At 52.5% G+C, this 70,489-nt stretch overlaps 1 protein-coding gene across 3 annotated transcripts; it reads left to right on the forward strand.

Moving 5' to 3' along the window:
- Nucleotides 1-2,164: 2,164 nt before the first annotated feature.
- KY (kyphoscoliosis peptidase) lies at nt 2,165-58,739 on the forward strand. Of its 3 annotated transcripts, XM_075548850.1 has the most exons (11): nt 2,165-2,303; nt 6,986-7,048; nt 10,123-10,185; nt 37,249-37,323; nt 38,662-38,724; nt 42,266-42,348; nt 45,072-45,180; nt 46,530-46,647; nt 52,941-53,129; nt 54,196-54,386; nt 57,844-58,739. In XM_075548850.1, the coding sequence occupies exons 1-11, from the start codon at nt 2,165-2,167 to the stop codon at nt 58,737-58,739; spliced, it is 1,989 nt and encodes a 662-aa protein (XP_075404965.1). The 3 variants fall into 3 exon arrangements, with proteins under 3 accessions (XP_075404965.1, XP_075404966.1, XP_075404967.1); XM_075548851.1 differs by lacking the exon at nt 10,123-10,185 and having other exon boundaries at nt 37,249-37,329; nt 38,653-38,724; XM_075548852.1 differs by lacking the exon at nt 10,123-10,185.
- Nucleotides 58,740-70,489: the final 11,750 nt, after the last annotated feature.

A 70,489-nucleotide genomic window follows, 5' to 3' on the forward strand; every position in this document is an offset into this window, starting at 1 on the left:
GCAGGTGGCTGCTCTTCGCCTTATGGATTGAATAGAAAGCAGGCTTTCAGGGTTCAGCTGTTAGACTTCTTAGCGAGGCAGGAGGCCCTGGCAGGCACACTCTTTTCCCTTCCCATTCCTCTCCATCTACTAGCTACTGCTAACACAACCAGTGATCAGGCCCCTGGCTCTCTCCCCTAGCTGCTCACCCCACACCACCCTCTCTCTCCCAATAGGCAGCTCTGGGAGGGTAGACTGGGTGCCTAAGAGTAACACTTGCCAGCAAGGGCATGTGGGGAGGGGACAGGCCACTGAGGAGACAAATGTCAGATGATGGGGCTTTCAGCTTCCCTGCATCCCCCACTCAGCCCACCCAGAAAGGAGCTTGTCAGGTGTTTGTGCCTCCAACCTGGGAGTAGGCATCTGCCCTGTCAAATGGGAGATGGGCTAGTCCCTAAACGCAGGGGGCTAACAAGAAATCTCTGAGACCTCAAGACCTGCAAAAAATCCATTGTTCTCAATTCCCCAAGCCTCTAGAAAGTAGAGATGTGACCCTGGCATACAAGTGACCTGTCCTTTCTTCAGATGCCCAGTGGGCAAGGGGGTGATGCAATGAGAGGACAGCCTGTTCATGCAGATCAAACCGAAGTCCCCAGAAGAAGAGAGAGACTCTCAGAGTCTCAGGGCATCACTGTAATCCCTATTCCATCGGCGACTCACTTGTCACACCACTCGTCCATTTCCACACTCTCCAGATGGGATAAGAATGACAGTTACCATTTGTAGATTACTCACTATGCACCTGGTCCCTTGCTGGTTGCAATTCTCACAAATTCCTACAGGAATTTTTATTATTGCCCTGTATTGGCTAGAGAAAAAAAAAGGACCCCCTAGTGCCACAGTGGTTCTGTGTCGGGCTGCTATCCAGTCAGCAGTTTGAAACCACCAGCCACTCCGAAGGAGAAAGATGAGGCTTTCTATTCCTGTAAAGAGTTATTACAGTCTCTGAAACCCAGGGGGGCAGTCCGACCCTGCCCTGCAGGATCACTCAAGGGCACTGTTTGCTTTGGTGTAGAAACAGGAGAAATGCCTTATCTGAATTCCTACAGCCAACAAATGGAAGAACTCAGGCCTATGTGATACCAAGTCGCACCCAAAGGGAAAGTGGTAGCTCTCGGGGGTCCATGCTGGAAGTTGGGGGTCAGTAGACTCCAAAGATGGCGGGGTCCTGAAAGCCAAGGCCTCCGTGTGGACATCATTCATCAATGGTGGAAACTTCACTTAGGTGACTTCCCCCCAGTCGGTGGGCTCAAGGTGCCAAGGGCCACCAGGCAGATGACAGTGTAAACACTCCTGAGACCTGCAGCCAAACATGCTGCTGCGGCCAGCCCTGGGTAAAAATAGAAGAATCTTTCAGGTCCAGCTCCCGGGCAGGCCTGTTCCCAGTGCCCCAGCCTCCACCTCTTCCCCCGCCCCCGGCAGGAACCAGGTTCTAGAAGAAATAGGGGCTTTTAAGGTTTTCACTGCAGGTCTGAGAGGATCTGTTCAATTCATGCCCAGTGGCCTTGTTTCAGAATGTGATGGGGACCTAACTGAGGTGATCCCAGTACCTGCTCCCCAGCTCCCTCCAGTAACGGAGGAGCAGTCACCCGCCACAACCCACCCCGGGTAGTGCGCCCGGCCAAGGCCGACTGCTTGGCCAACTTCTTCACACCTTACAGCCCCCTGCGATGCTTCATCGCCCTGGCAGGCCGCACTGACGACAGCACGGTGGCATTTTTAAATGTGCCGGCTTCTCTGAGGTCGGCCTGGTCCGCTCCGGAAGCGACGGGCGACAGGGCGGCAGGGCGCTCCGTGGGAGCCTCTGGACCCCGTCGTCCCGGTCGCCTGCGGCCTGGGCCCTGGCCGCAGGTCAGGGCTGGCTCTGCGCGGGTATTTCCTTTCAAAGGTGACTTAGAGCCCTTCCGCGAGGGTAGCGCCCTCCCGCGAGGGCCCTAATGGTGTGTTTGGCAGAGTCAGCGAAACGCGGCGCCCAGCGGCCGGGCGGCGGGGGAGCGCCCTCGCCCGCGCCCGCGCCCGTGCCCGCGCTCTCGCCGGCGCCGGCCCGCGGCGCGCCCGGGGCCATTTGCAGCGCAGGCAGCCTCGCGAGCGGCCGCGGCGCGCCAGCGCGGAGAGAGGCGGCCCCATGGAGCTGAAGAAGGACAGCCCCGCCGTGACTATCGACATGCTGCTCATCGTGCACTCGGAGAAGCGGCGCGCGGCGCAGGGCGCGCACCCCGAGCGCCAGGCGGCGGACCCGGGCGCGCCGCGGCAGCGCCCCGGAGGTAACGCGCGCCGGCCGCCTGCCCCGGGCCCCGGGTCCCTTGGCCTCCTGGTCCCGGGGACCCGCCCGCCGGAGGGCGCCTCCCCTGCGAGAGAGGGTGCGAGCCTGACGGGTGGCAGCCGCCGCAGGGTGATCGCCCTGGATGGCCCGCGCAGGCTCAAGGGTGGCACTCCGTTCCACTCCCTGCCCTCAGCCAGTTTCCTCGCCCCCACACCTGAAAGGGTGCACAGCTGGGTCCGAGGATGCCCGGGAGAAGCGCGCAGGGCTCGCCCGCGGGGCACTGGGCAGCCGGGAGGAAACAAGGGTCTGGTGCTAATGGAGAAGCTGGACTCTAAGCCCTGTGGTGACCTCGCAATTCATGGCCTCAGTTTCTCCGTTCCTGAGTTTCTTTGCCAGGCTTGAACAGATTGGGGGCGGGGGGGTGGAGGGAGGAAGCCCTGCCGATGAGTCCGTTGAGATGCGTAGTGGCTCTAGAGACTGTCTTGGAGGACCACGTCGCCTCATGGTTCTGCTGTGGAGCAGCTGGTCCATGTGAATCGCCCAGCTTTCCTCTAGCAGCTCAACACGCTTAACCTCTGTGCCACCAGGCCACCTCCTTAGATCCGCTGCCATCGGATTTATGCCACCGCAGCAACCTAGAGGGTTTGAGGCTTTAAGTCTTCGTGGGAGCAGATAGGCCCATCTTCCTCCCCCAGAGAGAAGGCATCAGGAACTGTGTACAGGAAACACCAGCCTGGCTTGCATGAGGGCTGACATGGTTCTTCCCACGTCTGCATCTGAATGAGCTATACTTGTCCTGGGAAAGGGCATGCAGATAAAAAGTGACTGTGGGCCAGTTTGAAGGCGTGCTGGTGACATCTGGGCAAAGTGCGTGGTCACTCACCTTAGCTAACAGGGTCAGCAGTTGGGTCCCACCAATGGCTCTGTCAGGGGGAAACACTGGAGATTTCTCCGGGAAGGGTTACTGCCTTGGAACACCTGTGGAGCAGTTTGCCTCTGTCCCATAGGGTCGCGCTCAGTTGGAATCCACTTGGCAGCAAGGGGCTTGCTTTTGGAGGAACTCATGACCATCGAGTGGATGCCGACTCAGAGGGACCCTGCTGGACAGGATAGAACTGCCTGTGGTGGGTTTCCAGACTAATTCTTTAAGGGAGCAGGAAGCCCCAGGTTTCTGCAGAGGAGCCGCTGGTGGTTTCAAAATGCTGACCTTGCTCTTGGCAGCCCAATCCATAACCCGCAACACCACCTTCGTGCAGTGTTGGAGGAATCTAGTGGAAAGGCGGCCATTGGCAAGTTGGTGGTTCACATGCCCTCATGGGCGCCTCAGAAGGGAAGGCTTCGTAGCACACCGTGACATTTGCCCACAATCAAAAGTGAGAAGGCTGGGAGGGACAGGGACCCCATACAGATGGAAACGGGACCCCAGGAAGGAAGTGGGGAGGAAGGGTGCCGACACATTTCAGAGCGATTGGTGAGCGATCTATTGATTGGGAAAACGACTTTACCACGTAGACTTTCCCCTAAAGCACAATCAACTGTTTAAGAGCACAAAGCTTTGGTAATCTGATTCCGTAAAGACTCCTGCCAGGAGGAGCCTATGCTTGTACTGATAGCACATAGGGTCTACAGGCACCGAAGCCAACAGCACCAAACAGCACCAGACGGATGGCCGAAAGCAGGACCCAGGGCTCTACATTTTGGGGAGGACCCCACACAAGACGAATGGATGATTCAACTGCCTTTGAGTCCATCCCCACTCACCCGACCCTACACACCGTTTCTGAGACTACATATTTATGAGAGCAGAGAGCCTCCTTGTTCCCCCCCCCCTCATCAGCTGGTGGGTTTGAACCACCGACCTTGCACTTAGCAGCGCAGTGCCTAGCCCACCAGTCCTCCTTGATGAGTTGGTAGGTGGGTAAGAATGGGGGTTTCAATAATCCCTTCAGAAGGTGCAGGGTTTGGGGTCTATGGTGAAGCCCTTGTTGATGCTGGTGTGAGTGTATCTATGCCAATAACCCATTTGAGAAAAAAAAATTCCTGCCTCCCGCCTCCCCTCCAACATTGGGGTTCCCTGGAGAGCCTGCTACTACACTGCCCCAAGAACGCCTAATGGTCACCTTGTACTTGCCCTGCTGTAGCAATGGGACCACAGAGGGCCTTGCCCAGGGGCACCTCTTAGAGAGGGAGGCAGCAACGGAAACAGATTCTGGAGGGCTGAGAAGGTTGCCAGGTGCTCTGGTCTTGGGAGGGACCGGGGGACCAGGAGTCGGTTTTGTTCCTTAGTTCTCAGAGCGGGGAGGGGAAGTGGTCATCGCAGGGTAGTGGTAATTAAACCCTTAACAGACACGAGGCTGCTGCTGCTGCTCCACATTTAGCAGTCCAGAGGGGCTCCTCAGTGTGCGGCGAGGGCAGAACATCCCCCCTCCCCACACTTGGGAGGCCCACTGCCCAGTCAGCCTGGAAACCACCCTTTGCCACTTGCCCCCTGAACACACCTCTCCTGAGGGCTCTGACACAGCGGGTGACGATCACAGAGAAGTCCAGGTAGAGCCAGGTGTTAGTGCTGCCTGCTGCCCAGCAGGTAACCCCCGTGATGTCCTTCACACTCGTGACTCAGGGGAAGAGGTTGCTGGTCCTTTCTGCTGGGAGTTTTCTCCCTGAGATTCATCTGTTCACAGATAGTTCTGCACAGGAGCAGAGAGGGGGCAGCGTGCATGCTGGGCTCGCCAAGACCTGCTAGACAGTGGTGACATCCGTCCGGGAGACCCCCAGGGAGGCCCACTTGCAGGACGCAGCCTGAGTGGGAGGAAACACCGACCAAGCCAAACAAGTTGCAGGGCCTCCTGTGATGCACCGGCTCCATAGCCGGTCCACACCCGTGTCCAGGCAGCTCCTGCCCCTCCGCTGCCAGGTTCTCCGCGGGGAAGCACTGCAAAGGAGAGGGCCTGCGCTCGTGCCAGAAAAGAATGAAGTGACCGCATTGCCACATGGCAGAGTGGGGAAGTAACCAGGTGGCTTTTTTGCTGCGGCCATCTACCCTGTCCTAGAGGCTTGCTATGAGTCAGCATCAACTCGATGGCAGTGACTTTGGTTGGTTTGGGTTCTGTAACTAGAAGAGTCAGAAGGTCAAAGCCAGCTTGGGCACACGGGCTCCTCAGGGACTTGGACTACAAAGCCAGGAGGCAACCTCTTTCCTCTCCTCTGAGGGCCCAGCTTTTCCCACCTCATTTCATGAGAGCCAGCCACTTGTTAGATCAGCCTGTTCTGTGGCAGCCCCGAGCATGCATCTCAGAGTCTAACTGTGAGCCACATGGTTCCCAATGGCTGACTCAGGAAGCAGGTCTCCAGGCCTGTCTTCTGACTGGCCTCCGGGGACTCAACCCGCCAGCCTCCCTCACTTTAGCCAAGTTTGGTAGCTGTTAGCAAGACCCAGAGACTCTTTCCTTAGAATAAGCTTTCTCCAAAAAAAAAAAGTGTGAGCGCCCTCATTCCCGCATCCCCTACCACAGAATCGTGGCCGTGTTCCACAGGAAGAGGAAGGCTGCCGACACAGGGATGAATGAGCTTTGAAGTCTTAGATTGTGTGTCTCTCCAGACAAAACAAACTCACTGCCATCGGGTCGATTCTAGCTTAAGACGACCCTTTGGGGCAGGGTAGAACCCACTCTCATGCATTTCCCAGACCATGACTCTTCATGCGATTGGAAAGGCTCGTCTTTCTCCCGGGGAGCAGCTGGTGGTTTTGAACTACAAACCATAAGGTTAGCAGCCTAATGTGTAACCATTAGGCCACCAGGGCACCTGTCTGGAGGATCACTGTGTGCCAGAGCTGACTCGATGGCAGCGAGTTTTGAATGTTTCTACAACCCACCCACCCAAAAAACTGTGCACTCCTCCCCAAAGCTCCTTCAGTGAGATTCTGACTGACCACTCGAGGAACTCTAGCCTACAGGGCACTGAAGGAGAGAAGGGATCCGGGTCTCTGGGTCGTGGAAAGGACTGCAGGACCAGGCTGCAGGCTGAAGTTCCACCAACAGGTTCTTAAACTGCCGCAGAGCTGGGCCGGTGAGGAAACCTCCGTTGCCACCAAGAAGCACCTTTCGCGCCAGGAACTTGCTTTTATTGCAGCTGGTCCCGCTGCCAGAATGTATGCCAACTTCATGCCAGGAACTCGACTTTGCAGCCGTCCCCTGCACCCGCCGCCAGCAAGAGAGCTTCCGTTACTTTCCATGTTGCATCACCGGGTCCAGGCCGTGCAGGCGCGCACCGCAGGGTGCAGGCAAGCCCACCTGTCTCCGTTCCCGTCAGGTTAGGCTGTGTTCGTACCTCCAACCAAACTCTGAAAAGTGGGTGAGTCAACCCATCCAAAAGTAGCTAGGCAACATGAAGGACAAATGTCTTCTGGGATCATGGAGATGTGGGCGTTAAAAACTGCTTAGCTGCATGGAGACAATTCGCCCCCAGATATTCCTGATAACTAACTATTATCCTTGGAGACAATGGACACGAGAGAAACGTTTTTAAACTTGAGAGTTGCATTCATTCCTCCAGTGCAGCTTGTGCATCGGGCAACCTCGCTTGGATCCTGAGAGCGCCAAGTTCCGCCAGCCCCATTCGAACTTGGTAAGTGTGTGCCGGGCGCACCGCGAGCATCTCATGCCGGCCTTTCTTATTTCGCAGGATTCCAAGGCGTCGCTAACGGAATCCGGAAGTGGCAGAAAAGAGAAGCAGACGACCACCATGGTAAATTACTTCTATTTTCAACATCTGTATTCACGATGTTGAAGGAATACCTGGAAGAAGTGGGTTTCAGTAGTCTGCCTTTTAACGACAGACAGCTCAGGACTGAGCCAGACCTCCAGGGCCACTGCCCCTGGGGATGTCTCCTGTCCTCGGGGGTCCCCACACTCCGAGGAGCTGTGGGTGGGGAGTGGTGCCAGCAGCTTGAGCACCCACCCTGTGCTGAGCCTTGGGAGGGGCTGGCAGCATCTGGAATGGTAGGTTGAAGTGTGCTCCCATAGGAGATAGGGAAGGTCAAGCCCTAATACCATCTTCTGGAGTTTTCTTGCTGAACAGAAAGGACCGTGGTCCCAGGAGATGCCAATTTGTAGCTCCCTGCTGGTCTGGGTCCCTGAATACAGTAAGGTCTGAGTGAAGTCAGCTTCCAAAGTCACCTCATTCTGGTGCCAGGCATCTGTCACTCTGCAGGCCTAGGACCTCTTGGGGATGCTGTTTGGGACCCACATCCCGGCCATCTCTGTGCCGGTCAAGGCTCCGTCAGCGCAGCCTGCATGGACAAGCAGTGGGACTGCACTGCGGGCCCATGAGAACGTTAATAAGGTCTCTCCCTCAGAGCCCAGCGGGAAGCACTCTCAGATCCGGGATGTGTGTGCCCCAAGCAGACTGGCTCATCAGATGCCAGGCTGCAGGAACTACCCCGTGGCCCTCTGAAAAGGAGGAAGCTGGGGCATTCGGTTCAGCGATTCAACAAGACCAAGCAGTCTTCTTCTGGCAGTAATGAAAGGGAAGAATGGAATTTTCCAAGGAAATTCCTTCATCAGCCCTTCCCTCCACACACACCTCTTGCTCTGGGCATCGCTGAGGATGAGACAGAGCACAAGACAATCAGGAAGCCCTGCCTTTGGGCAGCCATGTGAAAATGCTGGTAAGCTCATTGAAGGGAGGAGGGTCCAGGAGGGGAACGGCTTACCTGTGCCCCCCAGCTGCTCCCTGCACATGGGTAGGAGTCATCCTTAAGACACGCCCTGCTGGGGAACCATCCTCTGTGCCAGGGCTGATGGCCTGTGTGGGTGTAATGCCTCCTTAGCCTTTCTACCAGGGCACATTGAATAGGAGACTTGCCAGCTTTGACTGGAGCACACCCCGAAGTCAGAGAGAGAGTGTTGTGGTGATCTGAGACTTCCACGGGAGAAGCAGACCTTCCGAGACCATGCAGGGCATGTGCGCCAGGCCACTGTGTGCGTGGGTGAGCGGGTAATCCAGCCCACTCACCCATGCACCCGCCTCATCACAGCCCCCCTCACCTTGCCAGGGTGGTTGGAGAATTACCTTAGGGCTCCTTGGCCTTCAGGACAGGTTGAAGGATACTGAACGCATCCTGTTTTTGCCATCTCCAGAGGCCCTGGGTTTGTGGGAAGGAAATATATGTATGAAATACATGATGTATAAATGTATCCATACATGTGTGTGAATATATACATATATGAATATCTATGAACACACAAAGGGGCACGGTAAAGATGACAAGACTCTTCTGAAGGACATGAAGTGAGACTTCGTATAGTATGCGTCCACTGTACAGAGGATGATTAAGTAGCTCTGAGAGCCGAGAGTTTGGGGCTGAAGAGAGCTCTCCTGAGACCCTTAGCCAGCAAAGATGGTGGGTGTTCACCAATGTGACAGAAAGGTGCACTATTTTCACATGGTGCACTTCCCCGTGTGCAGAAATTTACTTGACTCCTTCCAGTACTTGCTCATGGCAAGACTCCGGGTGCAAGTATTAAAGCCAGCCTTGCCTCCTACCCAGGGCACCCAGCCCTGGTCACCCATGGCTTCGTCTGAGGATACAGCTGACGACGTGTGTGTATGGTGCAGTGTGCACAAATGTGGCCGAGCCTGGGTTTGATGCCAAAGGGCACATTTTCCCCTGTTGCTGCCCTGGGCACTCCTTGGGAAGGGTGTTAGCAGGGGTGGTATGGACAGGGTCCAAATTTTTCTCAACAGCAGGTGTTTGGGCCCCTCCAGCTCCAAGAGCTCTGCCCAGCAACGGGTTTCCCCAGTTGTGATTGGCTGCTTTCCTTGGTCCTGACCAAACTCTGCCTAGCAGCAAGCGACTGCTACCCCACTGCTCCAGAGAAACCAAGGGTGCAGCCCGGACTATAAATATCCCGCGTGCACTGTGCCAGCCAATCGCCTTCTTCGAGGATTCCCTTCCCAGATCCTGTTTCCCAGGGTAGCTGGAGCCAGATGTACCCACAGGAGGTGGCCTCCCTCTCCTTACCCAAGTCTGGCCTGGGGCTCCTGCCCGGCATTCCAAAGCACCCTGCGTTGGCTCTCACGACAGGCCTGGCCCTTGGCCCACTGACCACAACCCCGGGGGCTCCAAGACCTGGCTGGGCCCAGGCACTGGGGAAAGTTGAAGCAGGCAGGCTCCTCCAGGGTGCAAGACCCTGCCAGAGGAACCCCAAGTCCAGCCCAGCTCAGTGCCCAACCCCCACCTGAATAGCTATGCCCAGGCCCAGGGCAGCCTCATTTAGACCCACCTTGGCAGCAGCTCTCAGAGAAGGACAGAGGAAAGGCTTGTTTCTCTTCTCTTAGGAGGGGCAGGTGAGTCTGTGGGCGCCCCCTCGTGGCCCAGGGCAGCACAGGCATCTCTCTGCAGCAGCCTGACTCCACAGCCTCTTCCGACAGCTCGGTCTGGGACATGAAAGCCGGGTGGGGGGAGAGCTTGTGTAGAATGGGCCTCTGTTATGAAACAGAACCAAACTACAAGTGTCCTTAGACAGGAATGGAGGTGGACTACCCCCATCAGGTGACTCACGGCAAGTCTGAGCTGGACGCCAGGCCCAGGCTACGGTGCATGTGGGCTCCCCAGGAATCTTCATGTACACATACCATGCTGTGTGCCCAGTTCCATGGTGTGCACACAGGATACGTGTGCCAAGACCAGGCCTATGGATGTGCTAGGCCTGCCCCTCACAGATGCATATTGTTCTTCTGTTCTGCAATGGAGAAGGGGGGGAGGATTCACGGAGTGCCCAAGGTTCACTGCGGGTCTCTCTGACTTTCCTAATTAGGACACCGGGCAGAGAAGCAGCAACTTCAGCAGACCCAGGTCATCGCTTCCTATGACAGTCAAGGTAAGGGATGAACTGCTTCCCTCGGCATCTCCACCAGCAGCTGCATGCTGGGAGCTGCCACCCCCGTAAGAGGCCTGGGGGAGAGGTCAGACTGCGGGGAGCAGGGGCCTGTGTGTCTTTAAATGCAGGAGCACAGGTCCCTTCCCCCTCAAGGGAAATGCAGGAAGAGGCCGCATGGTCTCAAAGCCTGCCCCTTCCCACAGGACCCATAAATTTAGTTCCTGATCCACAGAGCCCACTACTGTCACCATCAACACCATCCTGTCATCACTATAATTGGCATGACTGAGCACCAGCCATGTGCCAGATGTGGTGCCAAGCCATCCCAATGCGTTAGTCTCATGAAAATGAAGCTTCCAACAATCCCATCTGTGTTGGGCTGCTGACCTTAGGGTCAGTAGTTTGACACCACCAGCTGCTCTGGGGGAGAAAGATGAGGCTGTCCACTCCCATGATGAGTTACAGTCTCAGAAACCCACAGGGGCAGTTCACCCTGTCCTGTGAGATGGAATTGACTTGAGGGCAGGGAGTGAGTTTCATACTTGTTTAAGAGGGGAAGCTGAGGCTCTCAGTCACTTGCCCAGCAGCACACTCAGTAAGAATCAGAGCCAGGGCCATCCGACGCCCCCATGGCACCAGCAGATCCCTTCCCTGCTGGGCCCCTGTACTTGTGCCTTCCCCTACCCCGTCCCCTCCGCTGCCCCCCGGGGCTTCTCCACGGCCTCTCCTCTGAGGCCCAGCTTTCCTCGGGATCCACCACTGCCACGTTTGCTGCCTCTGCAGGGAGAGGGGACAGTTCTGTGGTCCCCTCGCTTTGCCAGCTTGGCTCTGGGAAGGCAGGCATGGATGCCGCCACGCTGACACACTCCGCTTGCAGTCAGTTTCCCAGATCTGAGAACCTGGCCAGGTTGAGACTGGGGAGAACCCCCACCCACAGTGTCGCCTTGGTTTCTTGCTCTGCCTTAAACACCCAGAGCTACTCTTTGAGAGTTCTCACAGGCTCAGCACTGATGCTCTAACCTGTAAGAAAATGGTCTTTTCTGATCCGGCCTTGGGGCAGGGGTTGCTCCTCAAAGCAGGTGTCTTAGAGGACTAAGCTTCTCTGTGAAGGGGGTCCCTGCGCTAGTCCTGCGCCTGCAGAGAGGCACTGGCAGGTGCTGCGGGACAGAGGCAAGAAGGAGCCATGCTTTCTGTGGACTGGCCAGTGCCTCCTGGGGTAAAGCTCCTGGGAATGGCAGGGAGAGCCAGCCCCAGGTCCTTTTGTTCCTCTCAAGTGGGCATCCCATGAACATAGCAACAGAGAGAGAGAGAGAGAGAGAGAGAGAGAGAGAGAGAATGAATTATTGCTCTGTGCCAGATTCCATGTGGCTCGGGGACCCTCTAGGTGAGGGTGGGCTTGCCAGGCCTCTCCTCCGTGGAATTGGTGGATGGATCCCAGCTGCTGCCTCTTCAGTGATCAGACATTCGCTTAACCAACCAGTGAGTCACCTGGTCTCCTGTGGAGTGCATTAGCCACTGCTTAGTTTCGCCTCCCACACAGGAGGCCTCTTGGTCTCCCTGCTGTGTACCCAAGACCTCTGAGATCATAGGCTGCAGCCACAGCTGGCACTCCTGTGGGTACTGCCCCCCTCCGGTCCCACGTCCGGAGTGGGCACTTGTGGCACCAGAGCCTTGACTCTGCCACCCTCCTCCTGCCACACCAGGGGCTCCCACCTGTGCAGGGCTCACGAGGAACACTCACACACCCACGGTTGGCAGCTAGGGCTTGCAACTGTCAGGAAGGGCAGCCTGTGCCTTTGAAGAGCAGGCTGGAGTTCTTTGTCAGGCTAGTGTCCTCGCTCACTGCCATCTTGTTGATTCTGACGCATAGGGACCCAATAGGACAGCCCTTGTGGGTTTCTGAGACTGTCACTCTTTACAGGAGCAGAGAGACTCATCTTCCTCCCTTGCAGCGGCTGGTGGTTTCAAACTGCTGACCTTGCTGTTAGCAGTCCCACATGTAACCACTATGCCACCAGGGCTACATGAGTGTGTAGTGCTGCTGTAACAGGAAGCCCACTCGTGGACAGTTTGGGTGGTGTTGTTTATTGGAACATGCACTGATTGATTGACCAAGAAATCAAAGTTATAATATCGATGAACTTGTCAAACTAGTTCTTTTGAAAAACTACTTGGAAAAAGAAAATTCTTCTCCAAGATGAGAGTAATAAATATGTGTACATTAAAGCAAACTTTGTTTTAAAAAGCTCCTTATATCGATGAGTTAAAGATTTAAACACATAACTTAAGCAGAAAATCGGGGTACTTACCCAAGCACTCTAATCAGGAAGATAGCTTCGTAGCATCTGTCTGTAGCACTGGGTACAAGAGGGTGGGTTTGAAGAACAGGAAGTTTGGCGGCTGAATCAGGCTGTTGGGAGAGGGCTCGGTCTTCTTCAGCATCTGGTAGCGGGCCACGCTTGGAGTCACTGGGATGCCGATTCATCTGTGTTCTTCACGATCAGATAGAATCTGGTTTTGGCGTCTGAGCCCGGATCCTGTCTGAGTCCGTGCCTGTGGCTGTGTCTGTCTATATGGCCAGGCAGAAGTCTTTAGAGTTAGCACACAGGCTACACTGACGTGGCCTCCTTAACATAACGAAGACCGCCCACTGCCATCGATTCCCTTCCAACCCACAACTCAGAAACCACACTCTGTGCCAAGGGGTTGATTCTGACTCTCACGGACCCTATCTCAGACAGGGTAGAACTGCTGCCCCTTTGGGTTTCCAACGCTGGGACTCTTTTCCAGAGTAGAAAGCCTCATCTTTTTCCCGCAAAGCAGCTGTTGCTTTCAAACTGCTCACCTTGCAGTTAGCTACCCAACGAGGAGCCCACTGTGCCGCCGCGGCACCTCTGCTTCTCCCGTGAATTTTGCTCAGTCAGAGGTAGACTGCAGTGACTGGGACACAGGGATCACTGGGATGAACAGGACAGGGGACCGAAGATGACCATGGAGGGCTCAGGGTCCACGGCCCATCTGGGTCCTTGGGCATCCTGCACATGGCAAGGGATGCCCTTTGGCTAGTCCTCAGAACATGGGAAGTTGGCCAAGTCTGCGCAAGGGGTAGCCTTCAACCTCCAGGTTATATCCCAGGCTCTCCGCCATGGGGCATCGCCCTAAGCAGACCACAGAAGATGCTGTTTGGCGTTGTGAAGGATAAATCCTCCAGACTTGTCAGCATGTCTAGACGTTGGAGCCCCTGCTTCTTTATGCCTCTGAGCCTGAGTATTTCGGAAATTTCTTTGAAAGCACTTTATTTCTCTTCTTCGCATCTAGATGTGTTCTGTGTTCAACCCCCCCCCCCCACCATGGTAGGAAATTCCAGGTTTTCTGGTCCTTCCAAGGCTCGGTGGAGTGCTCTGAGCCCTTCTCTTGTTCCCACGGTCCTTTTTCTCCTGACTTCGCCCCGTGGTGTCACTTCCCTGATGTCTTTCGCATGTTTGTGATCCAGGTGCATAATTGTCCACATAATCGTCAGGAATGGGATGGGTCACAGCTGACCACATCTGATGGGATACAGGGCCTCAGGGACAAGCACGGAACCCAGGCAGGGGGATGACCATGGACAACCCAGAATCCAGGGCTCCCATCTGGGCACCTGAAGCTCTTTCAGATAGACACTTGCTGGCTGTTACAGGCGCCTACTCCTCAGGGGGAACGTGGATGAGCAGGGCATGGAGCGTGTTCTCGGGAGGAGGGAGGCTGGTCGACCCTGCACTCAGTGGGCCCGAGTGGACAGCATCCTCCAGTTCGTGCCAGTTGATCCCAGGATCCTGTGTGGGGCACCTCTGTGAGGAGAGCACAGAGGCTGCTGGGTGGCCTCATGAAGAAGAGTCCGGTACAAACCTACAGACCTGTCAGCAGGTCTCGGCATCGTTACCACATTTAGAGTCCGCCCGCAAGACCCTCGCCTTGCTGGCTTCTACAAAGTCTCTCCTGGGAGGAGGGCCGTGACCCAGCCTGCCACAAGGGCAGTCTAAAAGGGCAGCTGAGAAAGGCGTTGCTGAGACGTGGTGCTTCAGTGAGGGAGCAGCCCCATGGGTGTGTCGGGAAGAGCATTGGCAGACAGAGCCGCAGGTATGAAGGCCCCCAGGCAAAAGCGTGCTCAGGGGACCAGGGAGCAGCTGACAGCTGTGAGAACAGGTGCTGCTGGTAGTGAGGCCTGAGTCTGAGCTCACAGAGTGCGCTCTGTGAACAGGTGAGGCCTGAGTCTGTGAGCTCACAGAGTGCGCCCTGTGAACAGGTGAGGCCTGAGTCTGTGAGCTCACAGAGTGCGCCCTGTGAACAGGTGAGGCCTGAGTCTGTGAGCTCACAGAGTGCGCCCTGCAAGCCTGGCCGCTCCCTTCACCGCTCCAGCCTTTCACCTGGGTGCGATGGACGGCCACTCCAGCCAGCATGGCAGCTTCCAGTGGGTGGAGAATAAGCAGGAGGTGGCAAAGGGTAGGAATGGGAGATCCCTGAGGGACATTGGGATTGTGCAGATAAGAAGGAGGTTTGCTGGTGGTGCAGGCTTGGGATGTAAGAGAAAGAGAGGCATCCAAGTCTGGGGGGTGGGGTGGGGGCTGGGAATGGGGGGCGTATAGGAGGAAAAGGTTGGAGACAGAACTTGAAAAATTCCGCTTTGGCCATGAGATTGATGCCAGTATCGGGAGACCATGTGCCTATTATTTAGAATAAGCATGACCAGGAGCACCTATTCCATGCGCCACCTTTTTACATTATTATTAAAAGATCATTTTATTGGGGACTCTTACAGCTCTTATAACAATCCATACATCAATTGTATCGGGCATATTTGTACATAAGCTGCCATCATTGCTATCTAGACATTTGCTTTGTATTGAGTCCTTGGTATTGGCCCCTCTTTTTACCCTCACCACCCCTCTCATGGCCCCTTGATAAAATATGAATTATTACTCTTTTCCTATCTTACACCGACCGCTGTCTCCGTTCCCCCATGGTTTCTGTTGTTTGTCCCCCTGGTAGTGGTGGTGGGGGCGGTATGTGTCAATCATTGTGATTGGTTCCCCCTTCCTCCCCTCCTCTCCCGACCTTTCCCCTACCCTTTGGGTATTGCTACTCCCGTTCCTGTTCCTGGATTCTGTGTGTCATGGGCTCTTATCTCTTAGCTGTACCTGTGCACAGGTGCTCTGGTCTAGCCCAAAGTGGAGGACAGGACTGGAGTCATGATAGTGGGGGCTGAGGAAGCCTCAAGGAACCAGAAGAGTATTGTGTGTTACATCGATGCTATACTGGGCCCTCGGTGACTCATCCCTTCCTTGTGACATTTCTTTGAGGGGATGTCCTATTGTCTACAGATGGGGTTTGGGTCTCTTCTCTGACCCCCCTCATTCTCAACAATATGGTTTTTGTTTGTTTGTTTCTTTGGGGTCTTCTGGTGACTGTTACCCGGTACCCATAATACCTCATGATCACACTGGCTGGTGTGCGTTTCCATGTGGGCTTGTTGCTTCTCTGCTAGATAGCTGCTTGTTTAACTTCAAGCCTTTAAGACCCCAGATGCTATGTTTTTTTTATAGCTAGGTACCAACCACTTTCTTCACCACATTTGCTTATGCACCTACTTTGTCTTCAGCTATTGTACCGGAAGGCTAAACCTCACAGAATGCCAGGTTGTTAGAACAAAGTGTTCTTGCATTGAGGGGAGGGTATGAGCAGTGGCCTGAAGTCTGTCCACTACCTCAGTATATTGCCATATAAATATATGTACCCAGGCCAATACGTCTATTTTTATGAATTAATGTATTTACATGTGTGCACACCTATGCTTATCCCTTTGTCCATTCCTAGATCTTTCCTCTGTTTACTTTGACCTTCCTCCTGCCGCACCATCACGCTCGCCCTACTTCTGCCTCTCAGTCCTGGTACTTCCTCTCAGCTGGATTACTGCTGCTTCAGCACCGCCAGGATCTCTGCATCCTCCGTGTTGCTGAGTTTAATTCCCTACTTGTTCCCTTTCTGTGGCATGCTTGCTCATTGCTCCCTTCCCCTGCCTCCTTCTTTCCCAAGTCTTTTCTCCCAAGTTGCTTTCTCCTGGAGCTTGCTTCCCCTGTGTATCTTATATAAGTAGGCAAACCAATAATAACAGAGACCAACAGCCTCCCCCAATCAAAAATAAAAAAACCCAGGAGATTGATTAAAAAAAACAGAAAGAAAGAAAAAATATACATAATTTCTGGTCTGTCTGCTGACCTTTATGACTACCGGGAGCTGCCCCTCCTAGCCTGAACTGGCACCCCTCACCCAGAGAACGACATCCCTGCACAGAGCATACTGTAGGGCTGACGACAGCTCAAGACATGTTGACCCCTCACTGGAGCCTGCCGCCACACGGATGGGAGTTAGTCTGGTCTGAACCCCCCAAAGCGGGGCGAACCAAGAATTCCCTTCTTGGTTCATAAGAGATCAGCAATGGGAGCAAAGCCAGGCCACAAAGCCCCTAAAGAGCCACCTTCTTATTTCCTCAGAGAAACAAGGGCTCTGAGGCTCTGTGTGTCATGGTCATACCGGTGACCACAGCTGGAACACTGGCTGTGTGACTAGAGCCACCTCTGCTGTGACTCAATTCATCCCACCACTACCCTTGGCTGCAGGTTATCATCCCATTTAACAGATGGGGAAACTAAGGCTCTAAGAGGTTTAGATAACACACCTGAAGTAACACAGCATGTATGTACCAGGTCTCCGTTCTCCCGATGCTTTCAGTTCAACTACTCTGCCAGATCTTTTCTTCCACTTTTGATTGACACCAGTCTGATGGAAGCGAGCTTGGGTAGTGTGGTGAGTTCATTGTTGGGCTACTACCTGCAGGGTCAGCAGTTCAAAACCACTCTGCAGGAGAAAGATGAGGCTTTCTACTCCCGTAAAGAGTCACAGTCTTAGAAACCCACAAGGGCGGTTCTCCCCTGCCCTGCAGGGTCACTATGGGTTAGCATGGACTCCATGGCCATGATCTGACTTTTGTGTTTGGTGTGGGCTGCTTTAAGCACCTGCCGCACACTCAGGCCCAGAGGAGGTGGCCACTGGGGGTCCCTGAGGAGTCCACTGCCTCAGTCAGACCTTGTCTCTTAGAAGGGTTTGACTTTCCCCCGCTCACATGTCCTCAGTTTATCATGAGGCTTCATGAAGGGGGGCGGGGGGAGGCAAAAAGATGGTGGCACTCGTAGATCTCTGTGGGGAAGAGGTCTTTGGGAATGTGGATCTAGGATAGATGGGGTTGAATGTGGGGAGACAGATCTGGGGACCTCTGCGCCTCCAGTCCCCAAGGATTCTCTTTAAGGAATGAACTTCAGCTTGGGCTTTGGTCCTTGCGGTCATCTGTCCCCATACTCTGTGGAGTCACCTTCATCGATCTGCACACATGAAGGCCAAGCCATCACATTCCTACACCTGGTCCAGCCCTGTGGACAGCGACGGAGTACCCAGTAAGCAAGGTACACACTGGCCTCATTGTGAATGCTTACTCATCTGTAGTCCACAACTCCAGAGGTCTCATGTGACACTGCTCACTCCAGATTAGGAAGAAAGCACGAGCAATCCTGTGCGTACCTTGTTCACTAGATACTTCGTCCGTGTCAGGGTTTGTACATTTGAAAAGAAAGTTTGATGCTGTAAGAAGGGGCTATTGGTTTGGCAGAGAGACAAATGCCAGCCAGACCTAGAAACAATCTGCTGTGGGGAAGCTGTGCATTACAGATGAGTGAGTGAGCATAGGTAAGCCTGTGCTTGCCTCACCTGTCAGGTGATCTTGCAGTGCCTGTAAAACTCCATCCCACAGACAGAGCCTAAAGAGCTATGAATCCGCTGTGTTTTCAGGACCCGATGGAAGTCAGAGGTGGTCAGAGTTTCACCACACACACCGGCAGGTGCCCAACGGTCTCCACCCTGGGCTCCCACCCCCTGGGCTGCCGTCTCAAAGTGAGGGCTGCTGAGGGGGGCTTTCATGCCATGTCCAGCAGGCCCAGGGACAGGGTGCCTGTCAGTGCTCTGTAGATCCGCACTCTCCCTCTCACCACCCAGCATGCCTCTCCCTGGATGCCCAGGCCAGCACTGCTGCCCTCCCACCACCTGCTGCATCCTGGATAGAAACGACAGCATGGCTCTGCCATGCCTAGTCAAGGTCTGCTTAAGGGAGCTTTCAAAACACTGCACAGGCTATCGCTGAGATTTTCCTCACACACACACACACACAGTAAAGAATCAGTCATAAATGCACAAGGATAATGGCTGCCTGTTACAGCAAGAGTTATGAACACTTAATGTCATTGATGACAAATATCTGGCATGGATCCTACAGCCACTCACACACACACACACACACACACACACACACACACCTGACAGCCTTTGGTAATTGATCGATGGTTCAGAAAGCCACTTCCAATCAGTCAGAGTTAATGAACAGCATGCAGCCTGTTTGTCATGCCGGCATTAGGCATTCGGAGCAAATTAGGACTTTAGATAAATCTTACTTCGGACCTGAAGGGACCTAGAAAGTGGCTGTCAGGCAGGAGAAATGTCCTGAGTGCTGGGCGGCGGGCCCAAAGCAGTAGGCACAGGAGATGTGCATGCGCACCTGCACACCTTTCTCAGTCTGAGGGCAGAGGGGAAGGGGCCAGGGCCACTGGGAACTAGGAAAAGAGCCTTGGGTCAACTTCTTGGGCAGAAAGCAACCACTGGTGAGCTGGTACTGAAACAGCCAGGCCATGACGTTTTTAATCACCTAATATGCATGCAATGAATAAGGACAATGACTATTCAGGCAATGAAGGAAGACAAGAAAGTGCATGCCTGTGGATTATATAGAGCATTGATGAAAATATTTATTAGACCATGAGCTGCAAGGAGAATGAACACATTTTTGGAAGAAGTGTAGCCAGAGGGCTCCTTAGAAGCGAGGGTGGTGAGACTTGGTCGCACATACTTTGGACACGTTGTCAGGAGGTCAGTCCCTAGAAAGGGATATCACGCTTGGTAAAGTAGAGGGGCTGTGTTAGGCAGGGTTCTCTCACGAAACAAAACCAAGACACTAATAATATAGATAGCTGGATAGACAGATAACATAATAAATAAACAGTTAATTAATCTGTAAAGCCATACAAATGGCTCAGTGCAACTCACTCCACGAGACAGCTAGTTGACTGGCAGCCCTTCAAGTCTTGAGAGCCACCGGGTAGTCCTCCATTGAGCAATTCAAGCTTCACAGCCACAGGCAGCAAACAGCAAGGCAGGTCCCCAACAGTCAGCCAGATGACAAGGTCCAACAGTCCCCAGCTCAAGAGATATACATTCCAGTAGCACTGAGAAGCAGGTCCTGAAGGAACCTTAAGTTACAGCAACATAGTCCACAGGTTAGGTGTCCCAGAGGTAGTGTAGCTTGCAAATGGAGGCACAGAATAAGCAAGGCAGCCGCACACCCGTCCGATGATCCAAGAGCAAGAGAGGGTGAGGCGAGGTTCGCCGAGCCATTTAGCTCCCCACCCTTCGATTGATCTCACATGTGTTCACTGGCTATGTTGGCCCAACACACCTACCTATCACAAGGGCCGTGACAAAAAGAAAGACCCCAATGAGATGACTTGTCACAGCGGCTGTGACGATGGACTCAAAGAGGAGGACAAGCGTGAAGACGATGCAGGACCAGGCGGTGTTTCCTTCTGCTGTGCACAGGGTCCCGGTGGATCAGGACCACCTGGACAGTGCTTAACGACAGCAGCAGTACTGGAAATGGGTCCAATTTGTATTTTTCTTAAATTACTTGAGTCTTATAGGATAACTCAGCCCTCCCAAAAACTGTCAAAAATAAACACGCCATTGAGTCAACTCTGACTTATGACCGTACATAGTGTTTCTGAGGCTCTGCAGGAGAGAGAGTCACACTTTCTCATGCAGAGCGGAGGGGGGGAGTCTTTGAACAACCAACCTTAAGGTTGGCAGCCCGGTGCTTACCCAACAGTGCCACGAGGGCTCCTTAGATAGAGAAGTGTTATAGTCCTCATACTCTCTTGATGTCACACCTTAGGATGCATGAGGCTATTGTATAAATTCTACTCCCATTAAGACAACGTTCCTAGGCTCAGGCCCAAGCTCCAAATAAGTGACTTACAGGTGCTCTTGCACCTTGTTCCTGCTGGTGAAACAAGAATCCCACTTCCATCCAGGCCAAGGAGGCCAAGGACATGGGGCCATGCCTGTTTCCCTTGGGAGAGTGGAATTAGCGGAGCAGCTCTGGGAACGAAGCAGGAAGTGGGAACCAGGAAGAATGATGGATGCCAGAGGAGAAAAGGAAGAGGAATTGCAGGAAGGAGAGCAAAGATTAGACATGATCATGAGTGGACTTCCAGGCCACTGTCACGTTGTGTGGAGTGGGAGACAACCTCAACACCCACCTTTGGAGGGCTGGAATAGCATGCTTCTTTTCAACTGGCTCGTCCTGACATTAAGACATAGTATAGTTGGACTGGGTGAGGTTGGAAGTATCTGGATGCACAGAGAGGTTGGGGACGCTGTGTTGTTGAGACCCAAGCCAACAACTCCTTCAGTTTTGCAGCCTCTCTGGAGATGGTGCTAGTCCACCCTTTTCCCAATGTGTTCACCAAAGAGGTGGACATGGTGAAAACGTCCAAGTCCTGCGTCAGGGAGGGGTACTCACTGCAGGACTTCTCAGAGCACTGGGAGGTCGGACCTGGACAAAGAGGAAAGATGGATGGATGCGCTCTCCAAATCCCCTTTGCACAAGGCAGCAGGAAGCCAAGTGCACTTGACACTTATGTGAGAAACACTGGGCGTGGTCCAGGTGGAGAAAGTGAAGAAGGGAAACCCCTGTTGCTGGTGGTGGTGGCCTCCAATTATATGACTGAGACAGAATTATGCCTTGAACTCTGGAATGCATAACGCCTTAACATAAAGTCCCTAGACTGGGAGTCTTTGGCAGTGAACATAATGGGACCTACACGACCAAATGAATAGCAGCCCCTTCAAAGGATTGCCCGCAGAAGACATGCGGCATCATTTGAAACTTTGAGACTTACACGCTCTGCATGCAGAGCCAGTTTGTGAGCCACGCAAGAGAGCCAGCACTGCCACTCTGTCATTAGCGACAGCAGCACCGCCAGCAGACACAGGGTTGATCAAAGGGGCGCTTACAACATCAAGAAGGAAAAAAAATAACACACCAATAGGAAAACCAGCAATTCACAAATCTCTGATTTTAACAGTAAGCAAATGTATGGGGGGGGGGGGAATACTCCACTAATAGTTGTGGAAATACACAAAACTACAATGAGGTATCACCAATTTCATTGATAATTTAAAGGATTGATACAATAAAAATGTCAATAACTATATCAATTACCTGCCTTGCATTATAAAAAATAACCAACCCACAAAAAAGCAGCTGACCATTCATGTCAGGGTATAACTGAACTCCATGGAGTTTTCAACATGTGAACTTTGGAAGATCACCAGGCCTTTCTTCTGAGGTGCTTCAGAATAGACTGGAACTTTCAACCTGTCATTATCAACTGAGAACACCAACCATTTGCATTTCCCATGGTTCTCCTTGGCAATACAACAGCCACCTATTGAAAAGACACTCCTTGGCCGAGTCAATTTTGACTCCTGCACATCTGATAGGGCAGAAGAGAGCTGCCCCATAGAAGTGCTTCCAAAGCTGTCAGTCTTTACAGAAGCAGACTGCCACATCCTTCTCGCCCAGAGTAGCTGATGGACTGAAATCACCAACATGGTTAGCTGCTGCTGTGCCAAAAGGACTTGTTGGGCATTACAAACCACTCTAAGATGCAGTGTCTTAGAACAGTCAACATTCACTAGCTTTTACGTCTGTAGGTTGGCAGGGTAGTCTTGTCTCAGCAATATCCAGCTGATTTCAGAGGTTGGCTGGACTTGCTCCTGAGTTTATAGTCATCAGTGAAGTTGACTGGAGACCAACTGGTCAAGGATGGCCTCTCTTGAAACAACTCTGTTCCACTCCATGAGGTCTCCCATCTACCAGCAGAGTTCGTGTTCATGGAAAATTACAGAACACGATTACAAGAAACCAAGAGTGGCCTCAACAAATGGAAGAATATCCCATGCTCATGAATTGTTGGGCTGTGATCGCATGGTCATCAGTTTGAAACCATCAGCAGCTCTGCGGAAGAAAGACCAGGCTTTCTACTCCCATAAACAGTACAGTCTCAGAAGTTTACAGGGGCAGTTCTACTTTGCCCTACAGGCAAACACTATGAGTGGTTTTCCACTGGATGGCAATGGGTTTGGTTTCCATTTTGTTTTTGTGTTTGTTGTGTTTTGTTTTTTTAGTGACATGCTCCCACGATCCCTAGCAAGCACTGATGAGTCCCTTGTTGCCATGGCTTTGCCTCTTTAAAAACTGTTTTAAGATGTCTTAGGAATGGAATTACAACAATATGTAAGTTTGGGGGACTGGCTTCTTTCATAGCCTCATGTCCCTCACGTCCATCCATGTGCTTGCATGAGGGCGCCTTTGTATGGCTCAGAAATGTTCTTGTAAACCCAGGTTGCTTAGCCACTCAATCACCAGAGAACATGCAGGTTGTTTCCAGCTTGGGTAATTATGAACAGAGATGCCATAAACATTTGTGTGTGTGTTTTGGGGTAAACATAAAATTTTATTTCTATGGAATAAATTCCCAAGAGTACAATTGTTGAGTCACACAGTAAGTACATGTTTTGTTTTCTAAGAAACTCTTTAATTCTTTTATAGAGTAGCTGTATCGGTTTCCATCCCACAAGCAATGTATGAGAGAGCCCATTTCTCTTCATCCTTGTCAACATATTGTATTATCAAAAAATTGTTTAAATAATTTTACTGGGGACTCATACAGCTCTTATCACAATACATACATACATCCCTTGCGTCAAGCACATTTGTACATTTGTTGCCATCATTATTTTCAAAACACTTTCTTTCTACTTGAGCCCTTGATATCAGTTCCTTTTCCCCCTCCCTCCCTCAGGAACCTTTGATAATTTATAAATTTTTTTCATGTCTTACACTTGATCATGGTTCTTCTAATAGATGTTTAATGATATCTCACTGTAGTTTTCATTTGAATTTCCTTAGTGGTTAGGATGAGCAACATCTTTTCATGTACTGTTTATGATTTTTTTCTTTGGTAAAATATCTGTCCGTGTCTTTATCCATTTTCTAACTGGATTGTTTTTGCATCTTTAGAAAACATACATTTTCTACATTTGTATGAGTCAATTTCTTGACTATTCTGTTCCATTGATCTGTGTCTATATTTTAATCAATCTCATCCTAATATGATTTCTTATAGTAGATCTTAAAGTCAGATATACTATTGTAACTATTTTAACTAAAAGTAGTCTTTTAACTATTTTTTCATCCCAAATTGGTTTGGCTATTCTAATTTCTGTGACTTGCCATACATACATTAGAATCATCTTACCTAAATGTACAAACTTCCTCCAGAGATTTTTATTAAACTTTTCTTTTAATCTATAGATCAATTTGAAGGGAAATGTCTACTTCATAACACTGGGTCTTCTAAATCATGAACAAGACATGTCTTACTATGTACTTGATTTGTTTAATCATATTTTCTACTTATCATACAGTTCCTAATTATAGTTTTCTGATGTGCATACACACCTAGATATTTAAAATTTTGGAAACTATGATAAATGGTATTTCAATTTTTTATTTACAATTGATCATTGTCACTATATAAAAATAGGCTTGCTCTTTGTGTGATGATCTTGTATCCTGTGATCATGCTAAACTCACTTATCAGTCCTAGGAGCCTTTTATTTTAGATTTCTTAAAGTTTCCTATGTTGACAGGCATGTTATCTGTGTTTTGGACGGTTTTATTTCTTCCTTCTCAATCTGCGTTCTTTTTATTTATTTTTCTTGTCTTATTGCGTTGGGTAAATCTGCCCATGCAGTGTTTCTTGGAGATGCTGATCAGGAGCAATGAGAGTTGACACTCAAGACGTACCCCTAATCTTAGAGGAACGTATTCTACTTTTCATCAGTTAATATGCTTGAACTGAGGGGTTCTTTTAGCTGCTCTTTCTGGACTGAGGAAATTCATGTCTATTCCTAGCTTGTTGAGTGGTTGTGTCATGAATGGATGTTAAATTTTGTCAAGAGCTTTTTGCAAATCAATTGATGTGATTTTATTATTTTTCTTCTTCAATTTGTTGAGATGTGGACTATAGTAAGTAATTAAAGTTCTAATATTGAACCAGCCTTGCATTTTGAAGATAAATTGCATGGCCGTGATGTACTTTTTATTATATGCTATGTTTCTAGCTTTGAGTATCTGATATTTCGTGGAAGACTTTTTTTAATGTTCATAAGGATATACTGGTCTAGCGTCTTCTTATACAGACCTGCACTGATTTGGGTGTCAGATTAAAATGGGCGTCATAAAATCAGTCATGAAGTGTTCTGTTCTCTGAGGGAGCTTCTGAAGAGTTAGTGTATTTTCTTTCTCAAAGATTGTCAGAATTTGCCAGGGAAACCATATGGGTCCAGATCTGGGGAGAGTTTTTAAATATGAATTTAATTGTTAAGATAAATATGAGAATATACAGGCTATTTCCTTCTTGGGTCAGCTTTATAGCTTGTAGCTTTCAAGGAAAGGCCCATTTCATCTAATTTGTAGTATTTACTATCAGAGTTATTTTTAGTATTCAATATTATTTAATTACTAAAGTAATTAAATAATCTGAAGGGATAACCCCTGTTTCTTTCCTAATATTGGCGATTTGTGTTTCTCTCTCTCTGGTTAGAGGTACATGTATTTTATTGATTTTTTTAACAGCTTTTGTGTTAGACCGTGTTGACTAGAGAAACAAATCCAGGGACACTCATGTGTATAAGAAAGAGCTTTATATCAAAGAGTAATTGTATCTTAAGAAAACAACCCAGCCCAGTCCAGATCATCCATAAGTCTGATACTATCCCTTAACTCCAATACTAGCCCAAAAATCCCTCTTCAGGCTCACGCAGCACATGCAATGATGCAAAATGCAGGAAGATCACGGGCCAGTAGGTGCAGTCTTGTGGATCCAGTGTCGGTTGGAGCATCGCCAGGGCTCTTGAAGGTCTCAATGTGGCTCCACGTGGCTTATCAACAGGAAGCGAAAAGCAGAGAGAGAACAGGGAGGTTCCCAGGACCCTCTTTATGTGAAGGCCACACCCACCAGGAGGCATCATCAGGCTGTGACCTGATTCACAAGCTAGACTCTACCCCTACACCCTATTTATCAAGGTGATATGAAATTACGTAACTACCACAGGGTTTTTTAATTATTATCTCCTTTCTTCTGCTTGCTTTGACTCCAATTTTTCTAGTCTGTCTCTAGCTTCTTAAAGCAGAAGTTTAAATTATTGAATTTTGGGGACCTTTTTCCTAATGTAAATAATCAATATTGTAAATTACCCCTCTAACCACTATTTTAGCTTTATCTCACACTTTTAAGGTATGCTTAATTTTTGTTTTCATCTAGTTAAAAATACTTCCTAGTTTTCTGTGTTATGCAGGGTTTGTTTCGCTAGAGAAACAAAACCAGGACATTTATGATTATATATATATATATATATATATATATAGATAGATAGATAGATAGATAGATAGATAGATAGATAGATAGATAGATAGATATAGATATATATATATAGATATATAATAGGCTTATACAATGACAAGTAATATAATGGTTAGTCTACACAGCAGTACAGAGAGCTCAGTTCAACTCACATTCATGGAAGAGTTAATATACTGAAGGTCCTTCAAATCACGCAGGCTGCCAGTCCAAGGCCAAGGAAGAGACAGCAGAGTCAGCCTGAAGGCAGAGGGTGGGACAGCAACAGTCAGTAGCTCAGAAGCATAGTGAAGCAGGCCCTGACAGGGTCTCAAGCCCTAGCAAGGTACGTATGGCAACAGGATCCACCAGCAGTGTGTCAAAGCAGATCCCCAAAGAGCCTCAAGTTCTAACAATGCACAGCAAGGCCACACGATCCACAGGTTGGCTCAGCCCACAGGTAGCGCAGCACATGGTTGAGGGAAAGATCTAGCTCAAGCAACAGCATGCTGGTCCGATCAACAGGGAGAAAGAGATACAGGATACTGGCCTCAGAAAACAGTTATCTTGGTCACCCTCCAATCAAGCTGCAACCTGATTAAGCTCCACCCACAGGTTCCTATGGAGGCCTAGTTGGCACAATTAACCTAACTATCAGAGTTCACCCCTTGATAATCAGGATCAATCACACCAATCAATACAGGGACACCCTTCTTAACCTGTTGATCCAAAGGCCTGAGGAGCCCAAAATGGCCAGGGGGCACTCTTAGCTGCCAGTTGAGAGGAATTATTGCTGTGCTTCCAGGCAGGAGTGTTCCTTCCTTCAGAACTGGGACCTCCAGGCCTGAAGAGCATAGCGTGGCTAGGGCAGGAAGAAAAAATGCTACAAGTGGATCACTAGGAGTAACAGTGAGTGGTGCCACTCCAGCTTCCACCCCTTGGTTCCTGGAACCATGAGCCCTGGCTATTAGAGACACAGCACCATCTAGTCCACTGGTTTCAAACAGATATAGCCTCCTGGAAAGCATTTCCCCAGCCTTGCAAGATGTTGCCACCTAGCTGGCACCATAATTGAGTCTTTAGGAGGCCATTCCACCAGTCTATCAAGCCAGCTGGTTCAGGATGATGAGGAATGTGACACAACCAGTGGATTCCATGGGCATGGGCCTATTGCCACACTTCATTTGCCTTGAAGTGAGTTCCTCGATCTGAGGCAGTGCTTCAGGGATGCTGTACCAGTGGATAAGACAGTCTGTAACCCCACTCCTGGTACCATATGATGTTAGCCGAGGTTGACTAGACAAACAAATCCAAAGACATCCATATATGTGTAAGAGTTTTATATCAAAGAGCAATTGTATATTAAGAAGCCATTTAAGCCCAGTTCAGATCTTACCCATAAGTCTGATATTAGCCCAGAAATCCAATACTAGTCCATACATTTCTTTTCAGCCTCACACAGCGCATGTAATGATGCGGAGTGCAGGAAGATCACAGGCCAGTGAGTGAAAAGTCTTGTGGATACAGTGGCAGTGGAAGTACCTCCAGGCCTCTAGCAGATCTCAGTGTGGCTCCTCAACAGGAAGGTGAAGCAGAGAGAGAGAGAGAGTGTGGCCAACCTCCCAAGAGAAAGAGAGGAAGTTCCCAGGATCCTCATGAGAAGGCCACACCCCCAAGGAAGCCTCATCAGTCTGTGACCTGATTGACAGGCTAGACTCCACCCCTTCACTCTTCATACCCTCAAGGTGACACGAGATTATGGAACTACCACATGTTCCTTCCAGTTTCTTTGATCCATGGGTTATTTTGAAGTATACTGTTTAATTTCTAAATCCTTGGATGTTTTCCAGTTACCATTCTGGGTTTTGATTAGCTCTACTTCTGTTTAATTCCATGATGGTCAGATAACAATTTCGTATGATTTCAGTTCGTTTCAAGACTTTTAAGGTTTGTTCATGACCCTGGATATAGTCCATCTTGGTGAATATTCTATGAGCAATTGAGGCAAAGGTATCGTCTGCGTTCTTGACAGGAAGGGTCGTCTGCAAATGTCGTCTGTAAGTGCTGTTAGTCCATGGAATTGTTAGACACTTCACCCGTTCCTCTGAGTACTGAGAGGAGTTCTGACGTCTCCAACACGAGCTGGGAAGTTTTTCGTTTCCTCCTTCTTAACGGTTTTTGCTGCCTGTAACTTATGACCTTACTGTTAAACGTATATAAACCTCAGGATGTTGTCTTTCTGGTGAGTTGACTCTTTTACCAGATGTAATGCTCCTCGGTGGAGATATTTTCCTTTACCGGAGTTGATTTTGTCTGACGCTGCCTTAGTCACTCAAGCTCACTTGCTTGTTCGCCTGCTTGCTTTTGTATTCTTTACCAGTCTCTAGCAGGATAGAGTTGGACTTTCATGGACAGCATATAGTTGGCTGTTATTTATTCATCCTGATCGTTTTTATATTTTAATTAGTGTGTTTAGACTGTTACCATTTCAGCCAGTTATTGATATGTTGCAATTTCAGTCTAATTTTTTTGTTTGTTCCATCGACCAGTGGTTTAATCAATGAGCCTATCCTGAGATCTTTAGCTAATTATTTTTCTCAGCTCTAAAATTCTCAGTTCTTTCTTCTTTACAGTAATACTTGTGTCTTTTCATCTACTTCTGAACTGTTTGTCTCAATTATGGGAACATGATTCTCTGTGGTTTTGAAATAATTATTTTTATACTTTTTGGAAATATATTTAAATGTCTGTTATTTTCTCTTTTTGCTACATTTCTTTGTCTAGGTCATTTATCCTGTATTTCAATATAATAGGTAAGTTCTTATAGTCTAATTTTAGTCAAATTATAATTAACGCATCAAGTAAGAGTGGGGAAATGTTACTTCCATATGTAGATGCCTTGGCTCTTCCCATTTTTTAAGACTTTAATGCTCTGCATTTTATTTTGCAAGTTACCTTATGTTTTATATATTTCACAATTTTGAAAACCCTACCAGACAGTGTTATAATTATACCTTTAATTATGAGTCATAGAAAGAACATAAGAGGAGAGAATAGGCTATTATTCATTTCTGGGATTTGTTTTTTGTGTTGTTTGGAGCATATGCACAGCAGAGCACATACTAAGTCGCCAGCTTCTGCATGTACAACCCAGTGACATGGATTACACTGGAATTCTCTGAGACAATTATCTCTACCCGGGTACTTAGCACTTCTGTTGCTCTTACAAGTTTCCCTCTAGCATCTTTTGGCTTCTCTCTAAACAACTTTCTTTAGCACTTCTTGTAGAGCTCTCTAAGGGCATAGTGGTTACCTGTTGGGCTGCTAACAGCACGGTCAGCAGTTCAAAACCACCAGAAGCTCTGAGGCAGGAGTAAGCTGAAGCTCTGTGCTCCCATGAAGAGCCACGGCCCCTGAAACTTTAAGGCACAGTTCTGCTCTGTACTGCAATTGGGTCCTCGAGAGTCAGAACGGCCCTGGCAGTTGGTTTGCTTGGTTTGGGAAGAATATTGTTATTGGCCTTCATTCTGGAGCTATATTTTCACGGAGCAGGGTTCTCTGTTGGCAGTTCATTTCTTTGAGATGCATTTTGAAAGTGTTTTTCCCGCCCTTCTCATCTTTATGGTTTCTGATAAGAAGTCAACATTACATGTCAAAGGAGTGTATCACTTCTCACTGGCTACTTTCAAGGTTTACTTTATTTTTTCAGTAGTTTGAATATGATGTGTCTGGGCTTGGACTTCTTTAGGTTGAAGCTGTAAACAAATATCTTTGCCAAAATAGGAAGGTTTCTGGGTATTTTTTCTGCATTACATTCTTTCTCCTCTCCTTCTGAGGCCCAGTGGCATGAGTGGTGGACGGTCAGGTTTTGTTCCACAAGTCCTTGAAGTTCTGTTCTGTTCTTCTTTCAAACGTTCTCATCCGTGTTGTTCACAGCGGATAACTCGTATTAGTCTTGATCTTCAAGTTCACTGACCCTGTCTTGTTTCATCTCCATTTTGCTAATGAATATATCTTAAAAACACCTTAAGCTAATTATTTTTTCAGCTCTAAAATTCTCACTTCCTTCTCTTTTTTGTTCTCTCTGTTAAAATTGTATTGGCATTTAATCCACATGTCACATGATTCAATAATTCACCAATGACAAGATGAGTTGTACAATCATTACCAAAATCCATTTTAGAACATTTCTCTGCCCCTTCCCCCCATGGTGTTCTCTCTTTCTTTACTGATACCTGTATCTTTTCATTTATTTCAAAACTATTTGGCTCACTAGTAGGGACATGATTACTATAGCTGGGTTTTTTTAATAGTTTTATTGGCATATAATTCACATTTCATACAATTCAATAGTTCAGTCCCTCAAGGAGAGTTGTACGATCATCGCCGCAATCAGTGTTAGGGCATTTTCTTCATTACTGTGTTCATTGTTATTGGCCCCCAATTCCCTCCAACCTCCCCTGCCAGCCCCGAAGGAGCCATGAATCCGGTTACTGTCTCTATACCTTTCCCTATCCTGGATCTCATAGACGGAAAAACAGTAAATGGACAAACAACAGCTCAGAAGAATGACAAAATAAAACTGATAATATCCTCAATCAAGGGGAGGGGGGGGAATGAGGAGCCGATACCAAGGGCTCAAGCAGAAAGCAAATGTTTTGAGAATGATGATGGCGACAGATGTACAAATGTGCTTGACACAATGGATATATGTATGCATTGTGATAAGTGTTGTATGAGCCCCCGATAAAATGTTTTTTTTTCAAAAACCTCAAAAAGAAAGCCAAAAATATTAAAAACTAGAACAAATGGATCATAAGGGAGATCAAATTATATAGAGTGCTAAATTTTAACATATCTGCATCTGCAATTATCTACTTTCCAATGCATTCTGCATGTTAGCAAGACTATTCCTATCCCTGGTCTTTGGTCAGAGGGGATTCGCCAGGGGTTTAATCCACATGTACTTAAAAACGAACTTGCACTTAAAAACGAACAAACAAAATCCGAAGTAGATTTTAAATGGAGATCAAGTGATAGTGATATTACATTTTGCCCTGACCATATCTGCCATAATCGACGTTACAAGGCTCTTTGTCTGGTAGCAGAGTAATTCGTGGTGTGCTTCTTCCGTGTAGACTTAGTTGGTGCCTCATTTGGATGACTGCTTCTTTGAAAAGAAGCCTTTAAGACCTCAGATGCTATTCTTTCTGATAGCTGGACACCATTCTAATTTCTTCGCCACACTTTATGCCTGTGTTTTTAAAATTATAACAATAAAGCCTATCTTCCCTGCATTTCCATTTATACATCACACATGATATCTTCGAGTCTACCAAATTTCAGATTATCTACTTCTGAAGAATAATTAAACAAACAATCAGAGTCAAAAGCATCGTCATAATTTTAGGTCCATATTGTGAATAACTGGTTTTGAATTCATGTGACTATCTGGAATTGGGCACTGTGAACCAAGGGGAGGGCAGTGGACCTTGACTAACAGCCAGCATTTCGGTTCCACACTGTTCCTTCCATTTTACCCTCTCTTCAACCTTCCACCCTCCACCGCAGGTCATGGTGGTTCCGTGCAGGTGTCTCTCTTACTTGAAATGCTCCCTGTGGAATAAGAAGGTGTAGTGGATGCTTGCTTCCTTGCCCATATGGGTTTCCGTTGAGGCTTGTTCCATGCGCTCCGATGCTTGCTCTGACAGATCTGATAGTGCCACTCTGCTAATTTCCCAAAGCCCTGGACCACCAGCAGGATGCTTCCCCACCAGAGCGGTTTCCAATGCATAATTAACTCTGGAGACGATTTGTTGTTGTTCCTGCTGGCCTCCAGCCTCTTAGTTAGCAGCTGAGCCCGTAACCCCTGCCCCAGTAGGACTCCCGTTGAAAAATCACCAACGCAAACACTTTCCTTACTCTCCAGATAAAGATGGCAAGTGTCCTTATCGTCATACGTGCCCTTTTGTGACTGACTAACTTCACTCAGCAGAATGGTGCCCAGGCCCCTCCATGGGATGGGGTGTTTCATGGTTTCTTCGCTGTTTTTTTAGAGATGCAAAGTATTCCATTTCTTTATCCATTCTGCTGCTGATTGGCGATAGGCTCTTTGCGGGTTCTTGCTACTGTGAACTGTGCCGCAGTGAACATGGGCGGGCCGGTGGCTGTTCATATTGCGCCCTTGCTCCTTCGGAGTGTAGACGGCAGAAGTATTATCAGGTCTTACGATCTTTCTATTGGCTTATGTTGTGCCATCTCACTATCCACAGTGCTTAGATATTCTCCTGTTTTAAAGTCAGTAGATAAAAACCCCAAAGTCTCTATCATTTGGGGATTGGCTCACTCTTGAGTCGATTCCGATTCACACTAACCTTATAGGACAGAGTAGAACTGCCCGTGTGGGTTTCCAAGTCTGTCGATCTTTACAAGGGGCAGAAAGCCTCTTCTCTCTCCCTCTAAGTAGCTGGTGGTTTCAAACTGCTGACCTCGCGGGCTCCCTCTTGGGATTGGCATCTGTTGAGTATGCTTTCCTTTTCAGGTCAGGCTTTCCTAGGTCTTCCTGTGCTGAGTGATTTTGGGTTTTGGATAGTGCAGTGGATTGTGCACGCGAGGTCGGCAGTTTGGACGCAGCAGCCACTTGGAGGAAGAAAGAGGCTGTCTACTTGCTCTAGTGAAGATTCCTGGCCTGGGGAATGCCCAGGGGCTGCCCTACTCACTGCTCTCGGTGAATCGAAAAGGACTCCATGGCGTGGAGTTTGGGGCGGGGATTTGTTGGTCTTGCAGTCTTATGGTGCTATACAGATCTGCCCTGCAAACGGCCCCCAGTGGCCATGCTGGGACATGGACACTGGTCTGCCCCACCGTTTAAGTCAGGGGTCTTCAAACTATGGCGAGGACTTTTATCCGGTCCGTCGGGTGTTTTTGCCCATTTTGGTTTTTTACCTCAAAATAAGAGATGTGCGGTGGGGTCGGTGCACTCGGAGCCATCGGAGTGTGAGAGCGGAAGGGAACCTGGTCGCACTGTCTTTCTGCAGCTTCTCGGGGCGCGGTTTTCCAGAATCACTGTGAACCCGCTGTCTCCGTGTGTGCCAAGTGCGGCTTCGAGCCGTTCTCCAGCCGCTCCAAGTTCGCGCTCGTCGCTGTGGCCAGCCTTCCCGGAGCCTGTCCACGATGACAGCGAGGCCAGGCGGCCGAGCGCGATCAGCCCGATGCCTTTAAGGTGTCCTGCGGTAAATGCGGCCACGGGCTTGGCCATGAGTTCCCCAGTGGTGGCCCCAAGCGGGGCGGTCCCGCTTCTGAACATTCAGCAGCTCCCTGAAGTTCATCCCTAAAGGCAACACATCTGCCTCCCCGGGGAAGTAAGGGGGCAGCTCGACCCCAAGCAGCCACAGGCATTGGCCACCCCCCTTTAGAACTACTGCCTACTGACCTTCAGGCAGGGAGGGCTGGGTGGGGGTGGGGGGGTGTTTCCTGATGACCCTCCCCCCTGTGCCAGGATGGGGCCAAGGGCTGGTTCATCTTGGCCTCCAAGGCTCTAGGCTGGGACTCTGGTCTTAGGGTGTCTGTGTCTTGAAAGACATAACACCCTTGGCTTCTCTCCTCAGCCTGGTGGCCTCTCCCTGCCTATCTGGTCTCACCCCTAGGAGCCCCAATTCCCAAAGGGGCTCCAGCCCTCAGCAGGGCCTGTGCTGACCCCCTAAGTTGTGTGAGCAGATGCAACCACTACAAGGCCATGTCCCAGTGGGCGGCTCCACCCCGTCACTGCATGAATCGCTCTGGTCAAATCCTGCCAGGTTCACCAGGGCACTGAGGGTCTGTGATCTGCTGGGGCATGCAGGCCCATGGCACAGTCCCTGAGTCCCAGGTCTCCATCCATGTGGGAGAGCAGCCACTGATCCACGGTCTTCCTACCAGCCCCCGTTGGGGTCTGGGAGGTCTTGACCCACAGTCTGTACCTGCCCAGCCTGCCCCAGGAGAGTCCGTCCAGAGCTCCTGGTGGCGGCCTCACCCTCTCCTGCCTCTCCCTCTCCCACTTTCTGAACTGATCAGCTGGAAACTGATAAAGCAAGGAGACCCAGCAGGCTGCCGTGTCCATGACTGGGTCTGTCTCCACCCTTTAAGAAAATGTGCAGTGTGCATAGGAATTTGTTCATCTTTTTTTTAAAAACTATAGTCCGGCCCTCCAATGGTCAGAGGGACAGTGAACTGGCCCTGTTTAGAAAGTTTGAGGACCCCTGGTTTAAGTTCTCCAAGACGCATATGCACAACTTGGACATGACATCTTTTGAAATTGCTCTCTGGGACACCTTCCACATCTCAACCCCTTCCTTGTAAAGCTAGCGTCATTTCCCCACTCAGCCATGTGTTAGCCCCAACGGTGTCTGCCCAGGGAGAGGAGAGGGGAGGGGAGGGGAGGGGAGGGGAGGGGAGGGGAGGGGAGGGGAGGACAGTGAGTGTTTGCCCCACACTTGGCACCATGTTTCCTCTGGTAAGCGAGAGAAGAGTTTAAAAGCAAAACCACAAAACCAGACTCCCAGTGACCCCATATGACAGGGTAGCACTGCCCCTGTGCGTTTCCCTGACTTTGCAGGAGCAGAAAACCGCGTCTTTCTTTGGGACCGCAGCCCAGTGAGGAGTCTCTTGAGAGAAGAGCGCCCCTTCCTGGAAGCCAGGGCCCCTCTCGGTCCATCGGCCTTGCTGCTGCCAATACTCTGAACGGGACGGCCCGCAGGCCCAGCCAGAACAGAGGAGACGGTCATAAGCCCCAAACAGCCCACAAGATGACCTGGCCCTCTCTGCCCGTTGGAGGTGTTCGTGCTCCTCACCTGGGGCAGAACGAGAGGGCTTCTTTGGGGAGCATGGTTTTTTTTAATCATTTTATTAGGAGCTCCTACAACTCACCACAATCCATACATCCATCCTTTGTGTCAAGCACATTTGTACATTTGTTGCCATCATTCTCAAAACATCTACTTTCCACTTGAGCCCTTGGTATCAGCTCCTCATTCCACCCCCACCCCATGAACTCTTGATAATTTATCAATTATTTGGTCTTATCTTACACTGTCTGATGTGTCTCTTCGCCCACTTTTCTGTTGCCTAACCCCAAGGAGGTGGGTATATGTAGATCCTTGTAATCAGTTCCCCCCTTTCTACTCCTTTCCTCCACCCTTCTGGTATCGCCACTCTCAGCATTGGTCCTGAAGGGATCATTCGTCCTAGTTTCCTTGTGTTTCCGGTTCCTATCTGTACCAGTGTACAACCTCTGGTCTAGCCAGATTTTTAAGGTAAAATTGGTTTCATGATGGGGGGGGGCATTCAGGAACTAGAGGGAAGTTGTATGTTTCATTGTCACTACACTGCACCCTGACTGGCTCGTCTCCTCCCTGAGACCCTTCTGTAAGGGGATGTCCAGTTGCCTACAGATGGGCTTTGGGTCCCAACTCCTCACTCCCCCTCATTCACAATGATATGATTTTTTGTTCTTTGATGCCTGATACCTGATCCCTTCAAAATCTCATGATCAAACAGGCTGGTGTGCTTCTTCCATGTGAGCTTTGTTGCTTCTGAGCTAGATGGCCGCTTGTTTACCTTCAAGCCTTTAAGACCTCAGACACTATATCTTTGACAGCCAGACACCATCAGCTTTCTTCACCACATTTGCTTATGAACCCATTTATCTTCAGCAATCGTGTTGGGAAGGTGAGCATCATGGAATGCCAGTTTAATAGAACAAAGTGTTCTTGCATTGAGGAAGTACTTGAGTGGAGTCCCAAAGTCCATATGCTACCTTAATTCTAAACCTATAAATATATGCACAAAGATCTAGTTCCCCATCATCATATATAAATATATTTACATATGTAAATTTATGTATTTAGACCTTTATAAATGCCCTTTGCCTCCTAGCTCTTTCCTCTATTTCCTTTTACTTTCCTCTTGTCTGACTATTATGCTCAGCCTTCATTTGGGTTTCAGTTAATCCTCTGTTACATTGCCCTTGATCAAGCCCTACCAGGCCTCTCACACCCTCCTTGCCACCAATTTTGGATCACTTGTTCCCTTTCCCCTGGGTTTGTTAACACCCACTTCCTTTCCCCCATCTTCCCCTCTCCCATGTCCCCCTGAGAACCATCGGTCCCATTGTTTTCTCCTCCAGAATGTTTATCCCGCCTGTCTTATCTAGATAGACCTGAAGAGATAATATGCACAAAAACAAGACAGAGCAAAACAAAGCAACAAAAGAAATCAAAACAACAATAAATCAATGACCAAAATAGGAAAAGCCTGTAAGTAGTTCAAGGTCTGTTTGTTGACCTTTAGGAGTGTTTTCCAGTCGAAGCTGATGGGGTGCCATGCCCTGGCACCAAAGTCTATTTTTGGTACACCTTGGGGACTTTGTTGCTCTGCTCCACTTGCCTTTAGTGTTTTGCCTCGGTGTGGTGTGGTCAGATTGGGTGCAGTTGCCACACTGTGTCTCTAGTGTTGTGCCTCGTAGGGTGATGGGTCAGTGAAGGATGCCATGTCTCATAAAGGCACCGGTTCTATGGTCCTCTCTGTGCATTGGCTGCTCTGAGGAGGGATATCATCCTCAAGGCCTAGTGGGCCAGGATGTGCTCCACTCTCTCTCTCTCCCTCTTCACTTGCTCTGTGTGCTCTGATCAGACATGTCCCTCTCCATGAGCTGTAGCATCAGTGCTGTCCTCTGAGGTAAATTCTTCTGGGGGGAGGGGTAGCTGGCCACATAGTTGGGATTGGGGCCAGCCCCTCAGACCTGTCTGCTGGTTCCCTGCTTCATGCTGGTATGCTGCATTCACATCTTGGAGCACCGGGTTGAAGTCAGGGAGCACGTTTTTGCCACGCCTCGTCAGAACTTCTGCATCGGGCGTTGCCTTGGAGTTCACTCTAGGACAGTTTCTCCAACTTATTTGGCCTACTGCCCCCTTTTCAGAAAAAATTACACAGATATATAGCCCATATACACAGATAAAAACACAGATATATATCCCATAATCCCTGATTGAAGTGGAGGTATCTGTGTTTGCAGGCCTTTGGATCATCCCAGGGCCCCCAGGGGGCAGGAGACCATGGCGAGCCAGTGAGGCCTCCTCCACCATCTAGCCTCCAATATTTACTTTGCAGAGCCTCCACATTGCTTTGCTCACTCCATACGTCACCGTTTCTTCACTGCGTGGGAGTAACAGGATGGAGTGCACCTGCTCCATCTTCGCAGCCTCTGAAAGCTATCTGCTTGGCTTTCCAAGAAGAACTGCTGCGATACTCAGAGCAGCCTCTGACACCAATTGTGTCTTGTGGTTGAGACTTCTACCACAGTACCCTGCCCACTGCCTGTCCTGGCAGCGTGCAGTTGCGAGCACGACCCCCGTTGCCTTTGCAGGGACGCAGCTGACGGTGGAGGTCCACTCCCGAGACGCCACGCCCCAGCTGCTCAAGAAGTTCACCTTGGCCAACCGTATGTGCACACAGGCGCCCTGGGGTGCAGAGGGTGGGGAGGACCAGGGGCTTCTGGCTGCAGGGAGAAATGGAGAGGCTGGATCATGGCAGCGTCGCCCTGGAGAGCCCCCTTTCTCCACACCCAGCCAGCACTGCTCTCTGGGGTCTGGAATCCGACATGGGGAGCGTGTGGCCCTTAAAGAAAAGTGAATACTGCGACAGACGTGTTGACACAGCGTTTCAGTGACCGCCTCACTCGTGACGTGCACTGTGTTACGGGCTTTCCTCGCGTTCGTTAACATTTTACCCTTTGGCATACCCTTGACTCATTCCATGTTGTTTTATACCCACCAAATGATCCTCAGAAAGGAATAGTAAATGTCTTACTCAGCCAGCTAGGAAGCAGGTAAGGGCCCTGGGCTGCCACCGAAGCCTGTGCCCCGAGCCTCAGTGCTCTGCTACCTTCCCGGCAATGCACACAGACGCAGGTCCAGGGCCGGGATGTCTCCTCTGCTCCCTGCTAGCCTTCTTGCGCATCCCTCATCTCACAGCTGAACAGATGCCCAGAGGGAAAGACAAACAATGGCATGGTGGCTGCAGAGTAGCACGGTTCAAGTCCTCCTGGGGGAGGCTCAGTGTGCCCGGGCAAGCTCTCCAAGCAGCTCCAGCAGTCAGGGCCTCGGGCGGGGAGTCTAGGATGTGGCTGGAAGGACAGGTTGTGGGCTTTCGTCTTGGACAGTTGACACAATCGAGTTTCAGAAGCCCGCTTCCCGTCTCTAAAGGAGGGCGGTGAGCTGCCTTGTTGTGAGGTCCGTGCGGCAGTGCGGGTGAAGCGCAGGCCGCGTGGAGGAAGCATGCAACAAATGCTCGTCACAAATGCTCATCACTACCTCACATGGCACTCACGCCCTCGTGCAGAATGCCCGTGCTGCCGTGCAAGAGGCGGGGGGAGTGGTCGGTTGCTCAGAGCAGCCCGTTTGCTTTGTTACATTTGCGTAAAGCCATCCAGAGAAATGGCTCCTGTGCCTTTCCTTTGATGGAGGGTCAGCTTCCTAAGGCGTGTGTGTCTTAGTTGAGACCTCCACACTGCTGGCGACATTCTTTTCCTCCATGCATCTAGTGACTGTCCAAGACATGCATTATGCCATCAACAGGACTGAGTTTAGAAGCCATAGTGGGCCGTTAGCCAGCCCAAGGAATAACGCAGTCACTACCTGGTGGGTGGGGACGGGAGCAAGAAGGCTGTGAAGAGAAGCGAGCGGGGGTTCAGAAGCGAGGACCACCACACAAAATGGTCTATGCTTGCATTTCTGTGTCTTCTACACTGTTTCTACTCCTGACCTTTGCCATGTTGTAGGTTTACAAGGTGATAAAAATGGAAATACAAGACCTCGGCAGCCCGGAGGGAAAGATGCCCACGGTAAGTTGGAGGCTCCGCTCCAGGGGCCTTCTGAAGCAAGTGTAGCTGATATAGCTCCAATCAACTGGTTATGGCTTCCTGAGACACTGTGCTGAGAGTCTGGAACTGCCTCCGGGATCTGTCGGGGGGAGGTGGGGGAGAGTATTGTGATTGATTAGCAATGTCTGCTTCAGGCGCAGGTGGAGAAGAAATAAGCTCACACACCAGATGTCATCCCAAAGCTAAAGCATAAACCTTACCAATAACAAGGCAGCCCATTATAGAGAACATTAAAAAACAGGATTCAAAATTTGTTAACTTTAAATGGAGTGCCAAATGACTGTAATGGAGGAGGTATTTGAAGAGGCAGAGGCTTGTGTAAAAGGAGACAGAACAGAGGAAGAAGCCCTGCATGTGGGTGATGGATTGCCTGGTTTCAAGTCCTGATTCTGGGCCCTCTCTGGGCCTCAGTTTCCCCCTCAGCAGACCAGATGGCATCTATGGTTCAGTACAGCTTCGCCACCCCCCCACCCCCCCTACTGTTTTGTTTTAGAATTAGAACAATTTTGTTAATGCTGCTGGCATTTGAAATGTATTTATACAAAATCCTATTTGGATCTTATATAATCTTCTCAGAGAGTAGATTTAATGAGGCATAAATCATTGCAGATATTTTGAATGTTCAGATATTATAAAGTGGAACCAAGAAAGAGTCAAACTAGTAATGTTGTTTTTTTTTTAAATCCCATTTTAGAAATCCCGTTCTCCTTCTGAATGGCAGTGGGGGATGGGGGGACCTCATTTGCAGAGCTGTAATGAGGGCAAGTCTGTTAACAGTGTTAGCTCACTTCACATCCACTTAGGTCACCGTGCTGGCCCTGTCAGGAGCCTGCGTCTGCAGAGAGAGCGGGCCTGGGAGGGGAAGTTCAGCAGGGGCCCACCAGGCTCTCCCCACCCCCTTCCCCAGCCTCACTCCAGGACCACATGAGATAGGGATTGATGGCCAACCAAGAAATCAGCTCTGGCGCCAGAGGACGGGGTGCAAGCCAGGACCCCAGCTGCCTTCAAGGTAGCTCTAATGTAAGACTGTGCCGCATAAGACCAAAATGGAGCGAAGGACAGGGTGACTTGCAGAAGGAGCTGGGTAAAACACCAGCAAAGACACAGGATGCGAGGGTGCCAGGTGAGAGCTGGGCACACTCTGCCGACACCACCCCACCCCACCCCCGAGTGCCTTGCCCCAACTCTAGAGAGGAGCAACCCTCTGGTCTGCAGTGTGTCAGAGCAAGGACCCAATCAGAACCCACTGAGGATTCAGGACAAAGAGGCCAAATGCCAGGGACCATAAGGGAGCAAAGGGGCGGCGTGAGGTGATTTTGGAGATAGTGTCAAAGCCAGTTCTGGGGCTGAGGGGGACGAAGGTCTTGATTTCCCCAGTGGTAGTGGGGAAAGCAGAGGGGCCTATGCTGGCCGCCTTCCTCAGGCCAGTGCTGTGACAAGCTGTCTTTGACTTCACGAGACACAGCCCCACCAACATCCCATATCTCTCCGGTCTTCCATATGGAGGCATGGGCTTTCACAGATCAGGGCAGCCCTGGGGATACACAGGAAGGATGCAGCTGCAGCCCCCACCCACTGGCACATGGCCACACGCTGCCGCTCCTGCTCTTACCTGCAAAGGGGTCCCCATAACCTGTGGCCTCCTAGAAAGTGCCCATACTGATGGTCCAGCATCCTGTTTACTGTCCCAGGGCTCTCACACATATGTGGCTGAGGCAGTGTGGCTGGTCCAAGACCTCCAGCAAGGTGAAGGTCAAGACCAGACTAGAAGCATGCCCCGTGCAGCCCAGCCCAAGTGCTTCTGTATACCACTCCACTCTTCCCGGGACACCTGCTACATCCCGGGCCCCACAAGCACATCTCACTCACCCAAGGCTAATTGGTAAGAGGATCTGACTGAGCCTGGAGATCTGATCCCTTTAGGTCCTCATCTCTGCCCATCCCATCCTGTCCTCCTACCCAGCTTTCCTGATTTGGACTGGCTGTCTCAGGGGGTGTGTTAGGCCAGGGTCTCTATAGAGACAAGAAAAAGGACTATAACAGCTAATTAGTCCACACAGCAGTACAGAGGGTTCAGTTCAACTCATTTCCATGGAACAGTTAATATACTAGAAGTCCTTCAACTCACCTGGACTGCCGGGTCCAAGATCAAGGAAACAGACAGCAAAGTTCTCCCTCAGGCAAGGCAGGCAGAGTCTGTCCACAGGAAACAAACAGCAGGGTGGGTCACCAACAGTCAGTAGCTTGGGAGCTTAACGAAGGAGGCCTGGATGGGCTATCCAGCACAAGCAATGCAAGGCAACGGAATCCACCAGCCTCAAGCTCAAGTGATGCATGGACCAGCTTGGCAAAAAAGGTCTCAAAGGAGTCTCAAGCTCTAGCAACACGATCCATGGGTTGGCCTGGCCCACAGGTAGTGTAGCTCACAGGTGGAGGCAAAGAAATCACCCGAGAGCAAATGAGGGGACTGGGGGTGGGGGCTGGGCTTGCAGAGCCATTTCTCTCTTTGACCTCCAATCAAACTGCAACCCGATCAATCCCAGATGTTCCTATTGGCCAGGTTGGTATTATAAACCAAACTATCAGAGGGGCCATTCATTAAGGATGATACCCATGATTTGCTGTCCATCTGTATGTTGGTCTGACCCTTGGCCAGGCAGGCAGGCAGCGGGCCCCCTGACAGCAGCTGACAGGATCCTTCTGTGTCCAGTGGGCAAGCTAAGAACCCCCTGATCAAGCATCAGCACCAGGCACAGTCAGACTTTTCTGTCCTCGCTGTGTCTCTGGCCAGCAACCTGAAGCTCAGGGCCTCGCTCTGGGCACCCGGGCTTTCTGCCAAAAAGGCTGAACCTTCTTACGTGTTTCTGGGGCCCAGTTTTTCTCAGGGCCTCTCTGCAGTTCCCCAGGGGAACTGTTGCCAGAACATCCCCAGCCACAGGTGTCTTTCTCGGGGTGCTCCAATCTCCATTTCACCATGGGCAAGAGAGAAGATTAAACACACCTCATCTTGTCCAGAGCATGTGAGTACCACCATGTCCTTTCAGCACCCCAGGTGCTCTGTGGTACCCCTGCCCCTGGCGCATCACGTCCAAGGCACTGACCTTCCCACAGGGGCGAGCTGCAATGCCCAAACACTCATTCCTAAAAACACTAGCAGGAAAGCTGGAAAATACACGCACACCACAGGTGAAGACAAAGAGGATGCCATCATCAACTGTGCCTGGGTTCTGCTGGCCTAATGGATGCTGCTAAATTAAACTGGTTTCTTGAGTGCTGACTAAGAGGAGTCTGCAAATAGGCTCAGAATGTCCCGGCAGCTCTCCTAGAGACCTGCAGGGCTGTCATGTTTCCCAAACAAATGTCACTGAGGAAGCCCTGTAGCAGATGGAGTTCTGGGCCCTGGTGGGCCGAAGTCAGGCTTTGGGCATCAGAGAAGCAGTGAGACTGGAAGGGCAGCCTTCTCTGGGGGCTCGGAGCTGACAGGGCCTCCCTGTGTCTGCAGCCTACCCCTGGGACCGGTCCAGCCTGAAATCCATGTCCCTGGATGTGCGGCAGTTTGAGAGACTGGACACCTATGCCTCTCAGGTAGGCGAGCCCAGTCCCTCTGGCCCTAAGCCCCATGTGGTGGGCTGGAGTTCCCTTACCCAGGCAGCAAAGCTTCCCCCACGACCCTCCTGAACAGAGCCCAAATCACTTGGCAGATTTCCTGGGACTGCCCTTCCACCACACGGGGGTAGGGTGCAGAGAGCCCACAGCAGCAAGCCCTGGCCCAGGACCAAGGTCACCCTATCCCCCACCCCCACCGTCCATCCAAGTTCTAGATGCTCCAGCTGCTGTAGCACACCCTCCAACGGCCCCTCTGGTCGTCTGGCCGACCTCTCTGCCCAGCCTGACGCAGGCATCCTCGGGCCCATTTGGGCTTTGTTGCTCTGGGCCATGCAGCCCCCAGCAGTGGAGGAAGAGTGGGAGGGGAGGGAGGACAGCGTTGGTGCCAAGCACCAGCACCCACTGTGATCCCAGCAGAGGTGTGGCCTGCCAGGCTCTCATACGTTGGGCCTGGGCATGCCAGACTATGGGGAGGGGCCAACTGCAGAAGCTGACACTCGGGGGCCCCAGGGTTGAGAGTGCTGGTGAGCGGGTAGTCTTGAGAGCCAATGACAGGACAGACCACTGAGCTGGACCACAGAGAAGCACCTGGGCCGTAGGTAGAGCATGTCCAGAGCACAGGTTCTTAATCTTTTTTGGCCTACCTCCCCTTCTCAGAGAAAAAAAATTACTCAGAGCCCCCTGGCAATTAAAAATGTCTATCACTCATATTCCAATATAAAGTGTTGGTATCTACTTCTGCAGCTCCCCAGGATTGTCGCAGCACCCATTGGGGGTAGTATTGCCTACTTTGGGGAATGCAGATGCAGCGTTTTGGAAAGAATAATCTTGTGGCATGGTGGGCCCTACATGGTGGGCCACAAGGTCAGCAGTTCGAACCCACCAGCCACTCTGGAGAAAAGGTGTGGCTTTCTACTTCCATAAAGATTTTCAAGTCTTGGAAACCCAAAGGGGCCAATTCTGCCCTGTCCTACAGGGTCACTGTGAGTTGATTATGAGTCAATGGTAGTGACCTTATGGTTGGAACACAGTAGGTGTTCACAAATTGATGACTGAAGGCGCAGGTCAAGAAGACCAAATCGGTGTCAGCTTTGTCAGCTGGAGGTCATACAGCTGTCCTGGCAGCAGGTTGGGAACATTGAAGACAGAGAAGAGGGCAAAGGTCAACACTGGGGTGTGGAGGCAGGTGGAAGGTGGAGAGGGGGTGGTTGGGCCGCCAGAATGGTGAATTGCAGGAGGTGCAGAGAAACCCCTCACTGTGAGGAATACAAGATGTGGAGCGTTGGGGGCAGGAGTGGGGGTAGTGGGGGTCTGGAAGACAGTAGGTTCTGGCCGCCCATAGTGAATCCAGTGGAAATGACCACTGACCTCTGCTAAGCATGTCTGGCCTAGGCACTCAGACTTGGGAGTGTCCAGATTTAGCTCAGAGCAGAGGTTCTGGGGAGAGTGTCAGGCTGAGGAGAGCAGCTAGGTGGGAGAGAGTCTGAAGGGCCTAGAACCAACCAAGAGGCTGAGGTCGAGCCAGAAAGGGTCCCAGGTCCGAACGGTCCAGGGAGGGGCTTCCAGAGGGCAGGCTGGTCAAGTGAGATGAAGACAGTCTCATTGCTGCTGCTTTGGCTGCTTACTTCCAGAGAGGCAGCGCAGAGGAGGCTGCAGGCCTCTGCTAGACTCCGGAGGGCGAGGCTCTAAGAGCAGGTGAGAGTGAGGGAGCAGCCGCACACACAGGGGCTTAGCACAGAAGAGGCTAGCCTGGGAAGGGTGGGTGGTCAGGGGTGGGGGGCTGGAGGTGAGATGCAGGAGAGGGGGCAACTGATAGACAGAGAGCAGTTCTTAAGAAGGCTTAAGGCATGAGAAAAGGGAAAAATGGGAGGATGCGGCATCCAAGATCCCTGCCTTCGCCTCTTGGGAGCCCAAAGCCAGGGATTCTGTTTAATGAGGGAAGGGTCCCCAGAGGCTGAGGGGGGCAGGGTATTTGGTGGTAGCCGCCAAAAGCAGTGGGACCAGCTGCTGATGGTTCCGCTCAGCTCAGAGGCCCAGGTAGGGCCAGGGTGAAGCCAAAGGGCCAGAAGTCACAGAACTGAAACTTGGGGCTTTGTCAGGAGTCACCCAGGCAATAGTGAGGTCCTACAATGTGTCGGGTGCTCTTCTGGGCCCCAGGAGCAAAACAGAGACAATATCACGGAGGCTGGGTGGACACAGAAGAAAATGAAGCTAAGAGACGCCGGCAGGAAGAAAGTAGGGCCAGAGGCCTCCTTAAAGTACAAGGACCTGTGAGGTACAGGGTGGTCAGAGGGAGGGGTCCTAGGGTTCAGATGGGAATGGACAGGGGAGGGCCCTGTAGGAGGGCACTGGGGTGGGCCACACGTGCCAGGGCCATGCGACAAAGCGTGTAGCCAGGGCTGCCTTTCCAGCGTCTCCCTCCATTTCCTGCTGCAGGCCCCTCAAGAAGAGCCTGCTGGTACTAGACACTGGCTGCTCCCAGCCGGGCACTCCCCTGGTGGGGAACAGGACCTGCCGAGGAGATGGGTAGCTCTGGGACCGGAGATGTGGCTGGTCCACTGCGCCCACCTTCTCCAGCCCCTCAGCATAGCCTGTAGCCCTCCTCTTCCTGGGGACAGTGGCTCCGGGTGTGGTGGCAGGGTGCTGGGCGCCCCCATCACCCTCGTGCAGCCCTGGCACAGCCCGCCACTCCTCTGCCCCAGGTGGCGGTCAAGAGCGGCCTGGATGAGCTGGTGGGCGAGCTGGTGCAGGAGGCCCAGAGTGACCTGGAGCGAGTGCGGGCCGTGTGGATCTGGATCTGCCACCACATAGGTAGGCAGCCCCTGTGTGTGTTGGCTCGGAAGCCCTCATCCCAGGGGAGTCTCCCTGAGACTTTGGTCCCCAGTGATGTGGACCCAGAAGGGGTAGCAGAGAGGGACACTCAGAGAGCTGGGCTAGTCAACCATGAGCCAACGGTCTCCACAGGCAGGGAAGGGGGCACACCATTTGTGAGGGCGAGTCCCACTCAGCTCTCTGCTGGGCCCCTTCTCCCTCTGGTCCCCTGGGACACCTGCCCTACGGAGATGAGAACCCAGAACCAACGACCATCTCCACGGAGCGTGACTATGGGTCGGGGAGAACACACAGCCTTTGGAAAGTTATTGCCCCCACCCTGTTCCCACACTGGCCACCTCGGCCACTGACCCCAGCCCAGGCTCCTGTGCGGCTGCCTTCTACTCTCCGCAGACAGTCTGGGGAGTCTCACCGGGTGAGCCCAGCCCCAGAGAAGCTGCTGAGGGGCTGGTGTTGCTTGGATAGGCTTGAAGACACAAGTGAGTGGGAGAACCAGATCAAGGGCAAATGCATAGTGATTTCAGTGAGGCCAGTGCAGTCGCCTGCCTGCCTACCTGCTGTTCCCTGGCCATGAGCTAGCAGCTGGGGAGCCTAGGATGGCCCTGAGAGGCTGCCTCCTGCCCCCTCAACCTCATCTGCCCAGCCTTGACCTCAGAGAAACAGGAGCAGAAATCAGAACCAGAACCTTTAAGTCATATTTCTTTCACCACTTCCTTCCATTCTCTCTGTCTCTCTCTCTGTCTCTGCCTTCACCAGCCACAGTGTGTCCTTCTCACAGCCTCGCCACAGCCTCGAGGCTCCTTCACAGGTCACAATGTGGGCCCCGTGTGGAACCATTCACTGCAGATGCAGAGTAGGCACAAGTGAGCCCAGGCTGACCTTGCTTACCGGGCCTTTCGCTGACGGATGGTACATTTGAAAGAGAGGCTTCGCTTCCGTAGGGTGGTGCCATGGGGTTGGGAGAGAGAGAGGGGAGCCAGCCATAGCTGGAAGCAGAGTCTTTGTCATGGCTTGGTAAAAGGGGAAAACGTCCACTGCAAACTATTAAGTAACCACAATGAAGCCCATGCTTACCTTCCTTGCTGGGCGCTCCAAGTCCGAGGAGCCTGCAGCTGCTCTGCGCCAGTCTCCTTCTTCAGAACAGGCGGCACCTGTTCTGAAAGGCCACCTGGTCCAGGTTCCCTGCAGGCAAGGCCCGCTCCCACTCAGCCCACGAGGGCTTCTCTGAGGGAGCAGGGGAAGCCATGCCAGCCCACAGAGGGAGCAAAGCTCTCACCTGGGCCACCTGCCTGGGCCTGGCCCCTCACAGCCCCTCATCTGCCCTCCAGAGTACGACGTCCTGGCTGCCCAGGAGAAGGACCGGCAAGCCTTCAAGCCCACCGACATCCTGCGGACCCAGAAGACCAACTGCGACGGCTACGCTGGGCTCTTTGAGAAAATGTGCAGGTAGGAGAGGGGCCCTCCAGAGGCAGCCAGTCTGAGGGGTGCAGCCTATCCCCCATAACCCCTGCCCCTTCCGGAGTACCGCCCGCCTTTGCCTCCATGCCAGCCCAGCACCGACGTTTGCAAACTCTGCTCTGGAATCCAAGCGGGCCCCAAAAAGGTCAATTTCTCCCTTTAAAACGCAGCGTAATTGACTTTGTACCATCTGCCGAGCTTCGCGATGCATTAACATAATGGCAGATGAATGCTTGGAGATAATTCGGTTATAAAAGGCCCCTTTTCCGCCTTCTCGTGGCTCTGCACAGCTGAAGGTTAGGAGAAAGGCAGCCCGTGTGGGAGGAGGGCGCTGCCAATGCCAAGGGGATGGGAAAGGCGGTCCCCGGGGCTGGCGCGGGCCCTCACCCAGAAACAAAAGGTCTCCTGCCTGAACGGATGTGGCTGTGGGATGGCTAAGCCGCTGCTCCTCTGGGAGCCTCAGGGGTGCTCCCTGCTCTGGGCGAGGGCAGGTAGGGTTTCAGGCAGCCTGGGCGGCTGCAGCCAACAGATCTCCTCGGGTCCTGGGGCTCAGGTCCCCAGCACAGGCCTGGGAATGCATCCCAGGGCAGGCCGTTGTGATGAGATATTGGGGCCGTGCAGCCGACACCTGGAGGACCCGCCATTCCCCCCCTCGAGCCAGGCCCCAGCCTCGCCCTGCCAATCCGTCACCCCTCCAAGTGTCACACACCTCCAGCTCTGGCTTCCAGTCGCCTGTTGGTCCCTTCTCCTGTGTCCAAGGCCATTCTGAGACGGCAACGCAGAGACAACCAGGCAGATCAGAGAGCAGGGGACACTGCCCGGCCACTACCCTTGCCCCTCTGAGAGCAGCCCTTTCCCACCCACCACATGCTGCTGCTGGCCTTGGCTCTGGGTTTCTGAACAAATGAAACGCGGGCATCCTGCCCCATCTACCCCAGCCTCCTCTCCAGACCCACCTCCTTTAGCGCTTCCTGTACACGCAGCTCCTCAGGTTCACCCCTCCCCACGCCCTGATACTACCTCCTTCCAGGGTCATTCCCTCTCTCGATTTCCCCTCAAAAAAAGCCCGCCTGCCACGGAGTTGCCCCTGACTCACAGCTACCCTGGAAGGCAGGCTAGAACTGCCCGGCGGAGTGGCTGGTGCTTCCAGACTGCTCACTCTGCAGTCAGCATCCCAACCCTCAACCACTGCGCCACGGCGCCTACTTTGAATATCCTAGTGCTCCTCTGTGCCCACTCCCCAGTTACCCTGGGAAGCCCTGGTGGCCCCAGGCTAAGCGCTCAGCTGTTACCCAAAACTTTGGCAGTTCGAAACCACCAGCTGCTCTGCAGGAGGAAAATGAGGCCATCTGTTCAGAGGCGCTTCCAGCCTTAGGAAGCCTCTCGGGCATCTCTGCTCTGTCCCACCGGATCACCGGAGTCAGAGTAGACTTGCTTCCAGTATACTTTTGGTGTGGTGTTACTTTATTTCTTCAGGCCCTTTTTTTAAATTTTAAAAACCTGTCTTTATTGTAGACCATCTATAAACTGCTCAGGAACAAAGAGAAGAGACATCTACATTATCCCGAACCCCAGCACTTAGAGAAAATACTGCCAACGTTTGGTCACATTTCTCTCTGGCCTTTGTTTCTGTGCACACAGACCTGACCTGTACTATCTCTTCACTCGCGGATAGAACCGGGCTTCTCTCCCCCTTTCTGTCTCTCCAAAGAACAGCCTCCTTGGGATCCTACACACCCAAGTCCAAAACCAAACCCACTGCTGTCTAGACACCTGTGACACCCCGTGACTCCACAGGGCAGAGTCGAAGTGCTCCCTGGGGTTTCTGAGACTACGTCTCTATGGAAGCTGACAGCCTCCGCTTTCCCCCTCGGCCCCTCACCTGCAGCACCACCAGGATGTCTTTTCCTACACACAGAACCTACTGCTTCACGGCCAGTTCCAACTCAGAGCGAGCCTCCATAGGGTTCCCGAGGCTACAGGTATTGAGGGGAACAGTAAGCCTCATCTTTCTCTCATGGAGGAACTGGTGGGTTTGAACCTCAGACCATGCAGCTAACAATCCAATTGTACCCACTATTACACAGGAGCTCCCTTTCCTACCCACCAAACCAAGCTCACTCTTTGGAGTCCATGCCAACTTACAGCAACCCCCTCTGGGTTTCCAAGGCTATAATGCCTTATGGGAGTAGAGAGCTTCATCTTCCTCCTGCAGAGCAGCTGGTGGTTTTGAACTGCTGACCACCTTGCAGCCCAACCTGTAACCCACTACACCCCCAGGCTCCCATGTCCTTCACACAGTTGGCCTTTAGCAGGTACTTCTAGAATAAGCAAAAATGACAGGATATTCCTAGCAGAGGTGCGTGAAATGAGTCTCTTTTAATTTCTTATTTAAACAATAGCATTAATGTGGGGGTGGTCCTCCATCATGTTCATCGAAACCCTCAGGCTTGTTTTTGTGTTTTAAGTCATAGTTCCTTCTTTACTATAAACAGCCTTACACGGCCTAGAAAGAAAGCAGCAAGCCCCCGTCCAGTCCTCCTTACAGCTGCTCCTTGGGCAAAGTGCTTCACCTCCGGAGCCTCCGTGTTCTCACGGGTTCAGTGGAACAGAGGCAGCCCCAGGACGAAATGAGAACATCCCGTTTGGGGGCTGGGAGCCTGACTTTGGGAATTTTCATCGCTTTGTTGACTTTCCATGCGTGAGGGCGTACTTTTGCTCTGGGGAATTTTGCTACACACTCCAGCAGCCCACCCAGACACAGAAAATGACACGTGCCCTGTGTGAGATCGTCAGCTCTTTGGCCTGGTCCAGAAGCTTAACAATGGCCATCACTGGCCTGCGCTTCGTACCACTCACACACAGTCAGGCCTTCTACCGGGCCGTCACCGTGCACACGGCTCCTCACGCTGCCCGGGATGTTTAACAGCTCGCGGTTTAATCCTTTCAGCTTTTCCCCTGAAGACCAGTAACCCTGTCCATACCTTGCTTTCTTAATTCCCCCTAACTTTAACATAACTGCAACGCTTTGGTAAATTCATTAGCTGATCCCCCAGGAACCGAAGAGATGTAATCTACTTGGCGATTTCTCCCACGCAGTTGCCAGGGTGGCCTCTTAGAGAGAGCTGTGCCCCGCTGGCCCCCATTTCTGGCTGCCGGTCCGCTCCACCTCCCCACCGGTCCACTCCAGCCTCATTAAGGGCTGATTGAATAGAGCAATTTGATGGGGAATCCAGGTGTATTCACAACATCCTTCATTTCTTCATCTTCCTTCCCAATTAACCCAGATGCTTTCGTTGTGTTGTTAGGGCTATTGACAGGGGTGGGTTACCTCCCTAACAAGCAAGGTAAGCCTAGGCTTACTTGTGCTTACTTGCTGATCTGAGGTGAACAATCAGAAAACACACGGAAACTGTTCACAGCAGATTAGTAAGCATAAGTAAGCCCATGCTTGCCCTGCTTGCTGGGTACATGCTGTCCCCGTCAGGGACTATAATATTGAAAAGAGGGCTTGATCCTATTGGGGGAGAGACAGATGCCAGCCATATCTAGAAATGGAACCTTTGATGTGGCAAAAAGAAACTCTTCCCAGATTAGTGAATAAGCACAGGTAAATCTGTGCTTACTTTGCATCTTAAATACTCTGGCAGCGGCTCCTGCTTACAACACGGCCTTTCCACAGAGACTTGGTGCCACACACTCTCCCCATGGCCGTAACTGATTCAGGCTCCGTACCCAGACTCGCCTCCAGCCCCTCCCGCCCACCCCTGCTTCGGTGGCTCCAACACCCCTCCTCAGTGGTTTTTCGAGGAGATGTGTGGAGAAGCCGGGAACTTGGTACCAGTGAGACCCTGATGGTGAGGGCACTGGTTGTCGCCAGTCAGCTGTTGGCACCCTTTTCCATCCATCCTCCAGCTGCCGCAGAAGGAAAGCAGGCACATGTGCCCTTGGTGGCTGCTTCCAGTCACCCCCATTTCCTCCAAGGCCCCCAAGCATGGGAGTGGCTTTCTAGACCTCCTGGAAGATGCAGATTTGTTTAAATTGTCCCCCAAACCTGACTTTATTAGGTAAGACCTCAGAAAGGGACCTCTAAAAACCCTTGGCCCAGCCTCATGGCTACACAGTAGAGCAGCACCATGCTAACACACCGTCTCAGACCATTCCTGCCTCTGTCGAGGAAGACAAACTCTTCACTCTTGAAAAGGCTGGCGCAATCCCGCTGACCTGTGCATGTGTGTGTGTCAGGACCACTGCTTTTTCGTCCTGCTTAGCTGTGTGTCCCTAGTCAAGTCAGCTCCTCTCTGTACCCCTGAGTCTTCGGCTGCCAGTGACTAAGTTGCCAAGGCCCGCTCTAGCTCCAAGCAGGCCCTTGGAGGCCCACACTAAGAGCGTGGGGGAGGGTGACTGAGTGATGGAAGTCTAGATTTCCATGGGGGACCCTGGGCTCCATTCTGGGCCTAGGCGGCTCACATGCCACCTGCAGCCATCCGTCTGGCCAGCATGCCGAATAAATGTTAAAGGAGCTTCCAGACTCAGACAGACTAGAAAGACGGGCCTGAGGATCTTCTTCCAAAAGTCAGCCAATGCAAATCCTCTGGGTCACACAGCCTGAGAGCAGCTAACAGCCCGCCAGTTACCCACCTCCCCATAAGGGTCACATAGGAAAGCGAAGGAAGGGCGCAGAACTGGAGCATAAAGGAGCCCTCAGGTTGGCGAGAGAGTCACAACGTGCGTGTGGCACCTGAGTCATGGCTGCCACCTGAAAGGCCTCGCGTCGTCCACCGGATTCCCACAGCAGCTTGGCCGGTTGCCTTTGCTGCAGGGACTACCCTTCCCCACGTCTCGCCTCCTTTTGCCCCACTCGGCGCAGAGGTCTGGGGAGCGGGGCCAGAGTGTGGAGTGGAGTTTCAGCCTTGAAGGTTGACTAAGAACCATCGTCTCCAGCCAACCAGGAAGCTGGAGTGGGTTTTTGTTTTTTTTCTTTTTTCAGTGACTTTGCGGTTGGCTGCACACTCTTTTCTCATTCTATTCAGGGTCCTCTCAGAGTGGCGGAGACGCAGCTGCCCCCCTCTAGTTGTTGGGGTTGTGGAGGCTGAGATGCACGCGGGGCGAATTGTTTCCACGCACCTCAATTGTCATCACTCTTCTTTGCAGGAAGAGAGCAATGCTGGCCATTCACAAGCTCCTATGACCCCAGTCCCTACTCACAAAAGTGGAAAGTGGAGCAATGTCTTTGTGAACTTGTTGCACCAATTGACCTTGAGACTCTCCCAAGATCATGGTCCCGAGCTGTGGAGTTCAAGGGGGTTCGTTGAAAGGAAAGAGTCTTGAAGAAAGGACCCCTAGCATGTGGTGTCCGCAGGGGAGACTGGCAGTGGAATTGCCTCACCTTCTGTCCCCGTGACTGCCATGTGTAACTGCCCTGAAGTGGGTCAGGGCTGCTGAGAATAGAGGGTCTCTCACCGGGACCCCTGGATACCCTTGGCTCTGTGGGCTTCGTAGGGGTCTGCCTTTGACCTTGGGGCTGTGTCCACAGTGCTGGTCTGGGCCTCGGGATTACAGCCACACACAGCCAGTTTATGGGATTCTGGAGGACACGAGTTAGTGCTCCCTCCTACCGGATGCTCAACAAAGTGGCGTCACTCATTAGTGAAAAGTCGGGGTGCACTTTCAGGGGAATCCTCAAGGTCAGATTGACTGCTCAGCATTTCCACTCCCTGCAGGACATGGTGAAGGGGGGGTGCCAGGTCCACAGAGGACAGACCCCAGCCATTCTGGAATCCTGGCTTGCCTGCCTCGGGGTCTCACCTTGTACCCGGGCTCCAAGTAAACCCTACCTTTTTGATTCCCAGTACTTAGCAGAGGCAGAAAAGCTCAGTTTTCTTCTGCCCCCACATGCCCAGAAACCCTCCATAACCTCCTCCCATGTCGCCTAGACCCAGCTCCCCAGACACACACACACACGGATTCACTCCTCCGCCTGTGCACCTGTGTTCACCCCAGCGTGCAGGTTGTGATCCAGGAACGGGGTTAGCTCCCTGGTTCCATTGTTTTCCATGCGGCAGGTGAGCTCCGGGAAGAAGCATTTCAGAACTGAGTTGGACAGCCTTACGGGAAGCGTGAACCCTGGGCCCCCAGTCCCCGGGGATGAAAGCCCTGGCACCTGAATGTATGTGCCCAGGTGAAAGGCAGGGAGGAGAAGACACAGAGGGCCTTGCCCACACAGGGTCCTGGGAGGCTGAGCCCAGGGAGCAGCCTCTCAGGGCCTATCCTGCCCCCAGGATTGCTGGCGTGCAGTGCCTGACGGTGCCTGGCTACTCCAAGGGCTTTGGCTACCAGACAGGCCAGAGCTTCTCTGGGGAATTTGACCACGCCTGGAACGCTGTGTACCTGGAGGGGAGGTGGCACCTGGTGGACAGCACCTGGGGCAGCGGCCTGGTGGACAAGACCACTTCCAAGTTCACCTTCCTGTGAGTGCCACTCTCAGTTCTGCTGGGCACCCGGACAGTGGAAATGGGGGAGGGGGAGGCTGGAGGCAGGAGAGGGTGAGTGCCAGGATGGTCCCCACCTGGCGGCCAGCTGCCCCTCACCCCCTACAAGCACACCCCTCTCTGCCAAAGCTGCCAACCCTTGTCTAAAGGCCACCTGTAAGGAAGGCAGGCTGAGCTTTTACCTGTCTGTCTGCAGGCCCTCCAGGCTTTTGGCCCACCCACTGTTACTGTGTGAAAGGCTGGCATTCCCTCCTCCCACGGGGCCTCTGGGCTGCATGGGGCCCTGTCCCATCTCAGAGGAGGACAGCACAAAGGCTCTGTGGGGAGGGGGCTGTCTCTGGAGCAGGGTGGCAGCCGGGTGGGTGTGGGCTGCTGAGGGGCTGTGGCATTTCTGCCCTCCTCCCCACTGCAACCTAAGGTCACAGCCTTCATCGGGGACACGATTGTCTGTCAGCCTTAGAATCCTTTGTGTTTAGAGAAAAACCAAGGTTCCCCCTAAATCTTAAATATTGACATTGAGCTATCCGTACTCCACCAGACACACCCAAATGCCCACCGGTGTCCACTAGCATTCACTCATCTCAGAATGAGCCTGTGACACCCCCCCAGGGGACCACAGAAGTCCCTGCCTGCCCGAACCACCCCACCCCGCCCCCCAGCCGCGGAGCAGTAGTCAGAATGGGGAGAGATGGTGGGAGGAGGACGTAGCTCCACCACTTTTCCTCCCTGCCCTCTGGAAACCCCATTGCCTGACTCCTGGGGGGGGGGGGGGCATTGTCTCTTTGCTCCCTTTACATCCTTGTTTGGCTCTGAGGCCCCTAGGAAGTTTGCATGGGCAATGGTTGTGGGCTGGGGCTTCCTCTTAGGGAAGGTGGTCTTGGGCCCCACCTTGGGACCTATCTCTGGAAGCATCCACCAAAGATCAGAGACGGTGCCTCTTCCCACGGGGAATCCTGGGTGACCCTCCTGTGGGTGTGTCCGCCAAAGGGCGCCCCTCTGCAGACCACCTCCTGCAGGCTCCTCACCAGCCTTCCCTTCACTGCAGCTACAACGAATTCTACTTCCTCACGCACCCGGCTCTCTTCATCGAGGACCACTTCCCCGACAACAAGAACTGGCAGCTGCTGAAGCCTGCGCAGTCCCTGCAGCAGTTTGAGAACAGCATGTATCACAAGAGCGAATTCTACAACAAGGGAATGCTGAGCGCCCACCCGGACACCCCCATGATCAGAACAGGTGGGGCGGGCACCCACTCGGGGCAGTGTAAGGGCCTCTGTGCGGTGGCTGTGGGCGGGGGGCAGGCACAGTTCCCATGTGCAGGAGCTGGAGAAGCCAGCAAAGGGGTGGGGTGGGGGGCTTTCCTGCCTGCCCAAGGACCTGGTCAGGAGCCTGCATGTGGTGGGGGCTCTCAGCCCCCCTGTCCCCAGGCTGAGTGCCCACAACAGCCCATACGCCAGGCAGAGAGCATGCAGTGACCAGGCAGAGCATCGGTGTTAGCCAGCTAGCCGAGGAGGGCAGAGCTGGAGGAGGTGGCTGCAGGGTTGTGCCATGGGAGAGGGTGGAGAGCTGGCACTCTGGGAAGATGGGATGGACGTGTCCGAGACCAAAAGAACAGGGCAGAGGCAGGGACACAGCAGTGTCCCCGAGACAAAGGTCTGCAGAGGGTATGACCTGGCCTGCGGGTTCAGCCAGGATGTGAGATGCAGTGGAAGTCAGCCTCCCGGGGCCTCGACACACACACACCACCGAGTGACTGCAGGTGGTCGCAAGTTCATTCCAGCTCACTTGGCCCAACTGCCTCTCAGTGGTTTTCTTAACCAAGCGCCTAAGCTCTCTCGTCCTAAGAATGCCTGGCAGCTCCTGCTGGGGAAATCACAGCCTAGCGCTGCTCCCTTTGAGACGCATCTTCCCGTGTGCACGTGTGCACGTCAGGCGAGAGCCTCTGCTGTCTGCTCAGGGCCATGGATACAGGCCACAGCAGCAGAGAGCCGATGGCAGGGGACCAAGGGGCCTCTTCAAGACATAGATTCACCTGAACACTAGATTTCTTCCATTATGTTGCTGTCGGGTACCACCCTCAATTCACCCCCGACTCATAGAGACTCTGTGTACAGCAGAAGGAAGTCCTGCCTGGTCAATTCCTTTCCAGCCGTGCAAATAGCAGAACGAAGCACTGCCTGGTCCTGCGCCAGCCGTGCAAATGCTGCCATCGCTATCTTCAGTTGCCATAGCATAAAATGTGATTTCCTATACGCAATACATATTTAAAGGATAATTCTTCTGTAGAAAATTAAGGGTTGGACTGGGGAAGAGGCACAAGAAGAAAATGGAGTGGGCAAAAGTAGGAGGTCAGGGGAGGGGTGGGGGGGAGTGGTAGGGGGGAGGAGAGGCACTGAGAGCTGAGAGCAAGCGTCAAGGTGGCCGACAAGAGGGGCTGGCTCCTTCAGGGACCACCAAGGGGCCCCGTCCTTTATGTCACTCTTCCTGGTCATTCACCACACTTGACCAAAGACCTTCTGGGCCCAACCCTGTGTGCAGGCACTAGGCCAAGGCAAGAAATGAAGCAGGTGAAGCCACAGACCACATGGAGCCCACAGCCCAGACACCACACCAAAGGCCCACAGGGTTGGTCAGCATGGCAGTGAGCTCCCTGAGAAGGGGCCCGCACCAGGGCAGCCTTCGGGGACCTCGGCCTCCTCTGAGAAGATTGGGAGAGGCTTCTTTGTAGCCAGAAGATTTGAGCTGGGGCCTTACCAGGGAGTGCAGGGAAGAGAAGAGAAAGGAAAAGCATTTGCCAAAGGGCCCTGTGAGGGCCCTGAGAACCGAGGGTGGCCCTGGGCATCTGAAGGAAGACCGGGGCCAAGAGGGAGGGCTCGGGGACTATTGAGGCAGGCGGGGACCAGCCTCCCACGGCCCACAGGTTGGTGGGAACCGAAGAAGGGGGACAAGTCCAGGAGTGGCCCAGTGGGCGTCCTCACAGTAGCCCTCAAATGACTCAGATTAGCTGGGCCTCACTATGTGCAAGAGCGACCTGCCCGCTGGCAGCGCTGGCGCAGGACAGGCCATGAGGACCAGGGGCTGAGCTAGAAGAGGAAGTGGGGGGGGGCGGTGGTTCAAGCAGGAGGGAGCCCTGAGCCTTTGTTCTTGGTAACTTTCCTTTGGGGCTCCCCTGGGGGGTGGGCCTCGAGGTAGCTTAAGGCCCGTGAAGGGAGCAGGCAAAGGACAGAGCTCTAAAGCCGTGGGCATCCCCAGTTACTGTAACAGACAGGAGGTGAGTGGCCGTGGGGGTGGGGGACCACACAGGCTGGGAGGACTACCAGGAGTGGGGGGCCAAGAACATGGAACCTGACGGCTCAAGAGATTTGGCTATTTGGAAGTCACTGGAAAGTGGGGACCAGCTTGTAGAGAGCCCCCGGGCAGAGGGAGTCCCTAAATGGTACAAAATCCTTTGAGCCCATCCAGGAGCACAGCAGCAGAAAGGCCTGGTGATCTGATTCTGAGAAATAAAACAGGGAAACCCTGTGGAACCCAATTCTACTCTGACGCGCACGGGGTCACCGTGGCTCAAACTCGATGTGCCAATAAGGGAGTGTTTCCTTGCCTGTTTGCAGTTGATGGGTGAAGATGGAGGTGACTCCTTTGAGTAGGCTGGGAATATCAGGTGAGTGAGGAATTGGCTGGGCAGGCTTTGAAGCGAAGACCGTCAGTAGGAGAGGAAGGATAGAAATGCCAGTCCCTGCCCTGCTGGCCTGGGTGGGGACTCAGCGCCCCACCCTGGAGGTAGAACTTTGGGGGTTGGCATGGAGTGCATGCAGTAGCTGAGGAGCCTGGAGACACAGGCATCTCGGCAGGCTAGGGGGAAAGTCTCAGAGGCCCCGCCCAGGGTCCAGGCTGCTCTTCTCCCCTGTGTGAGCACCTAGCCCCGCAGTGAGGAAGAGTTACAGGTGTGCAGGGCCCAGGCAGTCGTCTGCTTCCTTGCTCGCATCTGGGCCAGAGGCTGGCTGGACCCGGGGCCGTGACCTGCTGCTGAGAGAGAGGCAGGCAAGGTGCTAGGGAAAGCCACGGAGGAGGCCAGGAGGAGGGACCAAGGCGGTGTGGCCAGGTCTGACCACCTGTCCCTGGGAAAGAGTGAAGAGGACAGAGGAAGGTGGAGTCGCAGAGCCAGGGCCCGGGCAGAGTCTCGCGATTACAGAAACGCAGTCAAGACACGCTTGGGTGAGGATGAAGGGGCAGGGGCGAGGCAGGGAAGAGGGAAGGACCCCAAACCCTGACCATTGTCTCCAATCAGGGAACGATGGTGAAGACTGACAGCTGTTAGCACTGCTGCCCTGGCTGCTAGAAGAAGCAGTGTATACACAAGACCTGATCCACCCATATAATTAGTCCTTGGCCCTGACCCAGAGGGGCTCAGTCCACGCTCCACCTCTAGGCACCTTTCTCCCAACGCAACTCAGTGGGTGGGGGGTGTAGCCAGCTTCCCAGCTGGCTAGAAGAGGACCACCCAAGTGGGTCGAGTGCCCCCTCCTGGGAGGGCTGCAGAGGGCAGTAGTGGTGAATGTATTGACACCATGGTCCGGGGCACCTCACAGCACCCCACAGATGGAGGTCTCAAAAAGGCAGGAAAATCGCTCACGCCCCGCCCCCCTGCTCACTCTGGCTCCTGTCTCACCTGGCCCTGACCTTGTCCCCGCAGTGAACGGCAAGGCTACGGTCACCCTCGAGAGCTGTGCGCCGACGCTCTTCATGTTCATGCTCAACGGCAAGCAGGAGCACGGGCTGCTGAGCCTGCGTGAGAACGGCATGAAGCTGGAGGTGTACCCCCCGACCACGGGCACCCACCAGCTGCAGATCTTCGCCAAGGGCGGCTCGGAGATCTATAGCGCCGTGCTGGAGTACACCCTCAAGTGCAACTACGTGGACTTCGGGGCCCAGCTGCCCTCTGAGCTGCACCAGCCCGTGGGCCCCAGCTGGTTCTCGGAGCAAATGGGCATCGTGAAGCCCTCGCACTCCCACCCCATCATCCACACCACCGACGGGCGCTGTGCCGTCAGCTTCGGCGTGGACGAGGGCGTCAGCGTCCTGGCCTCCCTGCACGGGGACGAGGGCCCCATCACGGAGGAGACGCAGCGGCGCTACATCTTCCAGGTGCACCGAGAGAAGCGCACGGAGCTCAAGGTGCAGCTGCCCCGAGCCGGCAAGTTTGCCCTCAAGATCTTCGTCAAGAAGAGGCAGGAGCCGGGCAACTACATCTTTGTCTTCAACTACCTCGTGTGTTGCACCAACACCAAGGTGAACTGGCCCATGTTCCCGGAGAGCTTTGGCAACTGGGGGCCGGACAATGAGCTGCTGGAGCCTCTGTCGGGCGTGCTGCCCGCCAACCGGAACGTCGAGTTCAAATTGAAGCTGCACGGGATCGCCAAGGCCCTGGTGAAAGGGCAGGACACATGGCCCCTGACGCTGAACCCCGAGGGCGTCTGGGAGGGCAGCTGCAGCACAGCCGGCTGCCAAGAAGTCTACGTCATGGTGCTGGAGAACGCCAATCACAACTTCTACTCCTACATCCTCAAATACCAAGTGAATGCCCAGTGAGGGGCTGGGTTCCCAGTCGCCAACCCTTGCCACACCCTCCCAGAGCCAAGGCCAGGCCTTCCCAGGGAGGGGACCCCCACCCCTATCCCTGGATACCCCTGAGTCTGCATGGAATCACTTCTAGGCCTCGGTCTCAGTCTCCGCGCCCCACTGCAGGTGCTGCACTGTTTGTGTCCCCATGGCTGCAAGGACTCAGGGGACAGAGACAAAGGGCCTTTAGAAGAAAAAGGTGCTATGTTAATCCAAGGTATTGTGAACTGTACGCCACTGCCCCCATGGCCCTTCTTGTCTGGCTGCTGCTGCTGCTGCTGTTGAGGTGGGAACTGGAACGCAGGGAAAGGACCCAAGCTGAAAGCTATTCCAGAGTTGGTGTGAGAATTCTCCTTCCAGCCCACAGGGCCAGGATTTGCATGCCTGAGTCATCCCTGAATCTCACTGCCCCTTTGAAATCCCCAACAGCTCTTGAGGCTTGGGGAACAATAGGCTGTCCTCCCCAGTCCCTCAGCCTTCTTGACCTTCAAGAGCCATAGGAAGAAGGTGTGGAAAGACACTGGATTGGGCTGAAGGCTGAGGCTCCCCAGGCCCTGCTGAGAGCAAGCACAAGGTCCCTGGTCCGCTTGCACACTCATGGTGTGTTTGGGGGGTGGGGGTGGGGGAGACACTCCCAGAAGCCTGAATCTAAGGGACTGACTTTGGTTCTCTGATCTTTAGGGGAGCAAGCAGGGTGACCAGCAGTGCCAACCCCAACACCTTCCCCACCCCTCGCCTTGCCCCCCCACCCCCTGCCCCAGGCCCTCTGGAGGCTGGAGCAGGCTTGTGCCCTTCCCAGGGGCCTGGGTGGGGGCTGGGGTGTAAGCAGTGCAGATATGGCAGTGCCAAGGAGGAGCCAGGGTGATGGGGCTCTGTCAGCAAAGCCACTGCCACCCACCCTGGGAGCAGCTTCCAGCTCATCTCCCGCCCTTTCTCGATGGACAGAGAGCCCACATCCCACCTTTCTTTGGGAACAGCTCGGGGTCCCTTGCTTGCTCAGACCTGAGAAGGCCCCACTGCCCAGCTGACCCACAGCAGAGCCTTGGGCCAGGGTTGCTATGGAAACAGTGGAAAGGCTGGCTGCAGCAGGGGCAGTAGGGAGGAAGGATGGAGAAAGGCCCTCAGGATGCAGCACCAACCATCCATGCTCCTGGAGATGCCTCCGAGTGTTCCCTGAAGGCACCATGGCTTCTGCATCCCCATAGGGATGCTGTGCCTGCCCCCCCAACCCTCTCCCCACCTGGCCCCTCCAGTCAGTCCTCACTCCTCTCCACCGCCACCCCACCCCACCCCCGCAACTCTCCGTGCCCCCAGGCTCAGCCACAGCCAGGGCCACCAGGGACCCCACAGACTCCTCGGCTGCCGCCACTCTGTTCCCCTCAGTGTGGTGTTCCAGAAGGGCCTCTGCGCTAGATGCCGCTGGAGACAAGCGGGGCAGCCCCTGGGGGTGTGCGGGGGAGGGGGGGCTGCCAGGAGGACTGGCGCCACGCCTGGGCCCAGGCCTGTCCGGAATATTGGTGCCCCCATCCCCAACAGCCCCTCCCAAGGTCCTCAAGGTCCCCATCCACCGGGGCCGGGGCCCGAATGGAGCATCCTCAGGGCTGAGCTGCACTGGTCCGTGTCCAGCACCCTCTGAGGGCCTCTGCCACCCAGGCCGCCCTGCGCCCTGGCACTCACGCCCCAAAACGCACAAAGCGGCGCCGCTGCGGGGGAAACAGGGAGGTCTCACAAGGCCCCCAAAGCAGCCTTTCCGCGCACCTCTGGTTTGGAAGGCTGAAGAAGGGCGCTGTGCTTCATCACGGTAAGTGCCCTCCGTGACGCACGTCCCTCAGCGGGCCCAGAGTGCCACGCGTCTTCATAAGCTTCATAACCGTCCGCCGTGCCCCAGGACGCCCCCCAGCAGACACGCCGGCCCGGGCACCGACCGCGCCCACCCGGCACTCCCAGCGGTGGACCCCGGCACCCCCTTTGTCAAGATGGCTGGAGGCCGTCAGAGAACCCCCTGCAGTTCTTTCCACGGAAGTAAAAATACATGAAATGAAATCCAATCTTCATGAATTTTTACACGCGTGCTGCTTAGGGTAGACATTCGGAGCTGCATTTTAAAGTCTTTGATTTAAATCGCATCTTTGTTCGCCCGTCAGCCGGCGGGTCCGGGGCGGCGGTGGAATGGCACGGGCGCCGCCCGGTGTCCGCAGCGCGGAACTGCCGGCCTGCGAGGCGGGGTCCGCTCAGCCTGCGAAGGGCGCCTGGCATCCTAGGATGCTGTGGGATGGGATGGGATGGGAAAGAGGGCTCTGGCTTTGCGCTGGAACACCGCACGCGTCTGGATGGAGCAGCTAGGGCCACACGCGCTCCTGTGCCAGGGAAAGGCTGACACAGACCAAACGCGGGGAGCAGCGTTTTTCCCCACCCCCTGTCCCCAAAACTGGACAGGGCCCAGCTCAGCACCAAGGTCACAATTAACTTCTTTTCAGCTTATATCGGAAGCGCCGCCAGCACCGCTGGACCGCGTTTCCAATGGGATTATCATCTTTGTGAGCACCCCACCCATGTTACGCTGAACCACCCAGATAGACGTCCCTCCGCCGGCCCAGGTGGCAGGGAAATACAGAGGTGCACTGAAGCCTGCAGGATTTCGGCTAGACCCAAAGAGCTGTTTCCTGCTAAGCAGGAGGGACAGGTTGGCAAGAGTAGTTTGTGAAACCGTCTTCTCCAAAATCTCGAAAAATAGAAACATATTCCCAGGGATCTGGGGTGTGGGACACCCCAGTGCTAGCCAGGAGAATGGGGTTCTCACCCTCCGCTCTTGCTGCTTCACACGCAGCAAATGAGGGGTGAGCTGGGGGGGGGGTGTGTGCAGATTTTGTCAAGGCGGTGCGCATCCCCTTGTCCCCTATCAGTTGCTGAGCCGGGCGATGGCTCCTGCTTGCAATGTGAGTAGCTGGAAATCCTGAGGCAGGCTTCCTTTTCCTGCCGTGAGCCCTGAGCTGTGTGGGCCCCTGCATTGTTGCTGGTGTTTTTTCAATAAAATTTATATTCATTTTTATCCAACAATGTCATTATCGATTCATTATTTGCTCTCCCAAAGAGTAAGGGGTAGGGGGCGCACTTTTATGTTCAAAGGGAGCCTGTGGGGGTGGGGGTGGGGGTGGGGTGGGGGCAATCAATGCCCCAGCCATTTCAATTTGGTTAGGTAAGATGCCAATGGGTTCTCAGAGTAATAGGTGTTACACATTAAAGGAAGCATAACTAGGTTAGCCGCCTCCCCTCTGCAGCTCGAAGCCTTTGAAGAAAGTGAAGGCAATCTTTCTTTCCCCGAGTAATGTTGAACTTGGAATTTTTAAGTCAATTCCTCATTTCTTCCTTCCTTTCTTTCATTTTTGGGCAAGTGGGATAAATACATGCAGAAACGTTCCCTCGGGGTACCTAAACAGATTATTCACGATTTAGACATAGAGGAAAATATAGAAAACGGACATCTAGACAGACAGCCCCAGCCCCACACAGCTGTCGTGTGAAGGACAAAACAAAACTCATGAGGCCTCACTTTGTCCCTGACTGGCTAGCACCAGCAAAGAGGTCCACAGACATGCTGTGTTCTTCACACCACGCAGGGGAAGCCAGCGGCACCACTGGCCAGCACCCCAAACAGAGAAACGAGACACTTCAATGATTAGTCCGGGCTGGATGGACGACCTCGGGCGTCCCTTCTGGTCTGGAGAGTTTGTGATGCTGTGTCTCTGTGAACAGAGGCCGGCAGGCGCTGGGCCTGGGATTGTCAGTTGTTGAGCATCGGGCGGACCCTGCTGCGTTAAGGGCCTGCCCTGGAAGGCCTGGCCAGCTGAGCCTGCTGGAGGAAGTCCAGCAGGGGGCCGGTGGGGAAACAGCAGCTCTGACAGGACGCTGGTTCTCTGGGATTTGGTTAATAGATCGAAAGAAATTTTAAATCAGGCAGCTGCTGGGATGCTCTCACTTGACTGTCCCCCAGGCATCTCTTGAGTCCAAAAAATTGCTGAGCTGAAGTTCCTACTGTTCTCCCCCTTCCAAGTCCTCCTGGGCTCCTAACTCAGTAAATGCCCTTCCACAGACCCAGTGCCCGCGTCTGGCCTGGGTGGTCAGTACTGACTCTCCTCCTGCCGCAGACCATGGTGCACTCTGATCCATACCTGAGCTGCTCTCCCAGCCTCACTTCCACTCCCAGGGCCGTTGCTGTCAGGCAGTCTCATCACTAGCCCTCAGCCTGACTGCGGTGGTCACCTTCCCAGGGGAGATAGCCTCCTGCGCCATCACGAACCGGTTTGTCTCTCCAATGAACAAATACGGCTTGCTGGGCTGTGTGAGGGCGAGACTTTCCGCGAAGGCCTTCCAGAAGCTTGCTGTCTCTGGAGAAGGCAAGGATGGGTGGGCAAGGTAGAATTCCAAAACAAACTTGTAGTAGTCAGGGAATAATAAAAGCCCTTTTCCTAGACGCTCAAGAGACAAGGGTTTCACACCTGGGTGATGGTATATAGGGGGACTGTCAGCCTCTTGGCCAGATGGGGAATGTGACAAGGAACCTGGGGGTGGAAGCCAGCCTGAAGGTGACAAGCTGCACCCTGTAAGCCAGCAGAGCCATGTCCTTGCCTCACTGCTTGCTGTCTCCTCCTTGAGGAATGCACTTCATTGCAAACGTGAAAAGAGTCTACAGGAAGGCAGGACCCGTGAAAGAAAAGAAGGGGAGACTGACAACAAAGTCTTAAGGCCCACACAGCAGGGGGCGCCAGAACAGAGATTCCCTATGAGAGAAGGTCTGAGCTGTGGTGACACAGTGGGTTCTGTACTGACCTGCTAACTGCAAGGTCAGCAGTTCAATACCACCGGCTGCTCCAAGGGAGAAAAATGAGACTCGTTTTCTTTTTATTTTTTCTCCCAAATTTATTTTTAAGAGGTAAAGATAAAATAATGATAATATAAAGATAAAATACAAATAATGAGTAAGAAAGAAAAGACCACTCTTAATATTTTAAAAGGCAGGGGGGAAAGTTTTGTCATGGAACAAGCAAGAAATATTTGAGCCTAGAACAAATTCAGGCTGGGTGGAGAGGGAGGTCGATTGACAAAGTATCAAGTTCGATCCGGTATAATCAAGTTTGCAATGATCTCTGTCTGAGAGGAAAGCTGTTGGAATTCCTTGCCAAGATGCTAACACTGATGAGGATGGGATTTGAACTCACGCATGCAGAGCACAATGGATTAGCCGCCCATCGCCTTAACCACTCAGCCACCTCGTCCCCTCAGGCTTCCTACTCCTGTTACCGTTTCAGAAATCTCAAAGGGCATTTCTAACCTGTCCTGTAGGCTCACTGTGAGTAAGAACTGACTGGCTGGCCAGGAGTCTGGTTTGTGTGGAGCACAGAGAAAACGGCCGGCCCTTGGAATTGCACTCTGCGCAGCCATTGGTTGCAAGTGTCTGGAAAGAGCTTAGCTTTGTTCAAAAGCTGCGGCAGACCCGGGAGGCGTGAAAGCCAGACGCTCGCAGAGAACTGCACTCCTCCCAGCCAAGCAGCAGACTCTTTCTTGAGTTGAGAGCTGAGCAGTGACCTTCTGCGTCTGCCGCAGGAGCTAAGGTGGCTCTGCTGGAGTGCATTCTGGGAAAATTGGGTGCAAGTGCAGGGGGCGGGAGGGACAGCATGCCTCCAAACCATCAGGGACCAGGAACTCTTGGTGTGAATGCTCAGGATGGTTTTGCCAGGGCACAAAGTAGGTGTCTTCACTCCCTAAGGCTGCCAGAACACAATACCACCAAGAACAGAAGTCATTTTCTCGCAGTTCCGGCCGTGAAAAGCCCAAATCAAGGCCTCAGCCCCATTGAGCCCCTCAGTGTCCTCTCACTCAGTGTCGGAGGACTGCTGGCCACCCATCGCGGGCCTTTGCTGCTGACATATGCAGCTGCCACGTGGTGCCACCCTGGCATGCCTCTCTGCGTCTGCACCCAAGTGTCCTGGTCTGGAATGGCCTCATTAATATACCAAAAGAAAGCTCCAAACAAGGTCACACGCACAGGGACAGGGGTTTGGACTTACACACAGCATTTGAGAGGACAGGATTCAACCCATAGAGGGAGGGGCTTCAGATTCTGCTGCCTGCCACAGAGGGATGCATCCTCTGAGCCTCCCCCCGCCGCTGCCCCCACCCTCTACAGGGGGTGGGGGGTGTCTGGTTTGATGGCTTGACCTCTTGCCACCTGAGTCCCTTCTCAGCCCTGAAGCCTGGAGGATCTGCCCCCGTGCAGCTTTTACTTAAAACCTGTCAGCCCCTGGGCTGAGTCTCCGTCCCTGCACCGGTCTCAGCTGCCTTGGTGTCTCAGCACGCCAGGAGGGCCCTGAGCAGCCTTTCCATGATAGGCCACGCCCCACTGTGCCCTCAGACACTGTTCCTTCTCACCAGGGTGCCCTTGCCTCTCCTTCAGACAGTAAGAGCCCTGCCCCCCCCCCGCCCCCGCTCCACTGCCCGCCCGCCCTCCGGCTCACTGCCCAGCCCAGCTCTCGCTTCCCTTATTCTATGAGGGAGACCGTACTCGAAGATGGCTTCCAAGGTGTGAATTCCTGGGACACAGACACTTTGCTTTCCTCCTTGACACACAAAAAAATGTTTGGTTAAAGCCTTGGAACGGCTTCACTGGGAGACTTGAGGGGGAGTAAGATGACGGGGCCAGAGCCCTGGCAGGACGCTGACGTCCACCAAGCATGGACGGACATTCGTCAAAGTGGACCCCGTCCAACCACAGCAGGCCACTGCGCCCTTTGCCCACCCAGGACACAGAAGTCTGGACTTCGAGAAAGAGAATCAGGAAGGAAACCCAGCCCCAGGAAGAACTTGGCACCTGGCGTGCCCAGTGAGACCAGAAAAACCACCTGTCCAGCTGTATGGTGGGTGCTGCCTGGCACCCCAGGTCCAGAGATCACATGTGGCCTCAGTGGGGAAGAATGCTGTGATTACCTGGGGACCCACAGACACTGGATTGAGGGGTGGGGTGGGTATTGCCAATCCTGACTTCAAGTCAAGCAAACGAAAGAGTAAAGGACATGGTCGACACCCAACATGCCTTCCCAGCAACTGAGAGCCTGCCAGCCAGTCAGCTGCGGGTTAACCATCAGCCCACGGCGCTCGGCCGCCTGCACAGACTGCTCCGGGGGTCCGCACGTCCATCTCTCAGAGCGAGGCGCTGTCTTCCATGTAGAATAAGCAACCAGGTCGTGTTTGTAAGTAGACATTGATTTTTTTATTTTAAAAAATGAAATAGCAGATCCCTGGATTCTTTCTTTCCACGGCTGTTAGTTACAACGTCTTCAATCGCTGGGGCTTCTTCCCCCAACTAGCCAGACGGAGGAGACTGCGGTGAGCCCTGGGCCCCAGTGGGCCATGTATGTTGACAGGAAACAAACAGCAGCAGCTGGCAGGGAGGGGGGCGGGGGCGGGCTGGGCCCGGGCGCTGCCTGGGCGCAGCGTGGGTTGATGGGCCTCAGAGCCCGGTCGCTGGGTTTCTCCCAGGGGTGGCACAGCTGACTGGCTCCATGACACAAGAAATCAGCCGTCATCGGATCCTGGGTGGCAGGGAGCGCTGCGCAGTCTTGCAGCACAAGATCAGAAGAGCAGTCGCCATCGAGAACGGCCAAGACCAGGGCGCTGCGTGGTGAACGAGGTGCAGACGCGAGAAGCGGGGCTCCCTGGCAGTTGCTGCCCAGGTAAAGGAGGTGCACAAGGCAGAGTGATTGAAACATGCTTATCGGAAACGAAATCGCTGTGGGACAGCCTGGGGGCTGAAGCTGCTAAGCCACCAGCCCATACGTTTGTGGTCGCAAACCAATCCCATAGCTCCTCAGATGAAAGAGTTGACAGTAAGCTCCGGTAAAGATTAAGATCCAAAACACAGTGCCAGCAGGTCGATTCCAACTCACAGTGACCTCACAGGACAAGCTAGAATCTCCTGGAAGGGTTGCCCATCTGGGTCAAAGAGGACTTCCGCCATCTTTGTTGTGCTATGCTATTCACCACCCGAAATCCAAACTCACTGCCATTGAATCACTGCCAACTCAGAGCGACCCTAGAGGCCTGGGGACACCTGCCCCTGTTGGGGGAAGGCGCAAGCCCTGTCTTGCTCACAGTCTCGAACTGCTGGTCTTATGGATTATAGCCGGACCCTTAACCACTCCACCGCCCCCTTAAAGTTCCCGGCTGGTAAGAACCGGCCCAATGGTACATGAGGACCACCACAGCAAACATCAAATTAGCATTGACCTAACGGCCAATGTTGTTGTTGTTGTTGTCATTATTATTACTACAAATCTCAAACACTAGCTAGGCATGCTGGTTCCAGCCAGCGCACTGGAGACATCCGACATCTGCTGGCTCCTCCTCATATCTTTGTCTAAGACCGGGCACAGGTGGGCGCTACGGAGCGCTTGGCTGCCTCTCTATGACCATCAGGCCCCTCCCCGTCTCCCAGAAGAACAGACTCATTCACTCGACAGTGGGGGAGGTCCGCTCCACCAGTAAAAGCTTCCGGCTTTTGTAAAGCTTAATGAGCGTGGAGCGTGCTGAACATCCGTTTGAGAAAACAGTGCACAACTCCTTTCCCAAAAGATGGCCCTGGTCCCCTCCTTGTCTGAGAGCTGCCTTACGTAGTCCCTTTATTGTCTGAGGACAGGCCTTGAGCTATGTGCTATAAACATTGATGAGACTTGGGGACGCCCCACGTGCAGGACACCACCACATACACATTTGCTGTCGGAGGCTAGGGGAGGTGTATGTCTTGGACCCTGTTTGACAACAGGCAGCTGTGATGGACAAGAACACAGACCCTGGAGGAGACCATCTGACTCCTGGTCCCAGCTCTGCCCCTTCCTTGGCTAGTTACAGAACCTCCCTGATTTAGCTTCCTCGTCAGTAAAATGGGGGTGCCCACAGCACCTACCAGGTAAGTTTCATAAGGGGATTAAAACAAGTTAACAGATTCCGTGAAGAAGCTAGTCCCTGCTGCACAGTCCAGCAATGGCTGCAGCAGCACGTTGACAGGGAGCTGCCAGAGGGTCAGGCCGGATTCAGAAGAGGGTGTGGAACAAGGGATCTCATTGCTGGTGTCAGATGGAGCTTGACTTGAAGCAGAGAATCCCGGAAAGATGTTTGCTTGTGTTTCATTGACTGTGCAAAGGCACTCAGCTGTGCAGACAATTGCAAGCTATAGATGACCTTGAGAACAGGAACTCCAGAACACTGTACTGTGCTCATTCTGAACTTGCACATGGATCAAGAGGCAGTTGTATGAACAGAACAAAGGAATATTGCATGGTTTAAAGTCAGGAGAGGTGCGCATCAGGGTTGTCCCCTCTCACCATACTTGTTCAATCTGTAGCTGAGCAAATCATCAGAGAAGCTGGATCATAAGAAGGATACGGAGGCAACAGGATTGGAGGAAAGCTTATTAACAACTTGTGATAGACACATGACACAACCTTGCTAAAAGTGAGGGAGGACCCCCAATAAAATGATCTTTTAATTAAAAAATAATAATAACGATAACAGTGAAAATAAATAAAAATAAAAGTGAGGACTTGAAACACTTGCTGATAAAGATCAAGGATTGTAGCCTTCAGTATTGAGACGGTTAATGTTTATTGTGCCAACTTGGCCAATAAACACATGTGGGATTAATTGAAGGGTGGAGAGATAAATGACTCAACGAGCCTTTGCTCTCTTGTCTCTTGCTCTTTGATGATCAGACCAGTGTGTGGCTGCAAGCTACACTACCTGTGGGACACCTCACCCATGGACTGTGTCACTGCAATTTGAGGTTCCTTCAAGACCTGCTTCGCCACACCATTGGAATTTGCATCTCTTGAGCTGGGGACTGTCAGACCCTGTCATCTGGCTGACTGTTGGTGGCCTGCCTTGCTGTTTGCTGCCTGTGCCCAGATAGCCTGAATTTCTCTAGATGGACTACCCGGCAGCCCTCAAGACTTCCAGTGTCTCACGGGAGTGAGTTGCACTGAGCCATTTGTACTGTTTTATAATTTAATTAGCTGTTTATTTCTTATGTTATATATCTATCTATCTGTATATATATATATATATATATATATATATATAATTATTATCATTCTGATTTTCTTTCGCTAGGGAACCCTGTCTAACACAAGTATGGATTACAACCCAATGTAAGGAAGACCAAAATTCTCACAACTAGACCAGTAGGTAGCATCATGATACGTGGAGAAAAGGTTGAAGTTGTCGAGGATTTTGTCTTGCTTGGATCCAGAGTCAATGCTCATGGAAGCAGCAGTCAAGAGAGCAAACGATGTGCTGCACTAGGTCAATCTGCTGCACAGGACCTCTTTAGCATACTGATGAGCAAGGGTGTTACTCTGAGGACTAAGGTGCGCCTGACCCGAGCCCTGGTGTTCTCCATTGCATCATATGCATGTAAAGCTTGGGCGTTAATAAGGAAGACTGTAGAAGAATTGATGAACTTGAATTGTGGTGCTGGAGAAGACTGTAGAAAGTACCATGAGCTGCTAAAAGGACAAATCTCCCTGAGTTGGAAGAAGTAAGGTCAGAGTGTTGCTTAAAGGCAAGGACACAAGACTTCATCTTAGATACTTTGGACATGGCAGGAGAGTCCAGTCCCAGGAGAAGGACGTCGTGCTTGGTAGAGTAGAGGGGCAGTGAAAAGGAGACAGGGCCTCAATGAGAAGGACTGACCCTGCGGCTGCATCAATGGGCTCAAGCACAGGAACTCTTGTGAGGCTGGCCCAGGACCATGCAGTGTTCCATCCTGCTGTGCACCGGGTTGCCCTGGGTCAGAACCAACTCAATGTCACCTAATAACAAATGCAATCCCACAGAATATATTCTCTTTTTATTCTGCTTGGTCTTTAACTCTACATTGATGCTGCTGCGTGTACGAGCCTCCTTTAACGTTCCAGAAGCCCGTCTGACTTCCTGGGAGGAGGAGAGCATAATTTTTGGTGGTGGAGGCTCCAAACAGCATGTCTGCCTCCACCATGCAACTGCGACATCTCGAGTGGGTTGTCTCCACGTATCGATTTAAAAGTGAGATTCCCTCTTTCTCTTTTTCTTTGGTGGCTCGCCTGTCATGCATTACGTTCTGGCTTACTGCTTATACAATAATAAAAGTATTTTCTTTGTGGAGAAGCTTTCTGGGTTAGAATTGGATTTTGTTTTTAATTCTATCTCTCCCACACAGTATGCATTAAAATGTTGGCACTTGTTCGATCCAGAAAATAAAAATCATTCATACTACCATTTAAAAATCAAACAAATACGCACTCTTGCTTGACTCAACTCAGGGTTACAAAGATTTTTCTCTACTTTCTTGCAGAAGTTTCATGGTTGTAGCTCTTGACGGGAGTAAGTCTTGTTAGATGCACCGCATTCTCCTGGAAGACAGTCAGTGGACAGCTCTCTGGTTCCGGTGTTCTTTGGAGCCTAGTCTCTCTGAACATGCCAGCAAGTTGATGCCGCCTCATAGCGACCCTGTAAGATGAAGGAGAACTTCCCCTGGGGGTTTCCGAGGTCATCAGTCTTTCTGGGAGCGGAGAGTCTCATCTTTCTACCATTGGGCCTAGTAGACTGAGACTGGACTCTGCTGCTGCCTCCACACCACCGCCATCCCCACCCCCATGCCCACCAGGGGCCTTGGTTCTGTGGTAACAATCATG

Source organism: Tenrec ecaudatus, chromosome 4 (genome assembly GCF_050624435.1).
Source record: "Tenrec ecaudatus isolate mTenEca1 chromosome 4, mTenEca1.hap1, whole genome shotgun sequence".
In the NCBI taxonomy this organism is placed as follows: Eukaryota; Metazoa; Chordata; class Mammalia; order Afrosoricida; family Tenrecidae; genus Tenrec; species Tenrec ecaudatus.

What these genes read in the sequence shown, in the direction of transcription:
- KY (XM_075548850.1), top strand. Translation starts at nt 2,165, where the DNA reads ATGGAGCTGAAGAAGGACAGCCCCGCCGTGACTATCGACATGCTGCTC. An exon ending in CGCTTCCTATGACAGTCAAG is followed by an intron (nt 10,186 to 37,248) that starts GTAAGGGATGAA and finishes TTGCCTTTGCAG; the next exon opens with GGACGCAGCTGACGGTGGAG. An exon ending in CTCTTTGAGAAAATGTGCAG is followed by an intron (nt 46,648 to 52,940) that starts GTAGGAGAGGGG and finishes TCCTGCCCCCAG; the next exon opens with GATTGCTGGCGTGCAGTGCC.